At 39.9% G+C, this 72,089-nt stretch overlaps 1 protein-coding gene and 2 long non-coding RNA genes across 3 annotated transcripts in view; all 3 read left to right on the top strand.

Moving 5' to 3' along the window:
• LOC104225299 (uncharacterized) overlaps positions 1 to 5,217 on the top strand; it is a 5,561-nt gene extending 344 nt beyond the window's left edge. The window contains exons 3-9 of the mRNA XM_070148284.1: positions 1,165 to 1,267; positions 2,029 to 2,124; positions 2,237 to 3,415; positions 3,500 to 3,563; positions 3,774 to 3,913; positions 4,021 to 4,332; positions 4,710 to 5,217. Of these exons, the coding sequence (XP_070004385.1) occupies positions 1,165 to 1,267; positions 2,029 to 2,124; positions 2,237 to 3,415; positions 3,500 to 3,563; positions 3,774 to 3,913; positions 4,021 to 4,332; positions 4,710 to 5,009 (2,194 nt within the window). The 3' untranslated portion in view covers positions 5,010 to 5,217. The remainder of the gene's footprint in view (positions 1 to 1,164; positions 1,268 to 2,028; positions 2,125 to 2,236; positions 3,416 to 3,499; positions 3,564 to 3,773; positions 3,914 to 4,020; positions 4,333 to 4,709) is intronic.
• Positions 5,218 to 19,153: 13,936 nt separating this feature from the next.
• LOC138872179 (uncharacterized) lies at positions 19,154 to 29,466 on the top strand. The gene is made up of 2 exons (XR_011400637.1): positions 19,154 to 19,697; positions 28,210 to 29,466. It is a non-coding gene; the product is annotated as an uncharacterized lncRNA (long non-coding RNA).
• A 470-nt stretch (positions 29,467 to 29,936) lies between these two features.
• Positions 29,937 to 43,938, top strand: LOC138872180 (uncharacterized). Its single transcript, XR_011400638.1, has 2 exons — positions 29,937 to 30,636; positions 43,632 to 43,938. It is a non-coding gene; the product is annotated as an uncharacterized lncRNA (long non-coding RNA).
• The last annotated feature ends 28,151 nt before the right edge of the window (positions 43,939 to 72,089 follow it).

Genomic DNA, 72,089 nt, shown 5'->3' with positions numbered 1-72,089 from the left:
TATCTGGGTTTTTACAGTTTGATTTGTGGTAGATGAATTTTATGAGTGAAACGCATTACCCATATGATGATTTCTTTTTGGGGTTTTATATCTGAGTTCTTGTGATTCTGATGATGTTAATCATGCATATAAAAAAGTGGATTCCAAAAAGTACAAACTTATTTAATCTTTTTTTTTTCTTTTTGATTTTTTATGTGGTTTGTTGTGATTCTGATAATGTTGATACATAAAAAAAGAGAATTCTTAGTAAAACACAGACTATCTGTCATTTTTTGTTTTCTCTTTATGTGGTCGTCTTGATTCTGAAAATGTTGATACAAAGAAAAATTCAAATTTGAGACCCATTTGATCATGTCTTTTTTTTTTTTTTTTTTTGCTTTTTTAATCTTTGATTTTCTTTGTGTGGGTCTTAATGTTGATTTTCTAATGATTTTAATACACATGAGAAAGTGTATCTTTCACCAGAATTCCGAGTATAACAGTTAACACAAACCCATGTGATGTTTTTTTAAGTACTTTTCTACTTTCTTTATGTTAATTTTTTTTTTTAATCTGATGGTGTTTCATCTGAACTCTGAGTAATAAAACACATACACATTTGATGTTTTTCTGTTATTTTTTTTACCTTTTTTTATCTGGGTATGTGTGAATTGGATGGTACAAATGCATATGAAAAGAGTGTTTCACCTTTCCTCATTTGATGTTTTTCATCTATTTTTGGTTTCTTTTGTTATTATGATGGTATTTATGCACACACAGACCTATGATGTTTTTCATTTAATTTTTTTGTGCGTGTGTGATTCTGATAATAAATCACATCAAAGAGAGTCTTTCACCTGAACTAAAAGCAACTCAGACCCACTTAATGTTATTCTTTTTTAAGTATTTTTGTTTTCTCTATGTGGGTCTGATGTTATTAATGCACATGGGAAAAGAGTGTTTCTCCAGAGGTTTAAGTAAAACACAGACCCTTTTGATTTTCATTTCATTTTTTTTGTGTTTTCATGGTTTATGTCTGTGTGATTCTGATAGTTTTAATGCACAGAAAAAGAGTGTTTCCCTGAATTCTAAGTGAAACACATATCCATTTGATTTTATTTCTTTTATTTTTTGTTTTGTTTTCGTTGTGTGTGTCTGTTTGATTTTGTTGGTATTAATGCACAGGAAAAGAGTGTTTCCTAGTGGGAGTTCAATCGATGGGCAGATGGTGGATGTCTCGCCCTCTATCAGTTGGAGTTCAAAATCAGAGTCTGTTAATCAAAAGGAGGTATCAATTTCTGTTGTTCGGTTGCTTCTTAAAGCTTTGGCTTTGGCATGTAATTTGCTTTATTAGAAGCATATAATTTCTTGATGACGATAAAAAGTTTGATTATGTAGTGCAAAAAGTCGTGTGTCTCTTCTTTTTGGAAATACTGAAGTCAAGTTGAGTTTGATGAAGGTGTGGAGAGAAAATCTTGATGCTGTTGGTTTTCACTTAGCATTCCCTTTAAACAGGGAAATATGCACACAATCTACCAAAAGAAAGCTAACTTGTTGTATCTTTGCAAGAGTTTGAGAAAATGCAAACATTAATACTTAGGCTGGAATCAGGTTTCCCAAAAAATTGCCTGAAAATGGTGTACGAGTATATTTCCATCAAACAGATAAACAAATTATGGGGCTTGAATTTGAATCAAACGAGAAGCAGAAGTTTCTTTTTTCACCTAAAAACTAATGCATGTTGTTGATACTAACAATATTTTAAACCTATCTTTCAACAGTCATGAATCATCCTCTTCATTGCTTTACATATAGCATGCAATGTCGCCACTAGCATTTGGTTCAGTGGCAAAGGTAGTGAAAAAAACATATACAGCAAGCTATGTGCCAGACATTTTTCTATATCTTTTCAGTTGTGTATACAGGAGTTGTGTAGATGTTTTGATTTGAATCTTTATTGTTTATTTTTCTGGAGGTTATAGATTTCACGGGTAAACATTTTATTGTAGGACATGGTACTAATGCTGATGAATCGTATTCATTTTGTAGTTTATTCACCGTGAAATAATAGATGTTGACATGGAAGGAGGTCATAGTGATGCAATGTTTATTGATGGGAATACTGAATCTAGTAGCAAAGGAAAGGTAACTAGAATTGCGAGTAGTTATTACAAGCATCTTGGCAAACTACTGGTTACCTCTATGTTTTATGTGTGTTCTGTTCAGGGGCTAATTTGTGGATTCTCCTCTTTCGCAGGAAATTTTGCTTGAACTTTCCCTTGGCCGTGGTGGTTCAGCAGATAGTGGATCAGTAGATCAAGTTCAGTCTTCGAAGAAGCACTGCCCTTCAGAATCAGATGGTCTAATCATTGGAGATGATTTTGGCGCCGACCTATATTATGGAGATGATGTGCATACAGACATGTATTTTGATGACCCAGCGCTTAAGGAGTATGCCAATATGCAATCACATTTTGATCATATGGATATTCCACCTGGTGTTGAGGTTCCAATCCCGTGGATGTCCAGTCCTGCTGAAGCTAAAATGGCGCCAACAACTACAACCACATCGTCCGCTTCGAAAGCTATGAGTTTTCCTTTTGGAAAAGAAGCCCCTAAGGTACTAAGGCACCAGTCCACTTCATGGTATGTCTCAACTCCTGTTAGTCAGCCTACGCCATTTGAGCTATCTTCGTCGTCTCTGGGACCTGCTTTTTGCAAGAGCAGACTTTCTGCCAAAGGAAAGTCACAAGAGACAAGTTGTAAAGAACAAAGTTGTTCTACAAACCTAGCACTTGGGGCAGGAAAATCTTTTAATGCTCAAGGATCTTCTTTTAAAAGGAAATTCCGTTTTTTCGAGGGAACTGCCTCTGACAGTTGGCATGCTCAATCTATACCTGGTGTATCTCATTTCCCTGAAGTTCAATTTGTACCTCCACAAATGCCTGGTTGGACAAATTTACCCTTTAATATGACAACTGCTCCAGCTTCTTCAGGGTCTATGCTCGCACCAGGTGGTATGAACTCTCTCCCTATGCAACAGGTGCATCCGGCATTTATGCTCCCACAAGGTGGTATGAACTCTCTCCCTCTGCAACAGGTTCATCCAGGGGTTATTTTCACAGAAGGTGCTATGAACTATTTCCCTCAGCAACAGTATTTCCCTCAGCAACAGATTTATTCGGGATCTGTTCTCGCACCAGGTCCTACGTACTATTTCCCTCAGGAAATGGATCATGCACTCTGGACACAGGGTCTGCACGAGAGTGTAGCTACTACAGAGAGTTCATCAATTCAGTCTGGATCAGTTTCTGGTGAGGGACAACGTAGAGATTTAGGTGAAAGTCTGAAGAATTTCCGTCTCTTCAAAAAATTTGATACTGTTCAAGATCATTCGGACCATTTCTTTTCTGGACTTGCATCCCTTGACAACCAGGTTGGCGTAACTGAAAACATGTGGTTGATAGTTTTGATTACTTGTGCTTCATCTTATTACTAAATATTTGTCACTTTGCTGTAGGCCTCTAAGAGTTGCGCCAAGAGAATACAGGAGGAATGGAAGATACTGGAGAAAGATCTGCCTGGTAATATGAGCAAATTTTCTGTCTTCCATAGCATTTCTACCTGATCTGTGATGATTGTTTTTGTCATCAAGCCATTGAATTACATTCTCATAAATTTGTCTAAGTAATTAATGCCTGAGGAGCTCAGCGATAATGTGAATTAGAGATAAAAAACTTGCCTGTTGTATATTTTTTGTAACGACACTCACTTGAGCGCCTTTTCATGAGCAGATACCATATTTGTCCGGGTGTATGAAACAAGAATGGATCTGTTGAGGGCAGTGATTATTGGAGCTGATGGAACTCCGTACCATGATGGCCTTTTCTTCTTTGATGTGTTCTTCCCTAGCAACTATCCCAATGTTCCACCAGTATGTGTCTACCTATCAAGATATCTTATTTTATCTGTGATGTGAAAATATTATAATTTCCCCTTTTTCTACCTAAAGTCTAACACCTTCCTAACTATTTTTGCCAGCATGTACACTATCATTCTTTTGGTCTTCGTATCAATCCGAACTTGTATGAATGTGGAAAAGTGTGCCTGAGCCTTCTCAACACATGGGGCGGGAGAGCGAAGGAGAAATGGATCCCTGGTGAATCAACTATGCTACAAGTTTTGGTTTCCATACAAGGGCTAATTTTGAATGCAAAGCCCTATTTCAATGAGCCTGGATATGCAAAGATGAGTGGATCAGCCATGGGGGAAAATTGCTCAGTACAATATAATGAGAGCTGTTTCATTTTAAATCTCAAAACAATGGTTTACTGTATGAGGCGAGCACCACAGGTATATGTTTGTTCATGACCATCTATTACTATATAAGCTTTTCAATTATGCTTTATGACATTATTTTCTTGGAGTTAATTTTAAATATGATCACTGAACTTTACCAGCTATAACAGTAAAGTGACTGAATTTTAGTCACTAAAAAGGTAAAATTACAAAATTATTTTGTCACATTAAGCCAACTGAGTTTTATTCACTATGACAATAAAGTGTAAAGACTTTACCACTATAACGACAACTTACCAATCAAGGTGTAGTTATAATGGGTAAAGCTCAGTGACCACGCAACTTGATTTTCTTGATAAAATACTAGTTGTCTTGTGCCTTTGGTCTTAAATCAACTACTACTAATTTGGTTTCCGGCTCTCTTGTTGCAGCATTTTGAGGATTTTGTTGTCGGGCATTACTTTCAAAGTTGTCACGATATTCTTGTGGCATGTAAAGCATATACAGATGGTGCTCAAGTAGGTAGCCTTGTTAGAGGATGTGTTCTGGATGCTGTTGAAGGCGACGAAAAAAGTTGCTCTCAAAGTTTTAAGGCCATGTTGGCTGGATTCATCCAGACACTTGTAGATGCATTTACAAAGATTGGCGCAAAGGATTGTGACAAATTTCTTCCCTTGGCACAAAAGGCGCCAACTGGAGTAGCGCCACCAGTTAACATAGAGAGCTGCTGACCATATATAGACTGAAGATATTAGTAGAGGTACGCGTAAGCTGGCCCGGACACCACAGTTAAAAAAGAAAACATTGTTATACCTTATGTTGACAAACTAGTTTTGAACTTGCATCATGCAGCCGAGTCTCCATGTTTTTGGGTGATATTTTGTATATGGCTGTTATGACAGTTTATACAACTAATCGATCAAATTACTTTTTTGTTAAGCTTTTAGCTCATGGTTGTTGATACACTTTTATAGCGTACTCAAGTTTCAACCGTTCTTTCTTTTGTTTCTGGCGTTGTCTAGGGACATTAAATATAAAATGGAAAGGTCCAAATATTCCCTTGAAGTATACGAAATTAAGCGAATTTGTTAATTCAACTGATAGGCTATAAGTACCATTGCTTACCCATTTACTTTTATCCCATCAAAGTAATTACTCTTCCTACCCATTATAGCTTTTATGGGTAATTTGTCTCTTTTTCTCCTTTTCTTTTTTATTTCTCTTTGTTCTTCTTTTCTTTCTCTTCTCCGTTTCCTTTTTTTCGTTTTTTCTCCTTCTTTGTTCATTTTTTTTTTCAAATCATATTATTCTTTATTTATTTTTTCGCTATATTCTATTCCATTCTCAATTTGGCTCCTTTTCGTATTTTTTTGTCTTTTTTTTCTTCCTTTGTTTATATTTTTATTTCTTGTTCCTTTTATAATTTCATTTAACTCTTTTTTTCTCAATAATCTAATTGCATTCATTGTTTTTGCTTTCTTTTTTTATACAATAAAAAAAGATATTGATATAGTAAATATTCGTTCAATTTTTTTAAAATAAACTAATATAATATATATATATATATATATATATATATTATTTTTATCTCTAAATCAGTTACTAGAACAACTTATACATTATTGTAACACCTCCTTTTTGCGCGCCCGCCTCGAAGGGTTAAATGCGCGAGGGAGTTTTTCCAATTTAAGTGACAATATTCGAAATGAGATTATTTATTTAATTCAGAGTCGTCACTTGGGAAAGGTTTGGCTTTTGGTGTCCCAAGTCACCAGTTTATCTTGAATCCCAAATTGAGGAAATTTTCGACTTTCCAAATGAAGTCTGCGAACCAGAAATTCTAAGTAAGAAATTCTGTTGACCCGAGGGAAGGTGTTAGGCACCCTCGAATCCCGTGGTTCTAGCACGGTCGCTTAAATTGTTATAATGGCTAAATATCTGATTTAAATACATGTTGTGACTTATGTGCTTTTATTAAGTTTAAACCGCTTTTATTATTATCATTTATTTTTATAGAATTGCAACGTCGTGAAAATGCATCTCGAACCACGTCACAATCAATGCACCCATAGTTGTTAACACATTTCGACTCCGTTGAGATTTGAATTTGGGTCAGATAAATGCGCACCCGAATTTAAAAATGTAATTTAATTAAGTCGCACCTAAAGAGTCTAACGCGTTATTATCTTTGAGGAAGACCGTGAAATTCGCTAAACGGCTCATCCCAAATTCTAAGTATTTTTAATATGTACATTTATGAAGGCCCGCAGTTTGTGCATTTTATTTGGCGAGGCGCAATTCATTTATTTTTAAGGATATCCTAAAATGACTACATTTCTATTTAAACTCGTCTCTAAAAAAGGGGGAAAAAATCCTAGTTCATTGCATGCTAAAGAAACGTGACATATTAATGGCTAGATCAATACAAGTGTTAATGGAAAAGAATATTACAAAGATTGAAATTTTAAGCAAGATCGAGGTTGACAAGATGATACATTCGAATAAGATTAATTACCTAGAACTGGGCTAACTCCACAAACCAATAATTACCTGGGACTATTTACAACCAAAATTACCCTTAATTATTGATGCTTATCCGCAAATCTATTAGATCTAAACGCTAAACCTTCTTGCTAAATTCATGCTTATTAGATTAATGCTCTTAAATTGTTACATCGATTTGTGCTCCCAAAAATGTAAACCTACTGATTCTATTAATAGCCGCTTTGTTTAAATGACGGGCCAATGCCAGTATTAATTACTACTTTACGTTATTGAGACTTTATTGAAGCAAGAAATTCAACAAGAGAGCTGACGTATATCTCTAATCAGTTGGTCTTAACTAACACAATATGAAAATTTTATGTGAGATACATATTTCTTAAAGTCAAACTGAACCGGGCCATAACAAATTTAAACAGTCCAAAGATCCGACAGGGTACATACAGACACCTATTAGATTATGCGTTATGCCATCATCGTTAGCTAAGTTAAACTAAATTGCTAAACACATGGTACACATCTAATCAATATAACAACATACTACTTAACAGTCCGCATTGGTTCAGGTATGCCCCAATTTATACAAAACAATTACGATTAGAATGAGCCCAAGCAAATACGAACTAATTGAATCATTTTAATCCTATTGCTACATCTTAAACACAGATCTTGTGAAAGCAGATGAACGTTTCATTTCTTTGTTTATTTCAACTCAACTTCCAATTCAAGCTTACATCAACCCATAGTTTCAGAAGTGTGTACCTGGAAACGTTTACAATTGAAGAGAAAAGAAGTCAGCAAAGCAGGAGCAGTACACAGGCAACAACAAAGGCAGCAGTTCCAACAGCACCAAATACCCCAGAAATATATTTAAAGGAGGCTCGAAGTGATTTGTGAAACCCGACAGCAACTAAACAAACCAAACAGAATCAACTGAACTTGAATTTAGACCAAAACTGGACCAATAGATAGCCAATAGGTTCCAACAAATTGAAATCAGTTGAGCAGACCAATATCAGCTACTAGGACTTGACACTAAACCAGAACTCACTGAAGTAGTGTTTTGTTGCTTTCGCTATCAACTATTTTCAAAGCCTCCCTTCGATGCTATGTGAACTCTATCTACTTCTTCCAACTCAACCCTCACTCACTCTTTCTTCTCTTCTGTTTTTCAGTCTTTTTAGCTTGTGTATCTCTGTATCCCTGTATATTTTGTGTATCTATCTATGTCTATTTCTGTTTTTCTTCTTTCTGATTTTTTCAGAACTCTTTTTGATTTTCAGAACTCTCTCTGATTTTCAGAACTCTCTCCCTTTTTAACTCTCTACTGTCTGCCCCCCTCCCCTTTAACTAATGGAATCCTCCTCTATTTATCCTAGCATCAGCCCATTCAAACAGCCTGTTAAAATCCACTGAACTCCCTCCCATGTTCTCCTCCTGTTTTTCCACTCAAGGATTAAAATAAAAACCCTTCCCATGAGATTCCCCTGACAGCCTCTTTTTCATTATTAAAATGGTTTATCATTTTATTAAACTAAGCAAACATGGGCAGCAGGAATAATCCTGACAGCACTTGCTGTCCAATTAACCCTAATTCATTAAAGAACTACAAATTGCCATGCTTTCTGATTTCCTGAATCTAAAGTGAATCAACAAGGCTAGTAATCTCTATCTTATGTGCACAAACAGGGTCAACAATCAAAAACTCAGCTTAGGTTCAGTTTGAAACTAGTATGAATTCATGTGCACATATATTCAGCAGAATCAAGCTAACAGGAAGCTCAGAATCAGGGAATGTCAACAAAACTGGCACCAAATAGTTTGAATGGAACAAATAAACTACAAACAATTAATCGACGAAACTTAATTAATCGACTACGTAATGTACAACATATGACTGGTAACAAACAATCAGAACCAAACAGGCAGACTTGTGATTTCAATGGTATTGACAAAATAGGGGCTAAAAGGAAACTTAATTAATCGACGAAACTTATCGAATCGATTACACAGCTTGTTATATACTTGAACAAACGAACAGGAATAATTCGATCAAATAAAAGGTCTGATTCAGAGAAAAGAATAACAAAACGAAGACATTGGAAATAAAATCATTCTAAACAACGAACGAACAACAAACAAACAAACAACAATGGATCAAACGGAAAGAAACAAAAGAATACCTCAAGTACTAGGTGAAACGGACCCAAACTCAGAATCGACCTTTTGAGGTCGAACGGACCTTAATCAAGTGTTCTCAACAGAGAACACTTTGACTAAGGTCTATTAGACCCTCAAACCTCTGCTAATTAGGACAAAAATCCTGATTTCTGGATTTCTAGGGTTCATGGGGCTCAGATTAGGGGTTCAGGTTTTTCTGGTTAGATTCGGACCAAACCAAGCCTGGTTTGGTCACGAAGGAGGTCAGGGGAGTGCCTGGTGTGAATCTGGGGTAGGTTGGTGTAGATCGGGGTTTTGTTCGAACCTTCAAATGAAGATTCGAGGCAAGGGGGAATGATTCGAGGCAAGGGGGTAGCAGATCCTTGTTCAGGGGGTTGAGGTGTACTAGGGGTGTTAAGATGGTGGTCGCCGGCGTCGTTGCCGCCGGGTTCACGATGAAGGGAAAGGGGGGAGGCGCTAGGGTTTCATGGGGTTTGGGTCTGGTGTGGGAGACGACCTAAAGGAAGGGGGGGTCTGGCTTAGGGGGCGTGGGGGTGCGGGATGAGGGATTATATACGGGGTGGATGGTTTGATCTTGGCCGTTAGATCAGTCGAGATCAACGGCCTGGATCTCTCACTTAAAGGAAATGACATCGTTTGGTTAAGTGAGACCGGGTTGGTCTTTGGGTGGAATGGGTCGGGTCAGGTAATGGGTAAGGGAGATGGGACGAGGGCCGTCAGATCAACTTGGTTTGAACGGCTGAGATGGGTGGTTCTTGAAACGACGTAGTTTTGGTGTCAAACTACGTCGTTTGGTGGCCTGGGAGATGGGTCTCTTGGACCGGCTGCCTTGGGCTGCTTTTGGGCCTCGAATTTTCTTAAAGAAAACTGGCCCAATCCGATTTTTAAACCAATTTGCACTCTTTTCTTTTATTTTCTAATTTAAAACACAATACCTAATTAAAGTAAAATTAAACACCCATTAATTAACACTTAACACAATTATCACACACATATTAAAATATTTAAATAGGTAAAATCACACCATGGCAACAAATAGAATAAAAGATGCATATTTTGTGATTTTCCTTTTAATAACCGAATTATGGTTTAATTACACACGACATATGTTTTTTTTATATTTTTGTTTGATAAGACTAAATAAAAACGGAGAAGACCACAAATAACTACCAAAAATGCCACGTAAATTCCAAAAATTGTACAGCAAGACCATTTGTTATTATTTTTTTGATTTCTTTTGGAGTGATTATCGCGTAAACAAAAATCACGTGCTCACAATTATATGTTATGAAATAAAGACTATAAAGTAAAGACAAGTATAGAGAGAACCTGATATATTATTCGAATTCAAACTGATGTACATAATGAACTGAAATCTCTTCTATTTATAGAAGAAAGGAAGCTGCTCTGTAAGCTGCTACTACAAGCTGTTGTGTAAGCTGCTACTACAAGCTGGAGTGTAAGCTACTATAAGCTGTTGTGTAAGCTGCTACTACAAGTTGCTGTGTAAGCTGCTGCTGTACCAGATATGGATAATCTTCTGCTGAAAGCAATATTTATCCATAACGGAGTACTGAATGGATAAGCTTATTATACCCGGTATGGATAATCTTCTACCGGGGGTAATGTTTATCCATAACTGGGTACTGAAAAGATAAGCTTATTATACCCGATATGGATAAACTTCTACTGGGGGTAATGTTTATCCATAACCGGGTACCGAAGTGATAAGCTTCTTCAGGAAGCTTATTTCCAATATAGTACTAAATAGATAAACATATTTACGGTGGAGTCCCATATGGATAAGCTTCTTCAGGAAGCTTATTTACAACGGAGTACTAAATGAACATCCATAATATAATATATTTATAACACTCCCCCTTGGATGTTCATTAAAAGATAATGTGCCTCATTAAAACCTTACTAGGAAAAACCACGTGGGGAAAAAAATACCAGTGAAGGAAAAAGAGTACACATATTTAGTAATACGCATTGCTAGGTGCCTCATTAAAAACCTTATAAGGAAAACCCCATGGGAAAAACCTTAGTAAGGGAAAAAGAGTGCATCGCGTATTTTACTCCCCCTGATGAAAACCTTGTTTCAAATATTTGAGTCTCCGCATTCCAATCTTGTATACCATCTTCTCAAAAGTTGAAGTTGGCAAAGATTTAGTGAATAAATCTGCTGGATTATTACTTGAACGGATTTGTTGCACATCAATGTCACCACTTTTCTGAAGATCGTGTGTGTAGAACAATTTTGGTGAAATGTGCTTCGTTCTATCTCCTTTTATAAATCCTCCCTTTAATAGTGCTATGCATGAAACATTGTCTCCGTATAATATTGTGGGTCTTTTATCACATTCCAACCCACATGTTTCTCGAATGAATCACTGATCTCAATCATATGCATTCCCTGCTTGCCGGTTTGAAATCGAACTTTATGGGTATCGGATAAATAACCTGCATTACCAATATGATCTGCACCACTTTTGTTAGCATTAGCAAGATAAATAAGTGCACCATCTACACCGAGATAGAGTATTTCAGGACCAAGGAGTTCCTCGTCCTCTTCTGGAGGTCGGAACAAATCCTTATTTACTTCAAGTGATCGAACAACCATTGGTGTACTCAATGGGTGCGCTTTGTCCATGTAAAAGCGTTTTAAGACCCTTTCTGTATAGGCAGATTGATGGATAAAGATCCCATCTGCTAAATATTCAATTTGCAGACCAAGACAAAGTTTTGTCTTTCCAAGATCTTTCATCTCAAATTCTTTCTTAAGATATTCAATTGCCTTTTGAAGCTCTTCTGGAGTTCCAACAAGATTTATGTCATCAACATAAACAGCAAGTATAACAAATTCTGATGCCATTTTCTTTATAAAAATACATGGACAAATAACATCATTTATGTAACCTTCTTTCAGCAAATATTCACTAAGGCGATTATACCACATGCGCCCAGATTGCTTTAAACCGTACAAAGATCTTTATAATTTGATCGAGTACATTTCTCAAGACTTTGAATTATATGCTTCGGGCATTTTCAATCCTTCAAGGATCTTCATATAGATTTAGCCAAATAAGTCATATAGGTTAAGACTTGTATCTAAATGGTACGACATCTTCAAGTGTCTGGACTGCTAGTCCGATCCTCACAATCGTTTACAATATTGTGCACTATATTGTATTAAATGTATCGTCGACGATCATTTTGTGTCAGTTCCGAAGCGACATAACTTGTGGAGATCTCATCACTTTCTTTATTTTCAGGTACCTGAACTTTTCCGGGAGTTTCATGAAATGTTATGTCGTGGGCTCTTCTAGAGCATATTTCCTCCTCATTATGATCATTTTGATCATTAGCTCCTACTATTTTTCAAGGATTGTTACCTTTGGAACCGATTGGTCTACCACGCTTCATGCGTACAGTAAACTCTATCCTTCAGGGACTTTAATTTTAATAGGAGCATTTGCAGCTGAAATATGATATTTAATTTTAGATCAGCAAATGCTTCTGACATTCGACTTGAATTATCTTCTAAGTGAGGATCATGATAATTCGATTCATATAGCATATTTTTCAACTGCTTATTCCATCCCCCAAATGTTAGAAAAACTAACATATATCCCCAATCATCTTTGGGAAACATATCTTTGTGTATTATGGTAGAGAAATTAATCATATACCACGCAACAAAAGATAGTAAAAATATTTGGTTTCTGATCCTAAACCAATTGTGAAGGGAGGACTTATCATATATTGTTGATCTGATGCATACAAGTGCTGCTATATGCAATTTAGAAAATCTTAGACCAACACATGAAGCTTTGTTCTCATAAGCAATGGTTTAGACATTAATAGGAGGTATTCAATGCTAAACCAGCTTGGATATAAACCAGCATTATCAAGATGAACTGTCTTGATTTCATAATCTGAAAATTATGCTCTTAATCGAGAAAAGCAATTCCAAATGCCAAACTGCAGGTTGACAATAATTACACATGTAACCATCTCATATATGCACCTATAAGTGGTTCACATGATAGGTGAACGGGCCCATATTCACCTTTTATATATTTCAGAATCAGGGGTCTTAGTCCCAACTTTAGCTGGTATAATCAATTCATTATGAGAACAAGCAACACATGAGAATTCCTGAAGAATCTTCTAGTTCTTTAGTATATGCTTATCTGAATTCTCAAATAGCTCATTTAAAAATGGCAAATGAAAACTTCAAGTTTATCATGTCATGTGTTATCTCTTAGTAAACTTCTGGTTTACTATGGCATAAACTTTTGCTTTAGTAAACTTCTGGTTTACTGTGATACATGATATAGTACAAATTAAAGAATAAGGCAGGTAACTTCTCACATACATATTATTTTACCCCCTATGATTGTGGAAACATGAAGATTATCAATCTTCCAATCATTTGTAGTCTCAATATGATAGCCATTTGTATTAGTAAACTTCAGGTTTACTACAACATATGTTTTGACCATAATCATATAATATGAATGACATATTTGTATATAAGCTCTTCGAGAGCCTTAATTTATTATCCACAATCTAATATTTATCTGGAACTACTGGTGTCATGTATTCTTTAGGCAAACATTTAGCTCTTCAGGAGTTATTGATACATTTTGTACTATCAAATATTGCTCAGACACTGCTGGTGTCATGAGAGAAAATCACAATCAAATAAACAATGTAAAACAATTGTTTAAGCACACGAAAACTCTTCTTCATAATATTTTTCCACTTCAGGAGGCAATTTCAACTGTGTTACTTCTTCAGGAGCAAATTTAAAATACGAAATATTGAGTATATATTCTCTCAATTATATTAACTCTTCTGGAGGTGAATTGTAATGTATTCACATCAAGAGCGCGTTCATATTTACCCGACTTATTAGTATTGTCACATTCACTTCAGGGAATGGATTAATATTATCAAAAGTTCTCATCCTTCAGGAAATCGAACATAATTATCTGAATGCGCATTAATCACATCAAATTGTGATGCCTCAACCTCTTTTAAAATATTTACTACTTCAGGAGCAAATCGAGGCGTGCATTTAATATAGAGAATATTTATGTAGCTTATCTTCAATTGTAACTATAGAAAGCCTAAATTATCACTTCTGGTGATCATAGACATATACCACTTCTGGTGGTTAACAAAATATAATTACAATGAGATATATGAAATATAACTACTTCTGGTGGTTGTATATTTCTTGCAAACTCTGCTAGAGTTTAAGTTGATCTAATAATATTATCCATATTCTTTAAAATGACATAAATAAGATATATTATAGTAAACATCATTATCAAATCATAATTTTTCTTTATGTACAACAATTACATAACCATACTATCTATTACAAATAACAAAAATTAAAATATTTACATTTCTACAGATTCACCACCGATTACATGACTTGTTTCTCCTTCTGGGAGTGCAAAGTAATCAGCTACATCCAAATGCATGAAGTCTAAATTATCTTCAGAAATAAAATTTGCTTCAGCATTTTTCTCTGTCTTCTTCAGGGAGGCTTGATAAAGCTCAACCAGGTGCTTTGGCGTACGACAAGTACGTGACCAGTGCCCTTTTCCTCCACATCTATAGCATGCATTTTCTGCATTTGGCGCTTGCACCGCTTCATGCTTTTGTTCCTTCCTTTTCCACTGCTGGTGGTGAGGAGGCTTCTTTGGTGCATTATTATTACCATGATTGGGGTTTCTTCCCCGACCACGGCCATGACCACGACTGGGGCCACGACCTCTTCCACGTTTAGCTTGGTGGAAGTTCGTCTCATTCACTTCAGGGAATGGACATGAACCAATAGGTCGGCTTTCATGATTTTTCATTAATAGCCCATTATGTTTCTCTGCTATAAGAAAATGTGAGATAAGTTCAGAATACTTTTTAAATCTCATCTCTCGATATTGCTGCTATAGGAGCATATTCGAGGCATGAAAAGTGGTGAAAGTTTTCTCCAACATATCATGATCAGCAATATTATCACCACATAACTTCAATTGGGAAATAATTCTGAACATAACAGAATTATACTCACTGATAGATTTAAAATCTTGTAGCCTTAGATGAGTCCAATCATATCGTGCTTGTGGAAGAACGACTATCTTCAGGTGGTCATATCTATATTTCAAATTATTCCACAGTATGACTGGATCTTTAACAGTAAGATATTCCATTTTCAGGCCCTCATCAAGGTGATGGCGTAGGAATATCATTGCTTTGGCACGGTCTTGGTTTGATGCCTGATTTTTGTCTTTGATGGTGTCTGCCAGACCCATCGCATCAAGATGAATTTCAGCATCAAGCACCCAAGACATGTAGCTTTTGCCCGATATATCCAGGGCTACAAATTCAAGTTTAGAAAGATTTGACATTATTTAGGAAAAGAAAGTTCTTACCTCAGATACTTTCAAAATATTTGCTCGAGATGGTAGAGCTTCGTGCTGATAACGTGTTATGAAATAAAGACTATAAAGTAAAGACAAGTATAGAGAGAAACTGATATATTATTCGAATTCAAACTGATGTACATAATGAACTGAAATCTCTTCTATTTATAGAAGAAAGGAAGCTGCTACTACAAGCTGCTATGTAAGCTGCTACTACAAGCTGTAGTGTAAGCTACTATAAGCTGCTGTGTAAGCTGCTACTACAAGCTACTGTGTAAGCTGCTGCTGTACCAGATATGGATAATCTTCTACTGAGAGCAATATTTATCCATAACGGAGTACTGAATGGATAAGCTTATTATACCCGGTATGGATAATCTTCTACCGGGGGTAATGTTTATCCATAACTGGGTACTGAAAAGATAAGCTTATTATACCCGATATGGATAAACTTCTACTGGGGGTAATGTTTATCCATAACCGGGTACCGAAGTGATAAGCTTCTTCAGGAAGCTTATTTCCAATATAGTACTAAATAGATAAACATATTTACGGTGGAGTCCCATATGGATAAGCTTCTTCAGGAAGCTTATTTACAACGGAGTACTAAATGAACATCCATAATATAATATATTTATAACATTATACATGTTTTCTCTCTCTTTCTTTCCTTTTATTTTTTTCTCCTTTTTATTTGTTATTGTTTTCAAATCATTTTTTCTCCATTTTCTGTTTTTTATAATCAAATTCTGCACACCTTTTTGACTCCCTTTTTTTTTACTATATTAATATAAAAAGATAACTAATATATATATATATATATATATATATATATATATATATATATATATATAATTACTGGGTATCATAGAGGATTGGTACATTTCTTTACAAAAGAAACTCATTAGTCCTCTATGATACCCACATGGTATATGTCATATACTCACAGGGTATCATAGAGGTCTGGTTCATTCCTTCGAGAAATATACTGTCACAACCCAAAATCCAACTAGTCGTGATGATACCTAACCCGACCCGCTAGGTAAGCCAAGTAACAGCTATCTAATTTAATGAAAATTATTAAGAAAAGAATGATAATACAACTGCTTTTATACAAAGAATTTTCCAAGGACTGATAGTACAAATCATGAGCTTCTATGATTTAGAGTTTACAAAGCTAGTGTAAAATAAATACATCATCTGTCTGAATTATACATAAACAGATTTTTCGTAAGTCTAGAGCTACCATGAACAAGAGGCAAATATAACCAGAACGCAGGTACGTCTTCAATGCTAGCTCCCGTTAAACACAGCAATGTCAACATCCAAATCTGCACGCAAGGTGCAAAAGTATAGTATGAGTACAACCGATTTCATGTACTCAATAAGTAACAAACCTAACCTTAGGTTGAAAGTAGTGACGAGCTGGAACAAAGGTCAGAGTCCAACACTAATAGCCAACAATAGTTCATAACAAAATAATAATAATGGTACAAGAAAAAAAATACTCAGATATAAGATGCTCAACTCGTTCACAGTTCCGGAAAAATAGGCATGCTTTCCAAGTATATCAGTGAAAACCCAATTCTTTTACCGAAATCACCAAAATATGAGTAGATTTGTAAAATTGTGATTTTTCCCAAAAGCTTTTAACAGGTAAATGTTTCATTTTCAAATGGCATGAGGAAAATACATCTCTATGCCTACATGTCAATGTGTATGTCGAATGCAATGCAACTCAGCGATAATATCATATGCATACTCCCAGAGTATCAATTCACTCAGTCCTCCCAGTCACTTAGTCCTCCCAATCACTCAATCCTCACAGTCACCCAATCCTTACAGTCACTCAATCTTCCCAATCACTCGGCACTCGCTCTCGGCACTCGCACTCAATAGGTACATGTGCTCACTGGGGATGTGTCACGACTCCAGTTCTCCATCCGTAAACTATCGTGACGGCACCTAGTCTCTACGACTAGGTAAGCCTACCAAATTGCGAAAACAAAAAATAACAGAATAAAAATAGCCAACACTGCAAAAATAACATAATGAAGCGTTTAAGATGCTGCTCGGCATATACAATACAAACTCTCGAACTGAAACAAAATTTCCCAAAACCCGGAATCTCATGAAATCACAAGCTATTGAATAACTACAAGTGTCTAACTCCGAAATATCTAAACAAAAGTAAATACATAAGGGCTGATACTATAAGGGAGAATGGAAATGGACTCCTCGGTCTGCAGACACGGCAGATATACCTCGAAGTCTCTAGAGAATTGCCCTGCCTCAAGGGTAGTAGGGATGAGTCGAAGTACCTGGATCTGCACATGAAAAACATGCGCAGAAAGGGCATAAGTACACCACAACGGTACTCAGTAAGTGCCAAGCTTAACCTCGGTCTAGTAGTGACGAGGAAGGTCAGAGTCCTACTGAATTTTAATGAAAAATAAGGTATAACAGTATAGGATAAGATAGTATAATTAAGTGCAACAGTAAGAAGTAACACAGGATAGAAAGAACAACAATAACTACAACAGAGACAAAATAATGACAAAAAGGAATACAACTCAACACAGAGATAACAACTGGGTATCTCCCACGATACCGTCCTGTAGTCCCAAATATAAATATCCAGTGGATCTCCCGGGTGCCGTCCCGTAGTCCAACTCATAATGCGTGGGGATCTCCCGGAATACCAATCTGTAGTCCCAAATGTAAATATCCAGTACCGAGGGAATCTACCGGGTGCAGTCCCGTAGTTCCAATATAAAAGTGCAGGGGGATCTCCCGAAATACAAATTCGTAATCCCAAAGTAAACATGCAGGGGGATCTCCCGGGATACCGTACCGTAATCCCAAAATAAACACACAGCAGCAACACGAAAGACACTCAATTCAATTCAAATTTCATACCAAGGTAAAACAGGTATTTTTCTAACCTAGCATGCTGCACAGAATCCAAATAAGGCAGTGTGACCAAATAAAGCAATTAAGTCAATTAGACATGCTTCCCTAAGCTAACAATTGGCTTAAATTGCAAGTAGTATAAACAGGAAAAGAAACACAATTATAGTTAATTAACGAAAACATGATTTTTCAACAATTAGCACGAGTACGCACTCGTCACCTCACGTACAAGGCATTTCAAATATCAACAATACCAAATCCTAAGGGGAGTTCCCCCACACAAGGTTAGGCAAACCACTTACCTCGAACCGGCTCGAAATTGTAGACATGTAATTTTTGACCCTCACAGGATTTTTCATACTTTAGCACGTAAATATTTAATTTAGGCCTAATATAGCTATTTCAACTAATTTTTACTCTTTTACTTTATTTTATTACAAGAAAATGAAAATTACAAAAAAATAGTTTCATTAATATTTTATAGTCATTTTTAATCTTGAAAAATACCCAAAAATAGTTTTGTTTTAACTGTTAGTCTTATTTTAATAGTTATTTTGCTTACGTAAGATTAATTAATAAAGAAGATCGTATTTTTAGTCTTGTTCGCGGGGAAAAAATAAATTTTGGCTCAAGCGACCCATTATTAGACCTAATTTTTGAACCTAGCCCATAATTCTCAAGCCCATAATTCCTAGACCCATAACCCTTAACCTAAATATAACCCTAAAATCCTAAACCTATAAAAGAAAGCTAGACCTAACACGTACAATCAGCTAAAAAACACGCCTAAGGAGCTAGACCTATAAAGAGCTGAAAATACACAAGACCTACGCAGACCTATACACTCTACAAAAATTGAGACCCGTAGAACACTGAAAAAGGACTCTCCTTCACAATCAAGGAGGAGAACACCACAACCCGGACAGACCTTAGAGATCGACCGTTCAACACACAGACCTCTCTCCCCCATCAGTTCATCTTCTTCGTTACTCTCGATCAAAAACCAACCGCAAGAACACCAAGAGAACACCCATAAAAGACCCTTTTCATCTTCTTCTTCACACCCATCACCTATACACAAATAGACCACCACTCCGCCACCACCCTCCCTCATACAGTAACCAACACCTTCGGTCGTCTTCTCCAAGTCGCCAGAAAACCAGCGAAACTCGAATTTGCCGTAGACAGCCACCAAACTCGTTGGAAACCAGCCTGAAAATCACGCGCACGCACACATACACATAGGAGATCGGGGAAACAAAGCTTTCTTGTTCGCGGTTTTTGTTGCCTTGGCGTTTGTATTGTCGCAGAGTCAATGTTGTTGGTTCTTTGTTTTGAAGTCCTATAATGCAATATCAAAGAAGATGTGTTCAATGAGAGGTTCCGTTTTCTCACCTTTTTCTTATTCAATAAATAAATACCATGCTATATTATTTCTTTATATTGTTTTAATGTGCTTGGTAGATTTATTTTGTTTGGAATTTAGTTTGACAGATGTTCGTATATTGAGAACGAATAAATCCATGTGAAGTAGGTTAGGTGAAAATTTGTTTCTTTTGTTTTCACGTGATCTTGGTTTGGTGAAATACTTAATTAATTATTTTGGTTCTTCTATTACATCATTGCAGATTTCTCAGTATTAATTCTTATGTGCTCAAATTTTGAATTCTTAAACTTGTGACACAAAAGTAGTTGCCTTTTTTTTATTTATGTTTAATAAATCATTGTGACTATGTGTATAGTTCTCGTGGCATGGTTACGATACATAAATCCAAACTCGGGTTTGCATTTCATGTGACCCGACTTCAATTTCCAATAAGGTTAAATAAAGCGTGTCGTGAACCACGGGTGCATTTCATGTAGCGTGGCTTACGATGTGTTTTAAATAACCTTGAATTTTCATAAAAATATTTAAGGCGGCTAAAAAGTGTAAATGCACATAGGTCTAAACATGTACTCCCTTCGTTTCAATTTATGTGAACTCATTTAACTGGGCACGGAGTTTAAGAAAAGAGAGAAGACTTTGGATCTTGTGATGTAAAATGAGGCACATATATTTTGCGTGGCTATAAATCATTGTATAAAGGTAATTTGTTTCCAAATAAGGAAAGAGGTCATTCTTTTTGGCACGGACTAAAAAGGAAATAAGTTCACATAAATTGAAACGGAGGGAGTATTAAAATCAGATAATAGGCCAATAATAACAGTTGAGCAACCGTGCTAAAACCAAGGAATTCGGGAATGCCTAACACCTTCTCCTAGGTTAACAGAATTCCTTACCCGTATTTCTGTGTTCGCGAACTGTAAAACAGAGTCAATCTTTCCTCGATTCGAGATTTAAACCGGTGACTTGGGACACCATAAATTATCCCAAGTGGCGACTCTGAATAAATAAATAAATCTCGTTTCGATTGTCACTTAAATTGGAAAAAACTCCCTTATATCCTCTCAGGGTAGGAAAAAGGAGGTGTGACAGCTCTGACGACTCTGCTGGGGATCGAACCCAGAATCTCTGGTTCAGGGTTCAAGAATTTTAGCTTAGAATAATTGTTATATTTGGCTTTATTTATTATCTGGTTTTATTCACATATTATGGCCTAATGTGCTAAATATTGCTTTTTACTGCTTTGATATTGTTGAACTGTATATAAATTGCTACGAATTCCTCCTCTCTCTGAGTCTTCTAAATCATCTAGGAAGTGTGCACTTCGTGTGACTTCTCTTCTGTTAGAGTCCTTCCAATTTTAGAACGAGGTTCAGACAAGTTGCAAAGCCGGTGAAGCTTCTGTATTCCCGGTACGCTGCCCCCTCGGTCCGAGCTGTTCGCTCGGGTAAGCCAGGTCTAGAACAAATAAACCTAGGTTTTTAAACTTAGAATAACATAGCCTCATGCCGGATCCCTAGTAGGAACGCTTGTTTGTATCACGCGCATCTGACTTTGGGGACTCAACACAAGGGTTGGGTTCGTCTAGGACAGGTGTACCCAAAAGAACAGACCATCTTGATGCATCCTATGTGCTACATGTTGCATTTCTTCAAGGGTAAAAGGGTAATTTGGCGGACCAATGATAATTGAGGGCAAATGGAAAGAGGTTGTAGTATAAAAATGAAGCAAGCGGGGCCCAGTTACAATTTTCTTGCACACCTTTTAAAAAAAACACCAAAAATTGAAAATAAAAAAAAAGGAGTTTGCATTTTTCCCGTCATTTTTTTAAAAAAATAAAAAAAAATCCAAAAAGATGTTTACATGTTTCATCATTTTTTTCAAAACAAAAGACAAATTTTTTTTTCTTCTCTGAATTAGTTGTTATTTTTATTTCTTGCCCGTATCCAATTTGCCTGAACTACGCATACCTGATTCTCGTCTTTCAGGGCGTGATACGTAGGCAACCCACATAGGGTCCGGTCTTCCTAGTAAATCTTAGGACTTGGCTTTGCGGGATCTTAGCCAAATTTTGCATTTTTAGCCACTTTTAGCCACATAGGTTAATTTTAGAAAAATAGTCACAATCAGGTCTTGAATGTGTCAAACAGGAAGGGTTATTGTCTCACATAGCGTTCTAGGTCTTTAACTTTATTTGGTCTTAATTTCTCATACATGTGTGGATTTACTTACCGAAGTTTGGGCATGACAGGCGCCTTAGGACCATCCAGAAATATCGCTCATGCAAGAGTTGCTTAAGGAGATTTTTTTATTTTTTTTATTTTTTTATGTTTTGAGTTTGTTCTTCATTTTATGTCGTCTTTTACTTTCTAGTTTTGTGCAGTAATGTCGAGTCTTTTGTGATTGTACTTCCTACTTTATATTTGAAAAAGTGTGTTGTAACTCAAAATCCAAAAAAATAGATATTGCATTTTTATATTTCTGTTAGATGTTTTCTTTAGAATACTAACTCTAGAAGTTCAAAAAAAATCTCTTGTGGTTTTCCTTAGGAAATTAACATCTAGAAATAAAAATTACTTTTATACTTCCTTTAGTTATTAAGACTAAAAGTTCAAAAAAAAGGAGAAAATTTTCTTTTAATACCTCTTTAAAAGTTTTCTTTAAGATACTAATTCCAAAATTCAAAAAGATTTTCTTTTGAGGTGCTTCTTTGGGAAATTAACGAAAAAATGAACCAAATTCTTTTATTTTCACTAGAACTTTAGGATATTGTATATAGAAGAAAAAAACGACAACATACTTTTTCCTTGGTTTATTTTCAGAGTTTCTCCCTTAGGTAATTAAAAAAAAATTGAAATCCAAAAATATTTTTTTATCTTGTTCATTCCCTGTTTCGAAACCTTTACTCAGGATATCAAACGAAAATTCAAAATAGTTTTTCTTTGGTTTATTTTTTAGATTTCCTTCCTAAAAAAAGTCAAAAAAATATTTCTCTTCTAGGATTCTTCCTTAATAGAGTATTGGTTTCAAAAGAAAAAAATCTGTTAAGTTTGAGTTTAGAATATGTTATAGAACATTCAGTCTAGAAAATTCAAAAGAAAAAAAGGATTTGCTTTCTTTTATTTCTCTTTTCTCATAAGAGTAGTCATTAAAGTAATAAACAAAAAAAGAAAAAGAAAAATGAGAACGTTAGTTTGTTTACTTTATTTTCGTTCTTCCAGAACTACGCAAAGATCTGATTCATGCGGCGTCATGATACGTATGCAACCTACATAGGTTTCGATCGAATTATTTTTTTTATTATTAGGATTAAAAAAGAGGAAAAAAAGAGGTAAAATTATGGGACGTGAGAAATGAGAGGAAAGAAAAGAGTGATAATTAGAAAAAAAAGAGGAAAGAAAATGAACAAGCAAGTGCTAGAAAAGCAAAGAAAAGAAAGGATTGAAATGAACAAATTGGGATGACGCCGACTGACCTTCGTACCCTCGAAGTCATTTTAGAACCGATAACTGGGGCTAGGTGCATTGCACATAAATTGAGATTATCTTATGTTAAATGCCCCAACGCTAACGTGATGCCTTCATCTTCATAGCAGAAAGGTGGTTGGTTTGTGGTTGTTAAAGTGGTAACTCTTCTCTACAACATAAGGTCGAAAGGTAATGACAGACAACAAAAGAACTGAGTTGGTTGATACGGGTGCCCAAAAGCAATTGGTTGAATAGGACACCGGTTTGGCTGATGAGGTAAGGATGTTAAGACAACACATGATGGATATGTATCAGGCCTGGATGACTGGGAATGCACCACCCCCGCCACCACCTAGCTTCCTAGATGCTGCCCTTACCCAAACTCCGGACACAGTGCTAGATGATCCCCCATACTCTCCAGATCCACCCGTTTATCATGGCTTTCCTAACCACCCTAGTAGCTCTATCACTCATCTTCCAAATTACCTTTCCCAAAAATTGCCCTCCTGTCTTATCCACTATCCCCAACAATGAACACTCACTCAAGGCTCACGATGCCCAATATTACCCCTCAGAGGTTGCCCACAAGGTTCCTGACTCATACAATCAGAACCCTCGGAACGAGCTTCATGTAGAAAATGAGAGGTCAACAAGAAAAGAAAGGCGGGATGAGATATCCAGAAAGCTAAAAAGCATGCAAGGGATGGGAGACCAGGTTAACATGTCTTACAAAGAATTGTGTATGTTCCATGACGTTCGCCTGCCCGCAGGGTTTAAAGTGTCAAAGTTTAACTTGTATGATGGGTGTGGAGATCCGGTAGCCCATTTGAGGGTTTATTGCAGTGAAATGAGAAGTGTTGGCGAGAAAGATAATTTGTTGATGGCGTATTTCAGTGAGAGCTTGATTGGGGCAGCTTTGGAATGGCATAATCATCAAGATATCGGTAAGTGGCATACATTGGGCGACATGACTCAAGATTTTGTTCGATACTTTCAATACAAATTAGACATTACCCAGACCGCTCCTTCCTATCTAAAATTGAAAAGAAGCCGGAGGAAAGCTTTAGGGAGTTTGGGCTCAGATGGAGGGAGCAAGCCGCTCGAGTCAGCCCCCTGATTGGTAAAGAAGAAATGGTTGAGCTTTTCCTACAAGCTTAGGGGCCACCTACTTCAGTCATTTGATTCCGACCTTGGGTAAACCTTTCAATGATGTGGTAAAAATGGGGGAGATAGTAGAAGAGGGAATCAAGTCAGGCAAAATCAGGAGTTATTCGGCATTGAAAGATGCTACGGAAGACATTCAGAATATCCCAGTAAGTTTGAGTGAAAGAAAGAGAAATAGAAAAGATGATCCGTTGGGCATTCCTGTTCAACGCTTTCAGCCTCGACATCGACCCCATGGATCTCCTTGTGCACCAGATGATCCTCCCCAATGCTACTTCTCTCCACGTAACCCCCAAAGTTGTACATCACTTTCCCAGTACCCTATCCACAATGCACCACCATATGCTCCACCCACGAGGCCCGTGATGGCCCGCACCACTTCCCCAAATGTCTTACCCACCTCCTCAAGTATATCAGCCACCTGCCCGCAAAAGGTTCCAACTGAGGCCAGAATACAAACTGAAAAGACTGCTGAAAAAAGAAAATGCTTCCACCCCTATTGGAGAATCATATGCGAGTTTATTCCAAAGGTTGAGGCAATTGGACATGTTGAAGCCGATTCAGATAAAAATGCCAAACCCTTTGCCAAAGAAGTTTGATTTTTCTCAAAGGTGCGCATATTGCTCCGATGCCCCGGGTCACAGTACAGAAAAGTGTTGGCACCTGAAAAATGCAATTCAGAAGCTTATTGATGCATGTGACATTGTCGTGCAAAATCTAAATGCAGCCGACACTAGCCAAAGTCCATCGCCTGTTCGTAATGAGACGCATATGGTGAGTATGGTTTGTTTTGAAAAGGAATATGAGAATTCTTCTGATATCCTCGGAGGTCCACGCGCTGCAAAGTTTTCAGCGCTATCATAGGTTGATCTTAAGAACGAGCCGGCAAAGGGAACCCAAAAGCAATTTGTTAAGAACAATGTGATGAAGACTTGTGAAGGTCCTAGTATTGTTGATGTAGAATTCAGTGGCTAAGATGTTGAGCTTGGTGATTGGAAAGATGCTCCTTTCTTGGTTAGCCAGGGAGGAGTATTGGTGGTTTATTTTGTTGTCATTTCTGTTATCCGGTTTATTTCAGGGTTGTAATCCGGATATTGTCTTGTGGATCAAACCCTTCTATCCTTTTATTTTGTCTGGTTTGTTTAGTCGTAGTAACTCGTTTGTTCCAGGGTTGTTCCAGGGTTGTAATCCAAGTTTAGTGCTTGTTTTGTTGTTCAAATTCCTTCACCGTTTGTCTAATACAATTTTTTGTTTTCTGTTATTTCTAGTTATTTCCGTTTAGTTCTCTTCTCCTTTTATAGTTCTCTTCATGATGGTTCTGGTGACATGACATGAACGCATAATTTTAGGCCTGGTCTTAAAGGTTAGTTTAATCATGAAGCAATAAAATAATTGTAAAGATGATAGGGACATTTGAGGGAAATAAGTAAAGGCATTTCGAGATCATTTGAAGCCTGAACTGTGTGAAACTGGGGCAGATAATTGGGAAAGTTAATGGGGTAACAAGAATTTGTTAAAGGAGAGTGCATTCCAGACAGTTTGAAGCAAACAACTTTGCGTTCAAGTGCATCTCAAGTTACAAGATAAAGTCAAGAAAGTTGTCTCCAAATTGACGGATGATATCCACTGTGAAGAGGGGATCACCCAACGAGGGTTCTGTACTTGACAAGACACTAAAAAAAATGGAAAGCATATCACTGATATCAATGTCAAAGCTATAAAAGAAACGTTGTGCGTGCTATTCCTTTTTCATTTCAAGTTGCATGTGTTGTACTTGGCATTTTCAGGGATTGAGAGGCCCTCTTTTAGCTACCAAAACACTTATACCATTCGATACCCTTTTGAGCATGTACTGATTTCTTTGACCTTCCCTCTTTTGGAATCAAGTTAGAGTCATACGAAAAAAAAATCATGTCCCCATAGGCTTATTTAGAAGTTCATTCCAAAAGGAAGATTAAAAAAAAATAGAGATAAAAAAAAAAGAAAAAAAGGGAAAAATAAAAAAAAATAAGAAAAAAAGATAAAAAAGGAAAAAAGAAAAGGAAAATAGTAACAAAAGTAGTCTTGTGAACTACGTTCGACCTGATTCTTGTCACCACAAGATACGTAGGCAGCCTCACGGTTCGGTTGCACCAAATAAAATATTTCATGATCCCACGAAGTCAAGAGTGGGCAGAAACTCCATCTCAAAAAGAAAAATATTTCATGATCCCACGAAGTCAAGAGTGGGCAGAAACTCCATCTCAAAAAGAAAAGAATCAAATTCCCTTGCTTTAGAATTTGGGGCAAAGTTTTTAGAATGGATTCCAAAAGTTATAAATAAATTAACCCGTTGTCTTAGTTATTTTGAGCCTTTATGATACCCTTTCTTTCTAACCCTGTCCAAAAGCCATATTACGATCCAATAAAGACTTCCTGGATAATCTTTGAGAGTGCCGAGCTAGACATGCCAGGGGCATATGATGTTTTACTATGGGTAATGCCTTGTCATCTGCGGAATCAGAAGGAATAATAGAAAAGAACAAAATGAGAGAGTCTTATTGGTGAAAACCTTCACAGGCACTATAAGACGATGGTGAGTTGAGAGAAATAACAAAAGGAGAGAGGTTTGATGGTGAAAACCCTTCGGGCACTACAAGTCGAATAAGGATCGTGAATCAGATTGGATAATCAAAACATTGAAGCCCAGTTTTGCGGTTTAGGGGTATAACAAGAGTTGAACATCAGACTTGCTTGACAGATTAGGCCACTTAATCCAGATGTGCATGTCATGGTCATTAGAGTTGGTATCCATATCTGATAAGTTTCTACTTTGTAGTTTTCTTTTTAGGAATCATCTCTTTCTATTGTCCTTTACTCTATTCCTTTTGCCTTGTTTACTTCCTCTTCCCGAGTCTGTTTGGTCAGAACAAGTGAGAAATGGCTTCAAAATTTGCCACCAGCTTTCCAATTGCACAAGACGGGATCTGGCTAGCACATCAAAATGGCATAAGTTAGGAAAGAACAGCATGCACACTGAGTTGGCAACCATCAACGTGTTTTGGGATTCATGTGAAATACGAAGGTTCGGTATATGTCAATTCATGAGCACAATGCAATAGATAGAGGGCTTGGGTTTGAATGAATCAGTGGTATTTTCTGCGATAAGGTTGACCGAGAAAGTGGTTAATCAATAACAAGCAAATTCTTCCAAGTGGAAATCAAAGCTATCATGGCAACTGAAGGAGAAATAGACCTCAAGGCCAAGGCCAGGAAAGAACAGCAAGCGCATCGAGTTGGTAAAAATCAACGTGCTTTGGGTTTCATGTGAAACAAAAAGGTTCATTATATGTCAATGCATGAGCACAATGCAACAGATGAATGGTATTGGGTTTGAACGGATCAAGGGTATTTTCCGTGATAAAGGTGACAGAGAAAGTGGTCAGTCAATAAACAGGCAAGGTTTTTCGAGTTGAAATCGAAGTTACCATGGGATGTGAAGGAGCAATCGCCATCAATGTTCAAGGCCACAAACCAACCACCATGTTTAAATTCACAAGTTTTCTTTGATTGAAATAAAGGTAGGAAATTTTGTTTGTTCCGGGGAAACCCTCCGTTAGGAAAGCAGGTACCAGACAGGCTCGTTAGGGAATTCCAGTACCTTCCTGAATAACAGGATTTGGTAAGTTTTGAGCCCTCGCAAATGACAAGGTCAGACGAGAGGGCTACTTTTGGGAAGTGTAATTTGGCATCTAAGCTTTTCACTTTTGAGATAAGGTTTGGTTCGAAATTTTCAGGATAAAAGATTTTAGTTTAGAATTTGTTCTACTCACAGATGTTCCCAATATCAAACTGGGGCAGATAAATTTCTTTTATTTGTCTGTTTTGTTGTAATCAGGTTCAAAGAAAAGCAGCAGTCTCAGAGGAGTCAGTTCGAGTTCGGCAATCAGGCACCCACATGGAGAACAAAGGGAAAGCAGCAGTTTCAGAGGAGTTAGTTCGAGTTAGAAATCAGGCACCCACCTGGAGAACAAAGGAAAGCAGTTCAAGTTCCGAGGAAAAAATAATGCATATTGGTAATCAGGAGCCCACCTGGAGAACAGAGGGAAGCAACAATGTTCAAAGGAAGACAACAATCAGGAGCCCACCTGAAGAACAAAGGGAAGCAGCAAGGCTCAAAGGAAGACAACAATCAGGAGCCCACCTGAAGAACAAAGGGAAGCAACAAGGCTCAAAGGAAGACAACAATCAGGAACTCACCTGAAGAACAAAGGGGAGCAGCAAGGTTCAAAGGAGTTCAGCAATCAGGAGCCCACCTGGAGAACGAAGGAAAACAATTCAAGTTTCGAGGAAAAGCAGCGCAAGTGTTGGTAATCAGGAGCCCACCTGGAGAACGAAGGAAAGTAGCAAGGTTCAAAGGAAGACACCAATCAGGAGCCCACCTGAAGAACAAAGGGAAAGCAGCAAGGTTCAAAGGAGTACAACAATCAGGAGCCCACCTGAAGAACAAAGGGAAGCAGTTCAAGTTTCAAGGAAAAGCAGCGCAAATATTGGTAATCAGGAGCCCACCTGGAGAACAAAAGGAAACAACAATGTTCAAAGGAAGACAACAATCAGGAGCCCACCTGGAGAACAAAGGGAAAGCAGCAAGTTTCGAAGGAAGATATGTCGAGTATTGGCAATCAGGCGCCTACCTGGAGAATAAGAGAATTCACTTCAAAATACAATTCAAGTCAGCAACAAAAGAAGCTCACAGCAAGAATGCGAATCAACAGTCCGAGGTGATCAACAGAAGTTAGTCACAATAAAGAAAAAAAAGAGAAAGGCAAGAAGTTAATCCAAATGCAGAAGTTCATGAAAGATGTGGGCTGCTCAAGACATGGCCGAGGTCACAAGCACTGTATGCCTGGTCTTGATCCGAAAAGCTGAAGAAGGATGAAATAACACCTGCAACTAGCAAGCGTCAAGGTTCAAATCTAAAGTCTGCATGAAGAACCACTCAAGACTCAAGATCAAGCTTCAGAAGACTTATAGATATGAATCTTGTAACTCGTAGTTGATAGGTTTAGCTAGTTTTTTCATGTTTTGATTTTTGATGTAACATCAAGACCGCGGATCGGAACCTCGACGGAACGGCACCTCGACCAGCTCCCCATCTTGGTATACTCCATCATCTCACTCACCTTTGAACTACACGTGGCTTGATTCCTTTATAGCCAAGGATATGTATGCAGCTCAGATACCAGAGCTCGGTCACATTCCCCTTTTTATTAGTTTTGGTCTCCCTAAATAAGGGTTGGGGTCAAAAAACCTGTCTAGTCGTTCTTTGTCTGAAAATACTTCGTATTTTCAGTCAAAGTGGGGCAGCTGTAGACATGTGATTTTTGACCCTTCCCAAGATTTTTCATATTTTAGCACATAAATATTTCATTTAGCCTAATAGAGCTATTTCCAACTAATTTTTACTCGTTTACTTTATTTTATTACAAGAAAATGAAAATTACAAAAAAATAGTTTCATTAATGTTTTATAGTTATTTTTAATCATGAAAAATGCCCAAAAATAGTTTTGTTTTTACTGTTAGTCTTATTTTAATAGTTATTTTGCTTACCCAGGATTAATTAATAAAGGAGATTGTATTTTTAGTCTCGTTCGCGGGGAAAGAATAAATTTGGGCTCAAGCGACCCATTTTTAAGCCTAATTTTTGGACCTAGCCCATAATTCCCAAGCCCATAATTCCTAGACCCATAACCCTTAACCTAAATATAACCCTAAAGTCCTAAACCTATAGAAGAAAGCTAGACCTAACGCCTACAATCAGCTAAAAAACACGCCAAGGAGGAGAACACCACAACCCGGACAGACCTTAGAGATCGACCGTTCAACACACAGACCTCTCTCCCCCATCAGTTCATCTTCTTCGTTACTTTCGATCAAAAACCAACCGCAAGAACACCAAGAGAACACCCATAAAAGACCCTTTTTCATCTTCTTCTTCACACCCATCACCTATACACAAATAGACCACCACTCCGCCACCACCCTCCCTCATACAGTAACCAACACCTTCAGTCGTCTTCTCCAAGTCGCCAGAAAACCAGCGAAACTCGAATTCGCCGTAGACAGCCACCAAACTCGTCGGAAACAAGCCTGAAAATCACGCGCACACACACATACACATACACATAGGAGATCGGGGAAACAGAGCTTTCTTGTTCGCGGTTTTTGTTGCCTTGGCGTTTGTATTGTCGCAGAGGCAGTGTTGTTGGTTCTTTGTTCTGAAGTCCTATAATGCAATATCAAAGAAGACGTGTTTAATGAGAGGTTCATTTTTCTCACCTTTTTCTTATTCAATAAATAAATACCATGCTCTATTATTTCTTTATAATGTTTGAATGTGCTTGGTAGATTTATTTTGTTTGGAATTTAGTTTGACAGATGTTTGTATATTGAGAACGAATAAATCCATGTGAAGTAGGTTAGGTGAAAATTTGTTTCTTTTGTTTTCACGTGATCTTGGTTTGGTGAAATACTTAATTAATTATTTTGGTTCTTCTATTACATCGTTGCAGATTTCTCATTATTAGTTCTTATGTGCTCAAATTTTGAATTCTTAAACTTGTGACACAAAAGTAGTTGCCTTTTTTTATTATTATTTATGTTTAATAAATCATTGTGACTATGTGTACGGTTCCCGTGGCATGGTCACGATACATAAATCCAAACCAGGGTGTGTATTTCATGTGACCTGACTTCAATTTCCAATAAGGTTAAATAAAGCGTGTCGTGAACCGCGGGCGCATTTCATGTAGCGTGGCTTACAATGTGCTTTAAATAACCTTGAATTTTCATAAGAATACTAAAGGCGGCTAAAAAGTGTAAATGCACATACGTCTAAACATGTATTAAAATCAGATAATAGGCCAATTATAACAGTTGAGCGACCGTGCTAAAACTACGGAATCTGGGAATGCCTAACACCTTCTCCCGGGTTAACAGAATTCCTTACCCAGTTTTCTGTGTTCGCGGACTGTAAAACAGAGTCAATCTTTCCTCGATTCAGGATTTAAACTGGTGACTTGGGACACCATAAATTATCCCAAGTGGCGACTCTGAATAAATAAATAAATCTCGTTTCGACTGTCACTTAAATTGGAAAAAACTCCCTTATACCCTTTCGGAGTAGAAAAAAGGAGGTGTGACAGAAATTAAACCGAAACCACGTTCTTGCCACGAGTACTCGACTCCAAATGGCTCAAATCTATTCAATTCAATTGCATAATGTAAATGTAACTTCAAGTAACTGATCCCGCAAATAAATTCTAAGCTAATACGTGAAATTAGGAAAAATAACCAAAATACCCCCGGGCCCACATTTTGGAATCGGGTAAAAGTTACGGTTATGAACCCTTATTCACTCACGAGTTTAACCATACCAAAATTATCCAAATTCGATGTCAAATCCCCAATCAAAACTCAAAATTTAGGTCTAAGAACTTTTCCATTTTTCCCCTCAATTTCTCACCCCAAATCCGAAATTAGATGATGAATTCATTTTTCGATTAATGGGTTATAAGTAAAAAGGAGTTAGGAATCATTACCCAATCGAAATCTCTGAAAATCCCTCAAAATCTCGCTCAAATCCGATCTCCCAAGCTCTAGTTTTGATTAAAATGGCCAAACCCTCGACTTTGAAATTTTATATTCTGCCTAGATAGTTTCTTCTTCGCGAACGCAAAAGGACCCTCGCGTTCGCGAAGCACAATTTCGCTTGGTCCAGTCTTCCTTCATCGCGAACGCGATGTCCCTATCGTGAACGCGGTGACCATCTCCCTCCCCTCTTACGCGAACGCGAGACCATCTTTGCGAATATGTAGGTATAAGACCTCACTGCCTCGCGAACGCGGGAACACCTTCGTGAATGCGAAGCATAAAACCTCCACCAGCCCCAGCTCCTCTTCGCGAACGCGAGACCCCACTCGTGAACGCGAAGAAGGAAACCAGAACTAACCTGCTGTAATTTTTCTACAATTTTCTAAGCAAAAATGACCCGTTGAGCATCCCAAACACACCCGAGGCCCCCGGGACCTCAACCAAACATGCCAACCAATCCTAAAATATCATTCAAACTTGTTCCAACATTCAGAACGCTCAAAACAACAACACCAAATTAACATCCGATTCAAGCCTAAGAACTCCAAAAGCTCTCAAATTTCGCTTTCGATTAAAAAGTCTATCAAACCTCACCCGAATGACCTGAAATTTTGCAAGCACGTCACGTTCAACACTATGGAGCTACTCCAACTTCTGGAATCCCATTCCGACCCCGATATCAAAATCCCACTATCGAACCGGAAACATCAAAAATTCAACTTTCGGCATTTCAAGCCTAAATAAGCTACGGACCTCCAAAGCACAATTCGAACTCGACCCTAAGCCTGAAATCACCCAAAAGAGCTAACGAAACCGACAGAATTCTATTCCAAGGCCGTCTTCACACTGCTCCAACTACGGACCAAATTCTAAAGCTTAAGCTCTATTTTAGGGACTAAGTGTCCCAAAACACTCCAAAATTCAAAACCAAACATCCCGGCAAATCAAAATAGCAGAAACAAACACAAGGAAAGTAGCTAATAGGGGAACGGGGCGTTAATTCTTAAAACGGCCGGTCGGATCATTACATCTTCCTACACTTAAATATTCGTTTGTCCTCGAACGAGCACAGAGACATACCTGAAGTAGTGAAAAGATGAGGGTAACTGCTGCACATATCCTGCTCAGTCTCCCAGGTCGCCTCCTCGACCGGCTAACCTCGCCACTGAACCTTCACTGATGCAATGTTCTTTGACCTCATCTTTCGAACCTACCTGTCCAATATTGCCACTAGCTCCTCAACGCAGGATAGATCCTTGTCCAACTAGACTGAACTGAAATCCAACACGTGCGACGGATCACCGTGATACTTCCGGAGCATCGAAACATGAAATACCGGGTGAACTATGTCAAGTTGGGAGGTAAGGCAAGCTCATAAGCAACCTCCCTAACACGTCTCAATATCTCAAAAGGATAAACCTCGGACTCAACTTTCCTTTCTTCCCAAATCTCATAACCCCCTTCATAGGCGAAACCCGAAGCAGAACCCACTCTCCAACCATATAGGAAACATCATGAACCTTCCAGTTCGCGTAACTCTTCTGTCTGGACTGGGCTGTACGGAGTCTATCCTGAATCACCTTGACCTTCTCCAAAGCATCCTGAACCAAGTCTGTGCCCAATAATCTAGCCTCACCCGGCTCAAACAACCCACAGGGGATCCACACCGCCTACCATATAAAGCCTCGTACGGTGCCATCTGAATGCTGGACTGATAGCTGTTGTTGTAGGCAAACTCCTCCAATGGCAAGAACTGATCCCAAGACCCTCCAAACTCAATCACACACGCACAAAGCATATCCTCAAGAATCTGAATAGTGCGCTCGGACTATCTGTCCGTCTGAGGGTGAAATGTTGTACTCAACTCCACCCGAGTACCCAACTCATGTTGTACGACCCTCTAGAACCGTGATGTGAACTGATTACCTCTGTCTGAAATGATGGAAACTAGAATACCATGCAGACAAACAATTGCCCGGATATAAATCTCTGCCAGACGCTCCGAAGAATAGGTAGTACACACAGGAATGAAGTGTGCGAACTTAGTCAGCCGATCCACAATCACCCAAATGGCATCGAACTTTCTCAAAGTCCGTGGGAGCGCAACTACGAAGTCCATGGTGATCCACTCCCACTTCTACTCCGGAATCTCTATCTGCTGAAGCAACCCACCCGGTCTCTGGTGGTCATACTTCACCTACTGACAATTGAGGCACTGAGCTACAAACCTAACTATATCTTTCTTCATCCGCCTCTACCAATAGTGCTGCCTCAAATCCTGGTTCATTTTCACGGCACCCGAATGAATGGAATACCGCGAACTATGGGCCTCCTATAGAATCAACTCCCGAAGCCCATCAACATTGGGTACACAAATCCGACCCTGCACCCTCAATACCCCGTCATTACCAATAGTCACATCTCTGGCATCACCGTGCAGAACCTTGTCCTTGAGGACAAGCAAATGAGGGTCGTCAAACTGACGCTCCCGGATACGATCAAACAAGGAAGACCAGGAAACCACACAAGCTAGAACCCGACTGGGCTCTGAAAATCCAATCTCACAAACTGGCTGGCTAAGGCCTAAACATCCATCTCCATGGGCCTCTCCGCTGCTGGTAAATAAGCCAAACTCCCCAAACTCTCCGCCCTGCGACTCAAAGCATCGGCCACCACATTGTCCTTGTCCGAGTGATACAGAATAGTGATATCATAGTCTTTCAGCAGCTCCAACCACCTCTTTTGGCGCAAATTAAGATCCTTCTGCTTGAACAGATGCTGCAAACTCCGATGATCAGTATAAATCTCACAAGGCACATCGTACAAATACTGACACCAGATCTTCAAGGCGTGGACAATGGCAGCTAACTCAAGATCATGGACAGGATAATTCTTCTCATGTACCTTCAACTGTCTGGACGCATAGACAACCATCCTACCGACCTGCATCAATACCACTCCAAGGGCAATCCTCAAGGCATCACAATAGACAGTATAAGACCCCGAACCTATAGGCAATATCAAAACTGGGGCTGTTGTCAAAGTTGTGTTGAGCTTCTGAAAGCTCGCCTCACACTCTTCCGTCCACTGGAACAGAGCACCCTTCTGGGTCAGCCTGGTCATAGGGGCTGCAATGGATGAAAACTCCTCAACAAATTGACGGTAATAACCCGCCAAGCCAAGAAAATTGCAGATCTCTGCACTGCTTCCACTTTCTTTAGATCCACCTGAATACCCTCACTCGAAACCATGTGGCCCAAGAATGCCACGGAATCCAACCAAAACTCACATTTCGAGAACTTTGCATGTAACTTATTTTCCCTTAAAGTCTGAAGCACTGTCCTCAGGTGTTGTTCATGACCTTCCCAACTCCGGGAGTATACCAGAATGTCATCAATAAAGACAATGACGAATGAGTCAAAATATGGTCGAAACACACTGTGCATCAAATGCATGAAGGCTGCTGGAGCATTGGTCTGCCCAGATGACATAATAAGGAACTCGTAATGACCATACCGAGTCTTGAAAGCAGTCTTTGGGATATCTGGCTCCCGAATCTTCAACTGATGGCAACCTGAATGCAAGTCAATCTTAGAAAACACTCGTGCACCCTATAACTGGTCAAACAAATTATCAATACGAGGCAAAGTATACCGGTTCTTCACTGTAACTTTGTTCAACTAGCGATAATCAATGCACATATGCATAGAACCATCATTTTTCTTCACAAACAAGATAGGAGCACCTCAAGGTGATACACTGGGCCGAATAAAACCCTTATCAAGTAATTCCTGTAACTGATCCTTCAACTCCTTCAACTCAGGAGGGGTCATACGATACAAAGGAATAGAAATGAGCTGAGTGCCCGGTAATAGATCAATGCCAAAATCAATATCTCTATCGGGCGGCATGCCCGGAAGGTCAGCTGGAAACACATCAGAAAAATCCTGTACTACTAGGACTGAATCAACTGTAGGGGTATCAATACTGACATCTCTCTCATAAGCTAGATACACGTCATACCCTTTCTCAACCATACGCTGAGCCTTGAGGAATGAAATAACTTTACTGGAAGTATGATCTAAGGTACCTCTCCACTCTACTTGCGGTACACCTGGCATAGCCATCATCACGATTTTGGCGTGACATTCAAGAATAGCATAATGGGGCGATAAGCAGTCCATGCCCAAGATAACATCAAAATATACTATGCTGAGCAATAATAAATCGGCTCTAGTCTCAAAACCACTAAGAGAAACCACACACGATCGATAAACGTGGCCCACAATAAGAGAATCTCCCACGGGAGTAGAAACATAAACTGGGGAACTCAAAGAATCCCAAGGTACACCCAAAGCGGGGCAATATAAGAAGACACATAAGAATAGGTGGATCCTGGATCGAATAAAACCGATGTATCTCTATGACAAACCAGGACAATACCTGTGATGACAGAATCGGAGGCGACAGCCTCGGTACGGGCAGGAAGGGCATAATATCTGGTCTAGTATCCCCCATTAGGGCAACCTCTACCTCCCCGACCTCCACCTCTAGCTGGCTGAGCAGGTGGGGTAGCAACTGGAGCTGTAATCATAGTCTGAGAACTCTGAGGGGCATGTTGTGGCTGGGAAGTATGTGGAGGTGCACCCCTCCTAAGTCTGGGCAATCCCTCACCATATGGCATGTGTCACCACACTCAAAACAAGCTATAGGAGGACGTGGAGGCTTTGACCGGCTCAAGCCAGGTCTGCTGGACTGACCACTGAAAGCACCCCGCATTGGAGGCACACTAGATACTGGAGGTGCAAAATAAGGCTCCTGAGGCCTAGGAGGAGCTGGTATACCACTGGCTGCTGGAAGAGCTGAATGAACGGGGTGACTCATATAACCCCTACCATGACGAACTGTAGTTGGAGCATGGGCACCAGAATAATGGCCCAACTTTCGAGACCTTTTGGCCTCCCTCTCCTCTCTATCCCTAACATGCATACCCTCTATCCTCCTAGCAATGCTCACCACCTGCTGATAAGAAATATCCATCTCCAACTCATGAGCCCTGATAGACCTGATGCTGGGAATAAGCCCCTAATAAACCGGCAAACCCTATCGCGAACAGTAGAAACCAAGGCTGGGGCATGTCTAGCCAAGCAACTGTAACAGACAGCATACTCCGAGATAGTCATAGTACCCTGTCGCAAATGCTCAAACTCGATGCACAATGCATTCTTGAGGCTTTGAGGAACATACTCTCTCAGGAACTTATCTGAAAATTGAGTCCAAGTCAGGGAAGCTGCCTCATCCGGATTGTCTAACTCATAGGTACGCCACCACTCATCGGCGGCTCCTCGAAGCTGGAAAGTAGTGAAGGAAACCACGCTCGATCCGAATATACCCATGGTACGGAGAATACGGTGGCACTCATCTAGAAATCCCAGAGCATCATCTGATGCTAGACCACTAAATATAGGAGGCTTATACTTCTTGAACCTCTCAGCCCTCAGCTGCGCATCCTTGGAAGCCGCTGCCCTGTCCTCGGGCTGATTTGGGACTGCAGGCTATACAAGAATAATCTCTAGGACCTGATCAACATGCACTCGCTGCTTAGGATTGTGGGCGGCGGGAGTCTATGCTCCTCCCCTGGCCTGAGATGTGGCTGCAGCAAGGGGAAACAACCCTGCCTGAGCCAGAGTGGTGTACATGCTCATGAACTGCGCAAGAGTCTCCTAGAGCGCTGGAGTAGTAGTGGCAGTAGGCGTATCAGGTGCCTAAACTCCGGCTGGAACTACTGGTGGCACCTCAGTGGCAGCTCGCGCGGGTGCTCTGGCTGCACCACGTGCGCGTCCTCGGCCTCTACCCCGGCCCCGACCTCTGACGGCTCTAGTAGGGGGCACGGGTGCCTGATCATCTCTGGTAGCATGTGTCCTCACCATCTATGAGAGAATAGAAGAAAGAAATTTAGAATTGTGATATCAAAAATCTCGCACGACAAGAAAATCAAATGAAGTGGAATTTTCCTAACAGTTACATAGCCTCTCGTAGATAAGTACAGACGTCTCCGTACCGATCCGCGAGACTCTAAAAAATTGGCTTATGATTCATGACTCCTATGAACCTAGAGCTCTGATACCAACTTGTCACGACCCCAGTTCGCCCTCCGTGAACTATTGTGACGGCACCTAGTCTATACGACTAGGTAAGCCTAACAAATTGCGGAAACATAAAACAACAGAATAAAACTAGCCAAAACTGCAAAAATAACATAATGAAGCGTTTAAGATGCCACTCGGCATATATAATACAAACTCTCAAACTGAAACAACATTTTTCAAAACCTGGAATCTCATGAAATCACAAGATATTGAATAACTACAAGTGTCTAACTCCGGAATGTCTAAACAAAAGTAAATACAAAAGGGTTAATACTATAAGGGAGAATGAGAAGGGACTCCTCGGTCTGCGGACTCAGCAGATATACCTCGAAGTCTATGGAGAATCGCCTCGCCTCAAGAGTAGTAGGGCTGAGTCGAAGTACCTAGATCTGCACATGAAAAACATGCGCAGAAAGGGCATGAATACACCACAGCGGTACTTAGTAAGTGTCAAGCCTAACCTCGGTCGAGTAGTGACGAGGAAGGTCAGGGCCCTACTGAGTTTAAATGAAAAATAAGGTATAACAGTATAGGATAAGACAATATAATTAAGTGCAACAGTAAGAAGTAACATAGGATAGAAAGAACAACAACAACTACAACAGAGACAAAATAATCAGAGAAAGGAATACAGCTCAACACAGAGATAACAACTGGGGATCTCCCAGGATACCGTCCTGTAGTCCCAAATATAAATATCCAGTGGATCTCCCGGGTGTCGTTCCGTAGTCCAACTCATAATGCGCGGGGATCTCCCGGAATACCGATCTGTATCCCAAATGTAAATATCCAGTACCGGGGAAATCTACCGGGTGCAGTCCCATAGTTCCAATATAAAAGTGCAGAGGGGATCTTCCAAATTACAAATCCGTAGTCTCAAAGTAAACATGCAGGGGGATCTCCCGTTATACCGCCCCGTTGTCCCAAAATAAACACAGCAGTAACATGAAGGATACTCAATTCAATTCAAATTTCATACCAAGGTAAAATAGGTATTTCTAACCTAGCATATTGCACAGAATCCAAATAAGGCAGTTTGAGCAAATAAAACACTTAAGTCAATTAAACATTTTTCCCTAAGCTAATAGTAGGCTTAAATTGCAAGCAGTATAAACAGGAAAAGAAACACAATTATAGTTAATTAACGAACACATGATTTTTCAATAATTAGCACGAGTACGCACTCGTCACCTCACGTACAAGGCGTTTCAAATATCAACAAATACCAAATCCTAAGGGGAGTTCCCCTCCACAAGGTTAGGCAAACCACTTACCTCGAACCGGCTCAAAATTAACCCGAAACCACGTTTTTGCCACGAGTACTCGACTCCAAATGGCTCAAATCTATTCAATTAAATTGTATAATGTAAATATAACTTCAAGTAACTGATTCTAAAAATAAATTCTAAGCTAATACGAGAAATCTATATATATATATTAAAGCAAGAAAATTACCATATATAATTGACATTATGGTTATGCCAAGTGGCAAACTCATAAATGTCAATAATATATGGTAACTTTATTCTATATTTGACTATTTTTGTTAATTATATATATATATATATAGAATTTGAATTAAAGGATAATTTTGAATTTATATATAAAGTTTTAAAATTCGAATTTAAATTTAAAATAAAATTTATCTTTTTTATCATGTTATCATACTTAATTCGGTTAATGATATATGCAATCATGTTAGGAACTTTTGATATTTTCTAATTATTTAAATACTACTTCGCCTCTAGCAAAAAAAAAAAAACTACTCCATATAACTATAAAACTCTTTCACATTTAAAACCCTATAAGTATAGTTCTTTGAAACACTATAACTAGATTTGAATAAAATGAATTTCTTTAAAAATAAATGTAATATATAGCGTACACGATTATATTTATCCAAATAACAAAAAAGAGTTTACAAAACCAAATAAAAGTTTACTTACATATATAATAAAGTAAACATACATGCTGGAGAAAGAAACATCACAAAATCAGTCAATATTAAAAAAAAGTATTTTTTCTTTTTGAAGAATATTTGTTAGAAGAGTCAATTTTCATAAATGGACATCAAACAAATAACAAAACTTTGGTTATACAATTGCTATCATTAATTTTAATTTAGCACATTCAAGGAATTGAAGGGTATAAGCTGAAACCCCTTCATTTAGCTATAGTCAAGCCAATATTGCAAGGGTATAATATTTTTTTCGTTGAAGAATATTAGTTTTGAATCATTAGATTATGTGAAAGGTTTTTTTTGTTTATCAAGACAGAAATTGGTTTCTAATTGATAGTTTCTATAGCGACATTTTAAGTGTAACAAAGAGTATATAATTTTTTTTGGTATGACAAGAAATATATTTCTTTAAAATGTAAATAAATTATTTCGAAAAACTCTTTACTTTTTTTTACTTCAAAGATAATAAAAAGATATGATATTTTTGAATATTAGTAGAGAGTTTTAAAATTATTATAGTAGAAATTATATCATGGATAAACTCAAAAAACCAAAATCTTATGGAATATTTATATAATATCCGACCATATTTATTGTTTATTTTTTATAACTAATATAAATAGATGATATACCGACAACACACGATTATACACATATTATATATGGATTATATATAAATTACACGTCATTCAATTTTTTAATTTAAGTGGTCGGGTGAGAACCTATTTAGGCTGATTAGATAAAGCCAAAAGAAAAATATGAAATAATTTCAATTTAAGACTAAAAATATAATGAAAGTTCATATGTAGACAATTTTTATTAAAACTCATCCTTTTATAGTGAAATAAATTAATTTCTTGTCACAAAATAATAGTGACATAAAAATAAGATAAAAAAAATAAATATTGAAAAAAATGTTAGAAAGATCTAAAAACTAGAAATAAAAGATGACAACAAATTTCTTCTTATGTTTCATCTTTGTTGAGCGTAAAAAAATTGAAAGTTAATCTCATCGATTTCATATATATATTTTTTCAACTCAAATACGTAGATTATAAGATAAGGATATCTTAGAATATTTTTTTTAATTTACATTTTTGATGACCCAAAAGGTCATCACTTGTGTTGCAAGTGCATTCAGTGTTCCGAGGCCTAAAAACCTCTCTTTTTACCCCACCTTGATTTATGTGCGTGGTCCGGACCTATATTCGGAAAGCCTTTATGTGAAAATATGAGAAATAAAAATTTTAGAGTTAAAACTTTGAGTATGGTTGACTTTGGTCAACATTCTTAGCAAACGGACTCGGATCCGTGTTCCGGCGATCCCGAAAGGTCCGTAGTAAAATATGGGACTTGAGTGTATGCCCGGAAATGAATTCCGAGGTCCAAATCCTTAGAAATTAATTTTTGAAAGAAATTATTTTACTGAATTATCTAAGGAATAAAGAAAAGAATTAATGTTTGAAACCATTGTTATCGGGCCCGTATTTTGGTTTCGGAGCCCGTACAAACTTGTTATAGTATTTGAAAGATAACTGTGAAATTTTGTGAAAAACGGAATTTATTTGACGTGAGTTGGACTTCCGGTTGAAGAGTTATGAACTTTGAGAGTTCTTGATGAAAATGTTGAGTTTTGAGGTTTAATTCATGATTTTACATGTTATTTGGATGATGTGATCGCACGAGTAGATCCATATGATGTTTTTGAGTTAGTATAACATTTGGTTTGGAGCCCCGAGGGCTCGGGTGAGTTTCGGGATGTTTTTACACTGAGCAAAAAGCTGCAGATTCAGAGAAGTTGCAGGTCTCTGAAGCTAGGTCTCGCGGTCCGCGGAGGGGACTCCGCGACCGCGGTGGGATTTGTGCGGTCCGCGGTGAGCAAGGCCAAGCCTCCGCAGCCGTGCTCGATTTCTTGCGGTCCGCGGTGGAGCTCCGCGGCCGCAGTCCTTTTTATGCGGTCCGCAAGAGGATCTGAGAGGAGTATATTTAAACGGACTTTTCAGTTATTTTTCACTTTTCAAAACTCCAAAAACATAAGAAGTGATTTTTCAAATAACCTTTCTTATCCAAATCAATTGTAAGTTATTTTTAATTAGTTTTCTTCAATCATTAACATCTTTTATCATGATTTCAACTTCAAATCAATTATTTTCATGGGGGAAAATGAGTAATCGAGTTTTGGTCCGAATTTCGGGTTTGGACCAAGCGGGCCCGGGGTCCATTTTTGACTTTTTGGGTAAAACTTTAGAAAACTCATTTTCATGCATTCAAATTGATTCATTTAACATTTATTGATGTAATTAAGTAACTTGTAACTAGATACGAGCGAATTGGTGGTGGAATCGAGGGATAAAGCTATAATTGAAATTTGAGTTGTGTTCGAGGCATCGAGGTAAGTGTTTGGTCTAACCTTAGCTTGAGAGATTAGGAGTTGTGTCCTATTTGCTATTTGCTTCTTGTCGAGTACGACGTATAGTCATGGTGATGATTATCTATACGTTGGTATCAAGCATGACCGTGGGTCTTATATTGTGGTTTTCATGATTTTGTTGTATTATTCATGCCTTGGTGAAGATTCCTAATTATTGTATAAAGCTTGTGGAAAGAATTGTGACCTATGAACATTGAGGAGCGTTGGCTCAAGTTGTATAGTGAAATTGTGAAGTATAAGTGACAATTGAACTTCTAGAGCATTGGCTCGAGTTGTGAAAGAATAAGTGATAATTGAATCTCTAGAGCATTGGCTCGAGTTGTGAAGTGAAATATGAAGTAAAATTGAGAAAAAATTATAAAATTGTTCCCTTGCCGGGATATTGTTTCTTTGTTAATTATCCCCCTTGCCGGGATGTTGAGATTATTGATGTTGTTCCCTTGCCAGGATTTAATTGTTTAATTGTGTTCCCTTGCCGGAATTTCTATTATTATTTTGTTTATTCCCTTGCCCCTTTGTTTGTGATTGTTGGTTGGGTGAGGAAGAACGTTAAAGCACGAAGGGTGATGCCGTGCATTGTTTGTTATTGTGAGGAAAGAGTGTAAAAGCACGAAGGGCGATGTCGTGCCGCACGACGTACCATTCCGTGCCGATTCTATTGATCATATGTTGAGGAAAGAGAGTAAAAGCACGAAGGATGATGTCGTGCACATTTTGATTATATGATTGTTTTGGTGAGGATGAGAGTAAAAGCACGAAGGGTGATGCCGTGCACGTTTTTAGTATATAACTGCTTTGGTGAGGCTGAGAGTAAAAGCACGAAGGGTGATGCCGTGCAATTGTTGATTTCTGCTTCCTTGTTGATATTCTAGTTATGTCGTTTCTTTACTTACTCGATGTCTATCTATTTGGAACTATTATCGCCCCCACATCATGTTTCCCCCTCCCACATTGACTGGTTATTTCTGTATTTCTTTTCCGCTGTATATATATATATATATATGAACTGCACAGGGTTATTTGGTAGTCTGGTCCTAGCCTCGTCACTACTTCACCGAGGTTAGGCTAGACACTTACCCGCACATGGGGTCGGTTGTGCTGATACTACACTCTGCACTATGTGCAGATCCAGGAGCAGCTTTCTGACAGTAGCTGGAGGGCTTCCTTCAGTCCACTCGAAGACCCAAGGTAGACCTGCAGGCGTCCGCAGGCCCTGACGTCTCCCTCTATCTCTATTTCATGTTTCATTTCCTCTGCTCAGAAATAGTGTATTGTATTTCTTCAGACCTTGTATGTAGTAACTCTTAGATAGTCTGTGACACTATGACACCAGGTTTTGGGGTATTTGAGGTTTTTAAAAGTTGTAATAGACGTAGCCTTAAGATATAAAATTGTTGACTTCCGCTTATTTATTTAAAATTCCGTTTTTATCATATTATCGACTTGTGTTTGTTAAAAGAAGCAAAAATGAAAGTGCAGCAAGTAGTTAAGGTTTGGCTTGCCTAGCTCCCATTAGTAGGCGCCATCACGACTCCCGAAGGTGGAAAATCCGGGTCGTGACAACATTATGTGTCGTTTTTAAAAATCACTATTACCAACAAACTGATATGATATTCAAATTTGAATTGGAATGCAATTTGAGTAGTTTGCATTGAGGTTAAGCCAAGTATGGTGTTGAAAAATACTTGAAAATTTTAAGACAATATATGCGACGTTTTATAATAATAATCAACTAATTTAACATTTAATAATTCAAAGAACAAAGTTTTTGTATATATAGGGTATTAAAAATTCAAATTCTGGGGCTAGAGATATCGATAAACTTAAAGTGGAGTCATATCGAAATAAATCCGGCCAAAGAATCATTTAAATTTTTAGATAGATGATTAAAGTGAATTTTAAATTAAGAATATTATCTTCACTTGCATCATTATAAAGATAATCATTATTATAATATACGTAAAGTTTTAGAAATTGAAATTTCAAAATAGAAGAAATGGTTAATTTTTTTTCATGTAGTTAATATCCAATGATTATCTATATTTACTGAGAAAGTGTAAAATTTAAGATTATTTACATACAATTCAAATAACTTAAATATTTGCATTGATTAGTGTCCGCGCATCCACGCGGGTACTAATACTAGTTAGAAAAAACAACCAAAATGCCCCCAGGCCCACGTGTTGGAATCGAGAAAAAGTTACGGATTATGAACCCTCATTCACTCATGAGTCTAATGATACCAAAATTATCCAAATTCGATGTCAAATCCATAATCAAAACTCAAAATTTAGGTCTAAGAACTTTTCCAAAAAATTTCCCAATTTCTCACCCCAAATCCGAAATTAGATGATGAATTCATGTTTAGATTAATGGGTTATAAAAAAAAGGAGTTAGGAATCATTACTCAATCGAAATCTCTGAAAATTCCTCAAAATCTTGCTCAAATCCGAGCTCCCAAGCTCTAGTTTTGATAAAAATGGCCAAACCCTCGACTTTAAAATTTTATATTCTGCCCAGATAATTCCTTCTTCGTGAACGCGGAAGGACCCTCGCGTTCGCGAAGCACAACTTCGCTTGGTCCAGTGTTCCTTCATCACGAACGCGATATCCCTATCGCGAACGCGGTGACCATCTCCCCCCTATGCGAACGCGAGACCATCTTCACGAACGCGTAGGTATAAGACTTCACTGCCTCGCGAACGCGGGAACACCTTCACGAATGCGAAGCATAAAACCTCCACCAGCGCCAGCTCCTCTTCACGAATGCGAGACCCCACTCGCGAACGCGAAGAAGGAAACCAGAACTGACTTGCTGCAATTTTTCTGCAATTCCCTAAGTTCCAAAAATGACCTGTTGAGCATCCGAAACACACCCGAGGCCCCCGGGACCTCAACCAAACATGCCAACCAATCCTAAAATATCATTCAAACTTGTTCCAACCTTCAGAACGCTAAAAACAACATCAAAACACCAAATTAACATCGGATTCAAGCTTAAGAACTCCAACAACTCTCAAATTATGCCTTCGATCAAAAAGTCTATCAAACCTCGCCTGAATGACCTGAAATTTTGCAAGCACATCACATTCAACACTACGAAGCTACTCCGACTTCCGGAATCCCATTCAGACCCCGATATCAAAATCCCACTATCAAACCGGAAACTTCAAAAATTCAATGTTCGACATTTCAAGCCTAAATAAGCTACAGACCTCCAAAACACAATCCAAACACACCCTTAAGTCCGAAATCACCCAACGGAGCTAACAGAACTGATGGAATTCCATTCCGAGGCTGTCTTCACACTGCTCCAACTATGGTCTAAATTCTAAAGCTTAAGCTCTGTTTTAGGGACTAAGTGTCCCAAAAAACTCCGAAACGCAAAACCAAACATCCCGGCAAATTAAAATAGCAGAAACAAACACGGGAAAAGCAGTTAATAAGGGATCGGGGCATTAATTCTTAAAGCGGTCGGCCGGGTCGTTACAGGATATGTACAGACTCCGAAAGGGCTCCTTCAGCCCAAGCGCTATAATAAGTTAATCATGGCATAAATAAATTACATCTGTTACGGCGTGCAACCCGCTCCCATCATAAATCAATATCCTCACAATCAGGCCCTCGGCCTCACTCAGTCATCAATTTCTCTAGTCTCTCAGGCTCACAATGTCATGAAATCAGCCCAACAATATGATATGATGTATCAATAAATGGTAACAGAGATTGAGATATGATATGCATAGGAATGTGTATGACTGAGTATGTAATTTCAATGTAAGCAGATAACTCAACAACAGAAATGAGCTCAGTGGGTCCCAACAGAATAAGCATATAGCCTAGACATGGCTTTTAACATGGATCACAGCTCAAGTGCTCTACACATAGAGTACAATAACATGTTCAGATAAGATAGCTACAAAGTGTCGCACCCCCCTTTTCTCGCAAAATCGGGTTTAGGACATTTGGTGTGGGACAACTCGTTCCTTTTGGGAACTAGGTTTGCAATTGAAGAGTCGCCACCTAATTATTAAGGTGCATTAGGACACCATTAGAAATTCAATTCTAAGTTTGTTTGAATAACCAGAGATTGGGTAAGGGCTTTCAATTATCCCAAGAGGAAGGTGTTAGGCACCCCTCAGGATCCACTAGTATGGTTCCCGGCCAGACAATTATTGTGAATTTGGGGTGCAATTAACATATAAGCAGATAAGGCTAAAAAAAGAGGGGATTTCAATACACAATGGTCGGAAAGTAAACCAAGTTTGAAAGAGCAAGTACAAGAGCTGACTTTAAATAAGGAGTTACAATGCCCAAAAAAAGAAGGGGGAAATAAAGAAAGGGGGTCCTAGGTTTGATAAAAATATGGATCACATCTATGCAATGCGCGGTAATCACTCCTCAAAAGAGGGGCTACACATGACATTAGCGCACCGGTCATCATATCCATATCTACCCTTTCCTACCCCGTTTAAGGTACTAAAGCGCGGATTGGTCTCGAACACTATTGCATGCTATTACCCGTCCCATTCTTATCAGTCCTAAAGGCACTTAGGACTACTAATCCTAATGGGGAGGGATATTAGGATGACTTGAAGCTTCAAAGGTAAAAATCTAAGGCGACATACAAAATATATAAAAGACTGCACATTAAAGGGGAAACACATAAACACATAAGGCTCGAGTATACCTCCTCAAACAAAACACATAACTAGCATGACTTGCACATACCTTTTGGGTATGATTAAAGCACATAAAGACGAGGGAAGTTGATTATTGAGGCAGATTAGTTTATTACATAACTCAGATAAAAAATCCAAATCAGGCCTGTCTGCTAGTTGTAACGTTTAACAAAAAACTGATTCAATTCTACAATTATTACTCTAAGGTTTGCCTAAGTGTTTAGACGGGGTCCTATATGCATGATATCTACTTAATTCAGAATGAGGCGAAACAATACTAACTCAAAACAAATTATTTGAGATCCTATAGGCATGCTTGCTAAACTTCATTAAATAAAGACGGAAAGTTGTTTCAAACTAGTTCAGAATCGAACTGATTTTAAATTGAACTAGTTTCAGATTCTGTAAGTGATGGTATCTAATATTGCTGATTTTAATCCCTATAGGCATGATATTTAACATTGAATGTGAATAGAAACGAACCAGACTTTTACTTGGGAATCCCAATAGGCATGATTTCTATATGTTACTAATTTTAGACCCTTATAGACATGATACCTAAATTTTGACAAATGTGCAGAATTTCAGATAATCCCTTATAGGAATGTGATCTAGATGTGAATTGAACAAGCGAGTCCTATAGACATGGTTTCTAAATGTAGTGTGAATATGCAGAATTAGAGCAGTCCCATAGGCATGTCTTATAAATGTGAATTGAACAAGTAGATAATGCAGTCCTATAGGCATGTTTTCTATCCTTGAGCATGCATAATTTCCCAACCCTTTTCACTAACCAAAGCCCCAATGTTTATTACAAATTATTACAAACCGAATAATGAATTACATCAGAAAAGTGTAAAAGAAGAGGTTACAACCAGAGGAAGCCTGATTCTTGACTTCCTCTATGAGTTATGAGATAAACCAACTCAAAATACCATTGATCCAAAGCCTTTCTCAGCCTTGAGTGTGTCAGAGTTCCCTAAGGGCCTCAATAGGACCCCGGACAGTGCTCACACCTAAGTTTCATAAACAGAATAGGGACAAGTGCAGTGTGGAAATGTCAGCCCTCATGTGTCCAAGTTCAGAGGGAGCTCATGGGTGCCAAGGCAAGGCTCGCATGAGGGGGCAGAACTTAAGTCTAAGAAGAGAGTGAGAAGTGCAGAAACTGAGTTCTAAGAACTGAAGGAATAAAGGAGAGGGAAAGGGTGATATGAGGCAGTCATTAACACTTCACAGAATTGATAAATTCATACAAAGGGGCAGGGGATTGGGAATCCATTGCAAGGATCCTATGTACTTAGACAAGAGTTAATTCTGGGCATGCACAACAATAAGGAGTGTTGTCATGCTTGTAAATCAACCATAGCACACAACAAATAAGGGAAACATAGGGGTTATGATCCTAGGATGATCAAGTTTGGGTCATGCTTAGTAATGTTCAATGCTGTCATGCCCCAAACTAACCACAAGTATTAATCACATTGGGGTAGGGATTTGGGATTCATAATACATTGATTCAGAACAGGAGAAAGAAAATTACAGCATGCTGAGTAATGGTACTGAATTAAATACAAGTAGTGGGCAGACAAGAATGCAAAATTAGTAAGTAAGCATGTTGTTATTGGTGCTGAAAAACTTAATTAGAACATACCAATCAAAGAAGCAAAGTGCAGTAAAGAAAAGTAGCAGGATTTCGAAATATAGTCTTGGCTTTCAGCCGACTGAACATGCCACAATACAAGTAATAAAGCAAGAGAGAGTGTTTTGAGTGTAAGTGTGAGTTTAGAACTAAAGTGTTCGTGTGTTTGTGTTAATGAGAGAATATGTATATATAGTATTTCGAAACCATGTAAAATAAGGCAAAAATTACAATTGAATAGTAATTATGGAACTCAGAACCAATTAGAACCAAAATCAGTACAAGTACTCCCTTAATTTAAGGGAATTAGTTCAAACGGTAAGAACGAGTAACAAATAAGGAAAGAAATCAATGTGTAGACAAGGAAATAATTCGAACATATTAGGCATAAAGTAAACTATTAGGGCTAGGTTCAGAAAAACTCTAATTAGGGAAATAGACAGTAAGGATCAAGCAGCCAAGGTAAGGGAATCAATCAGATTGAGTAGAAAAGTAGGGATCTAAGGTCTAAAGGAAAGTGTTCAAATTAGACCAAGAAACGGGGGGAATCAGAATCAATCAAAGAGAAAGTCATGTGTCAATATTTTGCATATAAATAAAGTAAGACACAGATGGTCAAGACTCGACATACAAACCTAGCAAACATGAGAGTCAAATAATACTGATTCGATGAGAAAGAGGCAAGTTTCGAACAGTCAAGACGAACACAAGCACGTAGAATCAATGTAAGTGTTTTTTAGGCTAAGAAACTGAGTAGAAACAAATCAAGGCAAGATAGTCACGAAGAATCACAGAAACTCAAAAATGAGAACCGGCCAGTCATGCTGATACACAAAACCAAACAAAGAACCCCCTAAAAATTAGGGCTTTCAACATAGGCGAGTTAAAGAGAAGATAGAAACCCAGAATCAGAAGAATCACACAAAGGGAATAAGAGATTTCGAAAAGAACTTCTGCACTTAAACGAATAGTCTTAGACCCAAAACCGTAAGATTTTCAACAATAGAAGGGTTTTAAAAAGAGGATAAATAGACAGATCGGACAAAACTCAGGCAAACAATCATTCATTTAATAAATAGTTAAAAGAAATTTGGGGTTTTAATATGCAAACTCAGGCAGAAGAATAATACGAGCAAACATAGCAAAACATATTAGAAATCAAAGAAAGGTTTCAAAATAACTTAAGAGAACCTTAATCAGAAGGATAAGGAGTTTTGAAAGTGGAGTTTTAAAAGAAACTTCGAGAAAAGTGCTAAAAAGTTCAGAGCAGACATAGATCTGAAACAGATCTAACAGAAATCGAGAGAACCTTAAAGGTTAGGGTTTCAGAAGAACCCCAAGTGGTGAGAAAGGCTTTGAAAACCATCGATCTAAGCAGAAGAGTCAAGAGTCAGACTCGAATAGCCATGGCTGGTCGGAGAAAGGTCAAAGACAATCGGAGAACAGCCATAAACTGAAATCGACCAAGGTCTGGACCAAGCTCTTTCAAGATCTAGCCTTGAAACCATAATAATCGAACACGTAGAAGCCATGGGAGGTGGATACAGGCCTCCGATGACCTTGGAAGCCATGGATTTGAGAGGTTTTAGGGTTGTAGTTGAGGGCGACGACTAGGGTTTGAGAGGGTTTGAAAGAGGATTGAGAGAGAAGGGGATTCAAAGGCGGCGGAGTGTGAATAATGAAAGGGTTTTGAGGGGTCTTTTGGGTTAAATTAGGAAAGGAGGGACGGGAGCCATTGATCTAAGTGATCAACGGCTGGGATTAAAGAGGTTAGGTGGGGATCCGGGTATGGTTGGTTTAATTGGATTAGGGGGTCGGGTATGAATGAATTTGGGCCGGAGTAATTGTTTTTGAATTGGGTCTAATTGGGGTCAGAATTTGTCTATAATTGAAATGCAATTGGGCTAAGATTTAAATGGCCAATTTTTCCTATTTGATTATAAAAAATAAAAAATTAATTTATGGAAATACATTAAAGGAACCAAAATGATTTATAACACATAGTTAACTATTTAAAAATACCAGACCTAATTTTTATGAATATAAACGTAATTAATCCTAAAAGAGACTAAAATTGCAATTATATGCAATTTAGCTTTAAAAATACCAAATAGATTTGTAAAAGTATGCAAAAATTATCCTAGCTATATTTTAGCATAAATATGAGAATCCAATAAATGAATCACCAAAATAATAATTTTGGGAATATTTTTTGGTTTTTTTAGGAATAAAATAGGGCAATAAATTGATTTTAAAATCTTTAAAAATTAAGGAAAAATAATAAAACTGTCACGACCCGGATTTCCCACCCTCGGGAGTCGTGATGGAGCCTACTAATATGAGCTAGGCAAGCCAATCCTTAACAGCTTACTTCATTAACAAATCACTTCTTTTAACGATTATTAGTGATAGCATGAAAACAACGGAATTTAATAAATGTACGGAAGACTTAAATTAAAGAAACTGAATAATAATACGGAAATCAACATATGCCTCTACCCAAAAACTGGTGTCACATTACTCACGAACTTCTAAGAGTACTAAATACAACCGTTTGAAAGAAAAATATAAATTGTTTGTCTCGAATACATGAGATAACAGACTGAAATAAAGATGGAGGAGACGCCGGGCCTGCGGATGCTTGCAAGGCTACCTCGGTGTCTCACTACACTGAAGGTTGGCTCCCGCACTACTGCTGTTGTCCAAGACCTGGATCTGTGCAAAAGAGCACAAAGTGTAGTATCAGCACAACCGACCTCATATGCTGGTAAGTGTCTGGCCTAACCCCGACGAGGTAGTGACGAGGCTAGGACCAGACTCCAGATAAATCTGTGCAGTTATATACTATATGGTGGAAAGGTAAATAGGTAATAAGCAATCAAAGCTGGGAAAGGGGAAACATGCTCCGGGGGTAGCAGATAAAACAGAATACCAAAGAATAGTAAGGAAACTACAATTTAACTTCTAACACGGATAAAGAGAAATAAGGCAACTTTCACTTTCAGTTTCATCTTGTTGCAGGTGTACAACCCGGTCCCATTTCTCATATCTTGTGGTTGGCGTACCACCTGCTCCCATTTCAGTATATCTTGTGGTAGGCGTACCACCCGCTCCCATTTCATTATATCTCGTGGTAGGCGTACCACCCGCTCCCATTTCATTATATCTTGTGGTAGGCGTACCACCCGCTCCCATTTCATTATATCTCGTGGTAGGCGTACCACCCGCTCTCATTTCATTATATCTCGTGGTAGGCATACCACCTGCTCCCATTTCATTATATCTCGTGGTAGGCGTACCACCCGCTCCCATTTCATTATATCTCGTGATAGGCGTACCACCCGCTCCCATTTCATTATATCTTGTGGTAGGCGTACCACCCGCTCCCATTTCATTATATCTTGTGATAGGCGTACCACCCGCTCCCATTTCATTATATCTTGTGGTAGGCATACCACCCGCTCCCTTTTACATTTCATCACACAATCACAAGAAATCCCAGCAAGGGAACATAAATAATATAATAACTTCCCGGCAAGGGAACACAACAATGTTATAATTTTTCCGGCAAGGGAACAACAAAATTGAATTAGTTATCCCGGCAAGGGAGAATCAGCTATAACCAACCTCAACTCAACTTGTACTCAGTTCAATTACTGAAAATGCTCAATCATAGAAGATCATTAAGTAAAGCACCCAAGTGTCATTTAAGAACACAACAACTTCCAATTTAAGACTCACAGTCATGCTTGACACCAACGTATAAATACTCGTCACCATGCCTATACTTCGTACTCAACAAGAAGCAAGTAACAAGTATGACTCAACTCCTAATCCCTCAAGCTAGGGTTAGACCAAACACTTACCTAGATGCCTTGATTACCACTCAAGTCTCAACTATAGCTTTACCCCTTGATTCCACCACCAATCTGCTCAAATCTAGTCACAAGTTACTTAATTACATCAATAAGTGCAAAATGAATCAACCCTAATGCATGAAAATGAGTTTTCTAAAGTTTTACCTAGAAGTCAGAAATCACCCCCCCGGCCCACGTGGTCGAAACCCGATGTTCGGACCAAATCCCGATTACCCATTCCCCCACGAATCCAAATATATAATTTGTTTTGAAATCGGACCTCAAATTGAGGTCCAAATCCCCAAATTTTAGAAAACCTAGGTTCTACCCAAAACACCCAATTTCCCCCATGAAAATCTTCGATTTGAAGTTGAAATCATGTTAAAAGATGTTAAGGAGTGAAGAAAATGAGTTAGAAATCACTTACCAACGTTTTGGAGAAGAAAGGTTGTTTGAAAAATCGCCTCATATGTTTTGGGGTTTTGAAAAAGTGAAAAATAACTGAAATTCCCATTTATTTATACCCCTCTCAGACCCCCAGTGTGGACCACATCAAATGGACCGCGGCCGCACAGCCTCCACCGTAGACCGCACAAAGGTGACCGCGGCCGCGCTGGCCCCTCCCTAAAGAACTGCAGTTCAGCACCATGGGCGGACCGCACAAAGGCGACTGCGGCCGCACAACCTCCACCGCGAACCGCACAAAGGCGGCCGCGGCCGCGCTGGCCCTCCGCGGTCGCACGCGATTTCGTACGGACCGCACTAGAGGGTTCAGAGACTGCAACTTCCTGAACCTGCAACATCTGAGTTTCTAAGCCTAAGGCATTCCGGAGCCCACTCGAAACTCACCTGAGCCCTCGAAACTCCAACCCAAGTATACACACAACCTCAAATCTATCCTACGGATATTCATGTACTCAAATGACCAAAATAACATCACGGGCATCGAATTAAACCTCGAGATCAATAAAATTCTCAAAACTCTTTTAAACATCAAATTTCTCAATTAAGGTCCGGATCATGTCAAACGACGCCCGTTTTTAACCACATTTTACAAGAATGACTCAAGTCATATATAAGACTTGTACCGGGCGCCGGAACCAAAATACGGGCCCGATACCATTGCTTTCTAATCAGTTTTCACTTCAAATTTCCTTAAACAATTTCTGAAAACAATTTAACTTAAAAATTCATTTCTCGGGCTGGGGACCTCAGATTCCGATTCCAGGCATACGCCCAAGTCCCATATTTTCCTACAGACCCTCCGGGACCGTCAAATCATGAGTCCGGGTCCGTTTACCCAAAATGTTGACCGAAGTCAAATTTATTCATTTTAAAGTCAAGACTTAACATTTTTCACAGAATTTCATATTTAAGCTTTCCGGCTATGCGCCCGGACTGCGCACACAAATTGAAGCGACTCTATATGAGGTTTTCAAGGCCTCGGAAGCACATAATGGGTAAGAAAATAGGTGATGACCCCCTTTGGGTCGTCACATTCTCCACCTCTAAAACAACCGTTCGTCCTCGAACGGACAGAAGAAGGAAGTACCTGAGTCGGAGAATAAATGAGGATAACAGCTGCGCATATCAGACTCGGATTCCCAGGTCGATGCCTCAGGAGGCTGACCTCTCCACTGACCACGAACAGAAGGGAAACTCTTGGATCTCAACTGACGAACTTTCCGTCTAGAATAGCTACCGGCTCCTCCTCATAGGACAAGTCCTTATCCAACTGGACAGTGCTGAAATCTAATACGTGGGATGGATCGCCGTGATACCTCCGAAGCATGGACACATGAAAAACTGGATGCACGACTAATAAGCTCGGCGACAATGCAAGTCTATAAGCCACCTCTCCCTCTCGATCAAGAATCTTAAACGGACCAATGAACCCAGGGCTAAGCTTGCCCTTCTTCCCAAATCTCATCACGCCCTTCATAGGAGACACTCGGAGCAATACCCGCTCACTAACCATAAAAGCCACATCTCGAACCTTGCGATCTGCATAGCTCTTTTGCCTGGACTGGGCTGTACATAGTTTATCCTGAATGATCCTGACCTTGTCCAAGGCCTCCTGAACCAGATCTGTACCCAACAACCGAGCCTCTCCTGGTTCAAACCATCCAACCGGAGATCGACACCACCTACCATATAAACCCTCATAAGGAGCCATCTAGATACTCGACTGGTAACTGTTGTTGTAGGCAAACTCTGCTAAAGGCAAAAACTAATCCCACGAACCTCCAAAGTCAATAACACAAGCTCGGAGCATATCCTCCAATATCTGAATGGTCCGCTCGGACTGCCCGTCCGTCTGAGGATGAAATGTTGTACTAAACTCAACCTGGGTGCCCAACTCTCGCTGAACTGCTCTCCTGAAATGCGATGTAAACTGTGTACCACGGTCTGAAATGATAGATATAGGCACACTATGAAGGCGAACAATCTCCCGGATATAGATCTCGGCTAACCTCTCGGATGAATAGGAGACCGCCACAGGAATGAAATGCACTGACTTGGTCAACCTATCAACAATGACCCAAACTGCATCGAACTTCTTCCGAGTCAGCGGAAGTCCAGTAACGAAGTCCATAGTGATCCGCTCCCACTTCCACTCGAAAAGCTCAATCCTCTTAAACAATCCACCGGGCCTCTGATTCTCGTACTTAACCTGCTGACAATTCAAACACCGTGCCACATACGCCACAATATCCTTTTCATTCTACGCCACCAATAATATTACCGCAAATCCTTATACATCTTCGCGGCGCCCGGATGAATAGAGTACCGGGAACTATGAGCCTCCTCTAAAATCAACTCTCGAAGCCCATCCACATTAGGCACACAAACTTGCCCCTGCAATCTCAAAACTCCATCATCACCTAAGGTAACCTGCTTGGCACCTCCACGCTGCACCGTGTCTCCAAGGACACACAAATGGGGATCATCAAACTGCCAATCGCGGATACACTACAATAATGAGGAACGAGCGACCGTACAAGCTAATACCCGACCTGGCTCAGAAATATCCAACCTCACGAATCGATTGGCCAAGGCCTGAACATCCAAAGCAAGCGACCTCTGACTGACCGGAATATAAGCAAAATTGCCCATACTGGCTGACTTCCTACTCAAAGCATTGGCCACCACATTGGCCTTTCCCGGGTGATACAAGATAGTGATGTCATAATCCTTTAACAGCTCCAACCACCTCCTCTACCACAAATTCAACTCCTTTTGCTTGAACAAGTACTGAAGACTCTTGTGATCAGTGAACACCTCACATGACACGCCATACAGATAGTGCCTCCAAATCTTCATTGTGTGAACAATGGCTACCAACTCCAAATCATGCACTGGATAGTTCTTCTCCTGAATCTTCAACTGCCTCGAAGCATAGGCAATGACCTTGCCCTCCTGCATCAACACTGCACCAAGCCCAATACGGGAAGCATCACAATAGTCTGTATAAGTCCCTGAACCTGTGGGCAAAACCAATACCGGTGTCGTAGTCAGAGCTGTCTTGAGCTTCTGAAAACTTGCCTCACACTCGTCCGACCATCTAAACTGGGCACCCTTCTGGGTTAACCTAGTCATCGGGGCTGCGATAGATGAGAACCCCTCCATGAACCGACGATAGTAGCCTACCAATCCCAAAACACTCTGAATCTCTGTAGTTGATGCTGGTCTAGGCCAGTTCTTGACTGCTTCAATCTTCTTCGGGTCAACCTGAATATCCTCTGCTGATACGACATGACCCAGGAATGCAACTGAACTCAACCAGAACTCATACTTAAAGAACTTTGCATATAACTGACTATCCCTCAAGGTCTAAAGAACCACTCTAAGATGCTGCTCGTGCTCCTCCTGGCTGCGGGAATATATCAGAATATCATCAATGAAGACTATCATGAATGAGTCCAAATAAGGCCTGAACACTCAGTTCATCAAATCCATAAAAGTTGCTGGGGCATTTGTCAACCCGAATGACATAACCAATAACTCATAATGCCCATACTGAGTGCGGAAAGCTGTCTTAGGGACATCGGATGCCCTAATCCTCAACTGATAGTAGTCAGATCTCAAGTCAATCTTTGAAAATACCTTGGCACCCTGAAGCTGATCGAACAAATCATCAATCCTCGGCAGTGGATATTTATTCTTGATGGTGACCTTGTTCAACTGTCGATAATCAATGCACATTCTTATTGAACCATCCTTTTTCTTGACAAACAATACCGACGCACCCCATGGCGAAATGCTAGGCCTAATGAAACCCTTCTCAAGCAAGTCTTGCAACTGCTCCTTCAACTCTTTCAACTCTGGCGGGGCCATGCGATATGGTGGAATAGAAATAGGTTGAGTGCCCGGAACCAAATCGATGCAGAAATCAATATCCCTGTCAGGTGGCATACCCGGCAGGTCTGAAGGGAAAACATCAGGAAACTCACGAACCACGGGCACCGAATCAATAGAGGGAACCTCAGCACTGGAATCACGAACATAAGCCAAATAGGACAAACACCCCTTCTCGACCATACGTTGAGCCTTCACGTACGAGATAACACTGTGGGTAGAATGACCAAGAGTCCCTCTCCACTCTAAATAGGGAAAATCCGGTAAGGCTAAGGTCACAGTCTTGGCGTGACAGTCCAAGATGGCGTGGTACGGGGATAACCAGTCTATCCCCAATATAACATCGAAGTCGACCATGTCTAACAGCAACAAATCAACACGGGTCTCAAGACCCCCAATCACCACAATACAAGAATGATGAACTCGATCGACCATAATAGAATCACCCACCAGTGTAGACACATAAACAGGAATACTCAATGAATCACTAGGCATGACCAGGTACAGTGCAAAATAAGATGACACATACGAATACGTAGACCCTGGATCAAATAGTACTGAAGCATCTCTATCACAAACCAGAATGGTACCTATAATGACTACATCTGAAGCCTCAGCCTCAAGCCTAGCTGGAAGAGCGTAACATCGGGGTGGGCTCCACCACCCTAAACTACATCTCTGGGACGGCCTGCTACTAACTGGCCTCCACCTCTGGCGGCTTGAGCTACACCTCTAGGACCTCTACCTCCACCTCTAGCACCTCTACACCCACCTCTAACTGGCTGGGCGGGCTGAGGAACACTTGGTGCCTGAACAATAGCACGGGAACCCTGATGCGGAGAACTGCTCGAAGCCCGAGGAAAATACCTAGCAATGTGCCTCGTGTCGCCACAAGTAAAACAAGCCCTCGGCTGCTGGGGCTGACGACCTTGAAAACTCTAAAGCAGCGGTGCACTAATAGGTGCTGGTGGTGCACTGAAGGACTGCTGATCAGAATACTGAATCGGTGGACCGCGGCCACCTGAAGCACCGTGAAAAGCCTGAAGAGTTGACTGAAAGGGCCTAGGAGGATGGCCTCTACCGTATGAATCTCTACCTCCAGACGAGGTACCATTAAATCTGCCTGAATGACGGGGCCTCTTATCCGACCCCTGACCACCTCCCTGCAACAGAACCATCTCAACTCTGCGGGCCACATTAGCCGCCTCCTGAAAAGTGATCTCACTCCCGGCCTCCTTAGCCATCTGAAGACGAATCGGCTAATTAAGATCGTTGATAAACCTCCTCACCCCTCTCTCTCGGTAGGAAGTATGACAAGAGCATGGCGAGCTAAGTTGATGAACTTGGTCTCATACTGGGTGACCGTCATGGAACCCTGTTGGAGGCGCTCGAACTGCCTCCGATAGGCCTCTCTATAAGTAACGGGGGGGGGGGGGGAACTTCTCCAAAAACAATACTGTAAACTGCTCCAAAGTCAAATATGGTGACCCAGCTGGCCTAGCTAAGCAATAATCCCTCCACCAAGTCTTGGCGGATCCAGACAAGCGTAATGAAGCAAAATCGACCCCATTGGTCTCAACAATACCTATGTTCCTGAGAACATCGTGACAGCTATATAGAAAATCCTGGGGATCCTTAAAAGAAGCACCGCTAAAAGTAGTAGTGAAGAGCTTGGTGAACCTATCCAGCCTCCACAAAGCATTGGCAGACATAGCCGCTCCATCACTGGTTTGAGCTACTACACCTGGATAAACTGCTCCAACTGGATGAACCGCTGGAGTCTGAATCTGAGGAGCTACCTGCTCCGGAGTGCGTGTAGCAGGAGTCTGAGCCCCTCCTCCAGCCTGAGAAGTAGCTGGGGCTACAGGAAGCAAACCTGCTCGGGTGACTCTCCATGAGGCCCACAAATCGGACCAGAGCGTCCTGAAGAACTGGGGTAGCAATAAACCCCTCTAGGACCTGAGCTGGGCCCACCGGAACTTTTGGGGCCAGAACCTCCTCCTCAAAATCAACCTGAGGCTCCGCCACTGGTGCTGCTGCTCGGGGCTGAGATCTGCCCCTACCTCGGCCTCTAGCACGGCCTCGCCTCCTGCCCCTAGTGGGAGCTACTGTTAGGGGCTCGGGCTGCTGAGCGGTAGATGAGAAAGCACATGTTCTCGTCATCTGCAAAAGAACAGAGTAGAAATCCAATTAGCATTTGTGGAACAAATCCGCACGACAAGAAAGAACAAATGTGAGATTTTCCAAACTCTGTAGCCTCTGAAGGATAAATGCAGACGTCTCTGTACCGATCTCTCAGACTCTACTGAGCTTGTCCGTGAGTTGTGAGACCTATGTAACTTAGAGCTCTGATACCAACTTGTCACGACCCGGATTTCCCACCCTCGGGAGTCGTGATGGTGCCTAGTAATGTGAGCTAGGCAAGCCAATCCTTAACAGCTTACTTTATTAACAAATCACTTCTTTTAACGATTATCAGTGATAGCATGAAAACAACGGAATTTAATAAATGTACGAAAGACTTAAATTAAAGAAACTGAACAATAATACGGAAATCAACATATGCCTCTACCCAAGAACTGGTGTCACATTACTCAAGAACTTCTAAGAGTACTAAATACAACCGTTTGAAAGAAAAATATAAACTGTTTGTCTCGAATACATGAGATAACAGACTGAAATAAAGATAGAGGAGATGTCGGGCCTGCGGACGCTTGCAAGGCTACCTCGGTATCTCACTGGACTGAAAGCTAGCTCCCGCGCTACTGCTGCTATCCAAGACCTGGATCTGTGCAAAAGAGCACAGACTTTAGTATCAGCACAACCGACCCCATGTGCTGGTAAGTGTCTGGCCTAACCCCGGCGAGGTAGTGACGAGGCTAGTACCAGACTCCATATAAACTTGTGCAGTTATATACTATATGGCGAAAAAGTAAACAGGTAATAAGCAATCAAAGCTGGGAAAGGGGAAACATGCTCTGGGGGTAGCAGATAAAACAGAATACCAAAGAATAGTAAGGAAACTACAATTTAACTTCTAACACGGATAAAGAGAAATAAGGCAACTTTCACTTTCAGTTTCATCTTGTTGCAGGCGTGCAACCCGATCCAATTTCTCATATCTTGTTATAGGCGTACCACCCACTCCAATTTCATTATATCTTGTGGTAGGCGTACCACCCGCTCCCATTTTATTATATTTGTGGTAGGCGTACCACCCGCTCCCATTTCATTATATCTCGTGGTAGGCATACCACCCGCTTCCATTTCATTATATCTCGTGGTAGGCGTACCACCCGCTTCCATTTCATTATATCTCGTGGTAGGCGTACCACCTGATCCCATTTCATTATATCTCGTGGTAGGCGTACCACCCGCTCCCATTTCATTATATCTTGTAATAGGCATATCACCCGCTCCCATTTCATTATATCTTGTGGTAGGCATACCACCCACTCCCTTTTACATTTCATTACACAATCACAAGAAATCCCGGCAAGGGAACATAAATAATATAATAACTTCCCGACAAGGGAACACAACAATGTTATAATTTTCCCGGCAAGGGAACAACAAAATTGAGTTAGTCATCCCGGCAAGGGAGAATCAGCTATAACCAACCTCAACTCAACTTGTACTCAGTTCAATTATTGAAAATGCTCAATCATAGAAGATCATTAAGTAAAGCACCCAAGTGTCATTTAAGAACACAAAAACTTTCAATTTAAGACTCACGGTCATGCTTGACACCAACGTATAGATACTCGTCACCATGCCTATACGTCGTACTCAACAAGAAGCAAGTAGCAAGTATGACTCAACTCATAATCCCTCAAGCTAAGGTTAGACCAAACACTTACCTCGATGCCTTGATCACCACTCAAGTCTCAACTATAGCTTTACCCCTTGATTCCACCACCAATCCACTCGAATCTAGTCATAAGTTACTTAATTACATCAATAAGTGCTAAATGAATCAACCCCAATGCATGAAATGAGTTTTCTAAAGTTTTACCCAAAAGGCAGAAATCACCACCCAGGCCCACGTGGTCGAAACCTGAGGTTCGGACCAAAACCCGATTCCCCATTCCCCACGAATCCAAAGATATAATTTATTTTGAAATCGGACCTCAAATTGAGGTCCAAATCCCCAAATTTTAGAAAACCTAGGTTCTACCCAAAACACCCAATTTCCCCCGTGAAAATATTTGATTTGAAGTTGAAATCATGTTAAAAGATGTTAAGGAGTGAAGAAAATGAGTTAGAGATCACTTACCAACGTTTTGGAGAAGTAAGGTTGTTTGAAAAATCGCCTCTTATGTTTTGGGGTTTTGAAAAAGTAAAAAATAACTGAAATTCCCGTTTATTTATACCCCTCTCAGACCCCTAGTGCGGACCGCATCAAATGGACCGCGGCCTCACAGCCTCCACCTCGGACCACACAAAGGCGACCGCGACCGCGGTAGCCCCTCCCTGAAGACCTGCAGTTCAGCATCTTGAGCGGACCGCACAAAGGTGATTGTGGTCGCACAACCTCCACCGCAGACCGCACAAAGGCGAGCGCGGCCGCGCTGGCCCCTCCGTGGTCGCACGCGATTTCTCGCGGACTGCACTATAGGGTTCAGAGACTGCAACTTCCTGAACCTGCAACATCTGAGTTTCTAAACCTAAGGCATTTCGGAGCCCACTCGAAACTCACCCGAGCCCTCGAAACTCCAACCCAAGTATACACACAACCTCAAAAAGATCCTACGGACATATTCATGTACTCCAATGACCAAAATAACATCACGAGCATCAAATTAAACCTCGAGATCAATAAAATTTCTCAAAACTCTTTTAAACATCAAATTTCTCAATTAAGGCCCGGATCACGTCAAACGACGCCCGTTTTTAACCAAATTTCACAGAAATGACTCAAGTCATATATAAGACCTATACCGGGCGCCGAAACCAAAATACGGGCCTCATACCGTTGCTTTCTAATCAGTTTTCACTTCAAATTTCCTTAAACAATTTCTGAAAATAATTTCACTTAAAAATTCATTTCTCGAGCTAGGGACCTCAGATTCCGATTCTGGGCATACGTCCAAGTCCCATAGTTTCCTACGAACCCTCCGGAACCGTCAAATCACGGGTCCGGGTCCGTTTACCCAAAATGTTGACCGAAGTCAAATTTATTCGTTTTAAAGTCAAGACTTAACATTTTTCACAGAATTTCATATTTAAGCTTTCTGGCTATGCGCCTGGACTGCGCACGCAAATCGAAGCTACTCTACATGAGGTTTTCAAGGCCTTGAAAGCACATAATAGGTAAGAAAACAGGTGATGAGCCCCTTTGGGTCATCACAAAAACATTTGGACATACTTATATATGTATACATATGCTATTTTGAAAGTATTTCGTATATAAAAATATACAGGGAAAAATTGGGTATCAACAACTGCCTCTCTTTACCCGGGAAGGATGAAAGAGTTTTCGGGTAAAGATATGATGGCCAATTTTGATCGAGCGAATGGTTCGAAAAGGTTTAGGCCATGCCCTGGCTTTTGAGTTGCTTACATATCCCTGATTTTACAAGAATCAGGCCATATGTAGTTCAGAATCCGTCGCTGGAGTATGCCGATAGGGACTTTCAAGAACGGACGCGATATCTAAGACGGGGTGAATGGTTAAGGTCTAATAGGGCCCCGGAAACTAGAGCAGGATCGCTCCTGCCAAAATGGCCATTGCTTGCCGGTTTATCTGCAAATAAGCTATACATGCATATATTGTGCCAAATTTAAACATGATGCAAATTTCCGTCGGACCATGAAGGTTTTCTTTGGACGGTTAGGATGACGTCCTTAGACCATGAAGTCTTGGGCCATGAAGCGTACAATAAAGGATTCGTAGGCCATGAAATGATGTTCTCGGGCTATGAGGGTGGTGCCTCCGAACCATGGTGCCCTTTGAATAATGATATGCAAAAGATTAAAAAGGATCCTCAGGCCATGACATGGCATTCTCGGGCTGTGAAAATGGTGCCTTCGAACAATGACGCCTTTGGATAATTTGGCGATCTTTCAGCCCATGAGATGCAGTAGATGGTGGTCTTTTAGCCATGTAGAATATAAATAAGGCGGCGCTCTTTCAGCCATGCAAATGTAGATAAGGTGGCGATCTTTCAGCCATGCAAATGTAAATAAGGTGGCGATCTTTTAGCCATGCAATGCAGAGGTGGCGATCTTTCAGCCATGCAAATGTAGAGGTAGCGATCTTTCAGCCATACAATGCAGTAAGTGGCGATCTTTCAGCCATGCAATTCAGTAGGTGGAGATCTTTCAGCCATGCAAATGTAGATGAAGTGGCGATCTTTCAGCTATGCAAATGTAAATAAGGTGGCGATCTTTCAGCCATGTAAATGTAGATAAAGTGGCGATCTTTCAGCCATGCAGATGCAGATGGAGGTTACGTTTAACATCAGAAGGCAGAATGGTAGCCTTATGCAATGCAGAAATGCAGATGGAGACAACATTTAGTCTCAAAAGGTAGAACGGTAACCTTATGCAATGCAAAAATGCAGAGGGAGACAACATTTAGTCTCGGAAAGTAGAATGGTAGCCTTATGCAATGCAGAAATGTAGATGGAGACAACGTTTAGTCTTGGAAGGTAGAATGGTAGCCTTATGCAAGAAATAAAAATGGTAATAGAGCTTTCTTAGCTGATAGTAGAGTGCGATATTGTGACTGCTGGGGACATTGTGCCATACAGAATATCACCGGTGTGCGTGGATAACAAATGTTGGTAAGTGCGATAGTTCCGATAATTGTATTCCTGAACAGTGTTTGTCTCGTGAATGTATAGCATGTAATTTTTGTGCCTGCATTCAAAGAAAAATCGTGAGTTTTTTAGGGAGAGGTTAGTTCGTATCCCCACTAGCTTTGCTTGACCTGTTCGGCTTTGATCTGGCGAAACTGTACGTATCATTGGGGTAGCGTTGCTAAACAAGGCAATTTTGATAATAAACATGCATGAATTTGTAAAAATATGACATAAGTATACAATTAAGAAACAACTTTTAGATGAATCGACGACTGTGACGTGGCTCAAGACATTGTGACCTCTCTTGCTGCGGAATTTTGAGGGTCCTCCTCAAAATTCTGCCCCAGTTTAATGGGTTGATGTTTCTGATTGTTGCCTGCAATGATTGGCTGAAATTACTTTGGAATTTTGAGGGTCCTCCTCAAAATTCTGCCCCAGTTTCCAATTGCGGGGGGAAATAAAAATTTTATTGAATTGTGACTGAACCTATAGGGCTGCCTACATATCCCCTCTTAAACGGGAATCACGTCAGGCATAGTTCAATTTACACCATATAAGGAAAGCATGAAAATTACACATAGTAGCACTTGACTGCATTTGAATTAATTGGTTTTGGTCAGACTTCTCCATCCATTTCTGCAAGTATGAGGGCTCCTCCTGTCAGAACCCAGTGAACCATGTATGGACCCTGCTAATTGGGAGAGAACTTACCTTTGGCTTCATCTTGATGCGGGAAAATTTTCTTTAACACCAGCTGCCCCGGTGTGAACTGTCTCGGCTTGACTCTTTTGTTGAAAGCTCTGGACATTCTGTTCTAATAAAATTGACCAGGGCAAACTGCATTCATTCTCTTTCCATCTATAAGAGCTAGCTGCTCGTGACGATTCTTCACCCATTCTACATCGTCGAGCTCAGCTTCCTGTATGATCCTTAAGGAAGGAATTTCCACTTCGGCGGGAATGAAGGCTTCTATACCATAAACCAGCATATAGGGGGTTGCCCCAGTTGACGTGCGGACTGTGGTGCGATACCCCAATAAAGCAAATTATAGCTTCTCGTGCCACTGCTTATGCTTCTCTATCATTTTCTTTAGTAGCTTTTTGATATTCTTATTGGCGGCTTCTACGGCTCCATTCATCTGAGGTTTGTAGGCTGTAGAATTCTTGTGTCTGATCTTGAAAGTTTCATACATAGCTTTCATCAAGTCACTATTGAGGTTGGATCCATTATCAGTAATGATTGATTCTGGAATCCCAAATCGACAAACGAAGTGGTCACGGACAAAGTCTGCCACAACTTTCTTAGTTACTGCTCTGAAAGATGCTGCTTCGACCCATTTGGTGAAATAGTTGATTGCTACTAGGATAAACCTATGCCCGTTAGAACTGGCAGGCTCGATTGGTCTAATGACATCCATTCCCCCAAGCGGCGAACGACCACGGCGAGCTTGTTGCATTAAGCTCATTTGGAAGTACCTTTATCATGTCTACATGTATCTGGAAGCGATGGCATTTCCGGACATACTAGATGCAGTCTGTCTCCATAGTCATCCAAAAGTAACCAGCTCGGAGTATCTTCTTTGCTAAAACAATACCGTTCATATGTGGACCACAGGTCCCAGCGTGAATTTCCTCTAGTAGCCTGGATGCTTCCTTTGCGTCGACACACCTTAGTAATCCCAAATCAGGAGTCCTCCTATATAGGATTCCTCCGCTATGAAAGAAATTATTGGAAAACCTCCGAAGTGTACGTTTCTGAGTAGGATTTGCAAGTTCTGGGCATTCGCCTTTTGTCAAATATTCCTTAATATCATGAAACCAAGGCTTTCCATCTGCTTCTTCTTCAATGTGGGCACAATAAGCTGGCTGATCGTGGATCTTTATTAGAATGGGATCAATGAAGTTTTTGTCCGGATGTTGTATCATGGATGATAGGGTAGCCAATGTATGCGAACTCATTCTGGACTCTGGGAACATGTTGGAATTCCGTCTTTATGAACCTCTTTCTCAATTCCTGTACATGATACAGATACGGGAGTATCTTGGAGTTCTTTGTTGCCCATTCTTCTCAGACCTGATGTATAAGTAGGTCTGAATCTCCGATCACTAGCAACTCTTGAATGTTCATGTCAATGGACATCTTGAGCCCTAAGATGCAGGCTTCGTACTCAGCCATATTGTTGGTGCACGGGAACTTGAGTTTGGCAGACACCGGATAATGCTGACCGGTTTCTGATACTAGGACTGCTCTTATGCCAACTCCTTTGAAATTTGCTGCTCCATCAAAAAACATTCTCCAACCGTCATAGGATTCTGCAATGTCTTCTCCTATGAATGATACCTCTTCGTCAGGAAAATACATTTTCAGGGGTTCGTATTCTCCATCCACGGGATTCTCAGCAAGATGATCCGCTAGTGCTTGTCCCTTGATTGCCTTCTGGGTTACATAGACAATGTCAAATTCACTCAACAAGATTTTCCACTTGGCTAGCTTTCCAGTGGGCATAGGCTTCTGAAAGATGTACTTCAGAGGATCCATCCTTGATATGAGATATGTAGTATAGGCACAGAAGTAGTGCTTCAGCTTCTAAGCTACCCAAGTTAAAGCACAGCAGGTGCGCTCTAACAGAGAATACCGAGCCTCGTACGGGGTGAACTTCTTACTGAGGTAATAAATAGCCTGATATTTCCTCCCCGTTTCGTCATACTGCCCCAGAACACAAGCGAAAGCTCCATTCAATACTGCAAGGTAGAGTAATAAGGGTCTACCTGGCTCAGGTGGGACTAAGACAGGTGGTGTTGACAGGTATTCCTTAATTCTGTCGAAAGCTTTTTGACAGTCATCAGTCCATTCGGTAGCGGTGTCCTTCTTCAACATCTTAAATATTGGCTCACAGATAACTGTAGATTGTGCTATGAACCGGCTGATGTAGTTAAGCCTCCCCAAGAAACTCATCACATCTTTTTTGTTCTTTGGCGGTGGAAATTCTTGAATAGCTTTGACTTTTGATGGATCCAGTTCTATTCCTCGGCGACTCACAATAAACCCGAGTAATTTCCCAGCAGGAACCCCAAATGTGCATTTTACGGGGTTCAGTTTCAGGTTGTACCTCCGCAATCTATTGAAGAACTTCTTCAAATCTTCCATGTGATCAGTGGCCTTCTTGGACTTGATGATGACATTATCTACATATACCTCAATCTCCTTGTGTATCATATCGTGGAAAATAGTGGTCATGGCCCTCATGTAAGTGGCCCCAGCATTCTTCAGGACGAACGGCATCATCTTGTAACAGTACATTCCCCACGGCGTAATGAAAGCCGTTTTCTCAGCATCTTCTTCATCCATCCAAATCTGATGATAACCGGCGAAACAATCCACAAATGACTGCAACTCATGCTTGGCGCAATTGTCGATCAGGATGTGTATATTTGGAAAAGGGAAGTCGTCTTTCGGACTGGCCCGGTTAAGATTCTGGTAGTCGACACAGACTCGAACCTTCTCGTCCTTCTTTGGTACTGGCACGATGTTGGCTAACCACATCGGGTATTCTACTACCCTAAGAACCTTAGCTTTGACCTGCTTAGTGACTTCTTCCTTGATTTTCAGACTCATATCAGGCTTGAACTTTCTGAGCTTTTGCTTTTCTGGCGGACATGTTGGATCGGTTGGCAATTTGTGAGCCACAATAGACGTACTCAGGCCAGTCATGTCATCATATGACTAGGCGAATATGTCCTCATACTCTCTTATGAATTCTGTGTATTCCTTCTTTTCTGATGGCGATAAGTGGACGATGATTCGTGTTTCTTTGACATTTTCTACATCTCCCAGGTTAACAACGTCGATATCGTCCAGGTTGGACTTGGGTCTGTTTTCAAAATTCTCAACTTCTTTAACAATCTCCTCTGGTATGTCATCTTCCTCTGAATCTATGTCCGTTTGTTGCATTGTCTCGTTGCATGTCACAGTCATTGGTTCATCAAGATAAGTAATAGTAATGTTGTATAAGTAAAGTAATGAGAGAAAAATAATAAGTGTTGATTCATAAGAAAAGTTAAAATGCTTTGATAAATTGCGTAACTATTTTGGAACATTGGAGATCTTATTGCGGAAATTAAAAATGCGAAAAGAAAATCATTTAATAAATAAAAATAGTGCATGATGCTTGTTTTAGCCTTGCTACCCCGAGGCTCGTCGGGCTCTGGTTGTCCTGATAGTCCAGTTATTAAGGCGTGCTCCTCTGCTTACAGCCTGTATGGAAGGGCCTTCCTCCCTCTCCTCCTCGAGAACAGCACAACAGTCCATGTCATTATTTCTAGGAACAAGTTCTTCACCGTTGCGAGTGCTTCCTCTTCATCTGACCCATAAATAATATCAGCCGGTTGGAAAGTTTGCTCGAAATGTGGTATCGGTTGCTCCAGCGGATAGTAAGGACCGCGCCATGGTAGCGACCAGTTGTTGAATTCTTCCCAGGTGTATTCATATCCCAAACCGAAAGTGGTGCCATGTTTCTTTGAGTTTTATGGGCTTAGTGATTCCTTGGAGGTTCTTGCCGAGCCCTTTGCTAGGTTCGTAACCACTCCAATTCAGTATGCTCTCGATCTTGTTATCCCACCATTTGTTTTTGTCAACAGCATTTACCCGTTCGATGTGATGGTAAGTCTCGCCTCCTAGCTTCTTTCTCCCCTCGATTGATGGAATGGTCTGGTGACTGTATATAGGGTTGCTACCGTCGCCATGAATGATCACCTCCTGATGGTTCCGCTCGAACTTTACTGCCTGATGCAGTGTTGATGCTACGACTCCGACATGTTGACTTTCCAATACCTATCCTACCATGTTGTCCATTTCCCCACCAATGATGTTTCTTGGTACGTATGCTTCACTCAACACCTTCAACAGAGCGTTCTTATGTGCCTCAGAATTTTCTAGCAAAGCAAGGATGGAAATTTGCGCCGGTGTTTTGTTCAACTGGTCGATGACCGAGTATTCCTTGGCCTGTATCTTTCTCCAAAGATCGTCTGGACCTGTCTCAATGATGGGTGACCGATTGGAGGCCTCTTGCTTGACTTAGCTAGGTGTTCCGGGGTATAGACCCTACCAGTTCTCGTCATACCCTGTGCGGCGATAGTTTCCTCGAACCTAACCTTGCCCTTCCTCCTTGCCTCGACTGTATAGTCCCATGGTATAGCCTTTATATGGTATGGCGTCATGGTCGACATCGCCACTAGGATCGACGTGGCTATCTTTACTCCGAACGGAGCATGTGCCTTAGGTGGTAGATGATAAGTTAGTATTTTAACATGTTTTATGCCCCTACTTGCCTATGCTTTGATCATATATTGTTACAAAATAGTCCTAAAAGGCTCACAAGTTATGCTTGATCGCAGGTTTGATCGACAAAGTGACAAAATGGCAAAGATCGGCTCAAAAAGGAGTGAAACCTGCTCAAGTATCAAAGACCAAGAAATTTAAGAAAAGAAGGCCTAGTGCGGACCGCGCAAAGTGGAATGCGACCGCACTAGGTGGTTTAGAGAGTTGGTGAATCAGGCTAGAAAAAGCGCGGTTGCGGTACACATCTCGCGGATCACGGTGATGGCTCCGCGACTGCACTACTCTTTTGTGCGGTCCACGGTCATGAGATTCAGAGAGAGGAAGTTTGCAAAGCCAGCTCCCTCCCGGCCGAGGTCAGTTCTACGCGGTCCGCGGAGTTCAAGCTCAGAGAAGCAGAAGTAAGTCCAGTGCGGCCGTGGTCCATTTAATGCAGCCCGCACTGACCTCGTAGGGGTATTTTTGTCCAGTTTTTCCAGCCTAGTATAAATAGAATATTTTACCATTTTTTAGGTAATCAGATACATCAGTAGAGAGTTGCGCTCGTGAGAACATATTTTGTATCCATTTTTGGCACTTTTGCTTTACATTTACGATAAATTCTTGCAATTTAATTTTAGCAATTAATTAATATGCTTAGTTCTTCATCTATTTCTTCAATTTCTTTATATAGCATGAGTAGCTAAACCCATTAGCTAGAGTTGTGGCTCAACCCTAGTGTGGGTAATTGATGGGTGTTGCCATCTAATGTTAGATTGACTATGGGTGTTTGCTATTTGGGTTGATTTTATGTTTTAATCTAGGATTGGTGGTTGCAAACACTGATTCAAGCTTTGTGGGTTTAACTCTTCTTGAGAAAGAGAGTCTATAACCCCAATATTGACCCAACAAGGAATTGGGATGGACTCATGAGAAATGATAGTCCTAATTAACGGGTTAAACCTCGAGAGAGTAATTACCCTACTTGAACCCTAGTTGCTTGGTCTAATTTGCCTACCCATTTGGTCTTGAGAGAGTCAATTGGGCAAAGTCATTTTCTCTACCGAGAGGTGTGAGAGTGGATAAAATTGTGCAACAGTTATAGCATAAGCCCCAATTATGTCAATCGAACCTTAGTAACATCTACCCGTCAATTAGCCACCTAGGTAGTGTCATGGCCCTAGTGCCCTTCTTCCCATTAGATACAACTTAGCAATATTATCGTAGCATAATTTAGTGTTAATCAATAGTTTTACAAAAATAGTTACAATTTGAAAACCCAAAAATGTTTGAAGTGACATTAGAAGTACAAACACATCTCTAGGATAGACAGACAATCCAACTCCGCTACTAGCTCCCTGAGGAATTCGATCCCGACCCTCATATCGGGTAAAAGCTATTGCGACCCGCTCTTCCTACCTTAGTGTAGCGTTGAGTTGGCAGTGATCACTTTTTGGCGCCGTTGCCGGGGAGCTTACGGTATTGACTATCTGTTTATTTAGTTCTGTGTTTTGCTTCTCTTTCCTTCTTGTTTACTAATTTTGTTTGTGTCGATCACTCAGGTACAAATGGCTCTTAATGCAAATGACCCTCTCGGCAACGTGATAGCGGAGGAGGAGGTAGAGGATCTTGAACAAGATAAGGTCTTACTGTGAGCACGTGATTTTTGTTTTCACACGACAATCTCTCCAAAAAGAAATAAAACAAATATAATTGGCCCTGCCGTACAATTTCGGATTTCTGTGCAGCACTTTGTTGATTTATTTGTGACTTTGGCCCATTTTTATTTATTTACTTTATTAAAATAAAATTCAAAAAAATATATGTGTCCTGCATAATTCAAACCGTAATCCGGTCGTTAAATAGAAAATCATGAATAGGCATTTTCGTCCGTGATTTTATTTGGTTTGACTTTACCTGTTTTGAAATATTTTAGTGTGTGTGCAAATAATTGTATTGAGTGTGTATTTAATTTTAATTTGATTTTTTTTGGCTTAGTTTTGTTTTAAAATAAATAAGAAAAAGGAAATAAATAAAATAATAAACAAAAAAGAAGAAAAAGAAAGGGTCCCTTTATTCTTCCGGATTTGGGCCAATTTTAACAAAATTGGCCCAAACAAACAGCCCAAGACCCAGGCCTGCCCGGTCCAGGCCACCTGATGCCCAGGACGTCCAAACGACGACGTTTTGGTCCAGTGTGATCTGGGCCGTTGATCTCAGATTGATCAACGGCCAAGATCACATTTCCTATACCCACGAACATAACCCGACCCGTTTCCACCCGGACCAACCCAAACCCCCCTTTAGTTGAAACGACATCGTTTCCCCGAGGCCTTTAGATCCAAGCCATTGATTCCAGTTAATCCGATGGCTGAGATCAGCCCACCTATTCCATATATAAGCCTATAACCTTACCCTGCCCCCCCTATCCGAACCCCAGCCTTCGTCTTCAACCTCATACCCTTCAAACCCTAGAGTCGCCCTTGTATCCCCCACCATGAAAACCGGCGGCATGAACACCGGTGACCTTCCTCTTAACACCCTAGAATCCCCTTGCCTTCCTGAACATGAATTTGTTAACCCTGTAGGTCGAATCCCTCCCCACCTTCTCGAATCTTCACTTGAAGATTCGAGTCAAAACTCGATCTACACAGTTTAACCCCAGCTTCACACCAGACACTCCCCAGACCCCCCTCGTGACCAAACCATACTTGGTTTGGTCCGAATCTAACCAGGGAAACATGAATCCCGGATCTGAGTTTTGGAACTTTGTAGTTCCTCGTCACTAGTTCATACCCGTTCGAGCCAAAGAAATTAAGGTCCAAGGGACCTTAATCGAAGTGTTTCTCATCTGAGAAACACTTCGATTAAAGTCCGTTCAGCCTTAAGAAAGTCTGTCCAAGTCCGAGTCAAGGTTTCCGATTTTTC

Source organism: Nicotiana sylvestris, chromosome 6 (genome assembly GCF_000393655.2).
Source record: "Nicotiana sylvestris chromosome 6, ASM39365v2, whole genome shotgun sequence".
In the NCBI taxonomy this organism is placed as follows: Eukaryota; Viridiplantae; Streptophyta; class Magnoliopsida; order Solanales; family Solanaceae; genus Nicotiana; species Nicotiana sylvestris.
The sequence above is the reverse complement of the archived record's forward strand: the minus strand, read 5'-3'. Positions and strand labels throughout refer to the sequence as shown.